Source organism: Megascapheus bottae, chromosome 16 (genome assembly GCF_031878675.1).
Source record: "Megascapheus bottae isolate mThoBot1 chromosome 16, mThoBot2.hap1, whole genome shotgun sequence".
Classification (NCBI taxonomy): Eukaryota; Metazoa; Chordata; class Mammalia; order Rodentia; family Geomyidae; genus Megascapheus; species Megascapheus bottae.
Window position 1 is genome coordinate 28866746 of NC_143524.1, and position 72089 is coordinate 28938834.

The window sequence follows — 72089 nt, forward strand, 5'->3', positions numbered from 1 at the left end:
ATATATTTCTTTCTTTTGCTCTACCCTAGTTTTTCCCCTCCCACCCCAACACCCAAGTTGTATAGTTTATTTTCAACATAGTATCTAGATACCACTGCTGCCTTTGTTCAAATCATTATCCTTCAATTTTTGTTGAATCTCTAGTTCAGAGCCTTTCATCACCAACTTCCTGTTCCTCCTCAATATCTTCAAGATGTTTATTTTTTATTATTTTTATTTTATTAACTCATATGTTTTGGCTCTGGTGGCACCATCAATCTTTGGCCCATTACACTGGCCTTTATTCCTAGAAGAACGGACAACTACCATGGTCTGAGTTGGGAGCAGAAGATCATTTCAAGTCCTTTTCAAATGTATGATACAGTTACCGTCACTTTACCTCTCATGGAGGCATGGTTCCATTTGGAAGTCTATTTGATACCACCTCCCACTCCAATAAATGGAATAAGCTATTTCCCATTTCTCTGCTTGGGCATTACATTACTCACAAACAAGCTATTTCCTATTGCTCTGCTTTTCCAGTGACTCTTATCCTCCGTCATAGTCATTTGCTTTCCTCTTCATTTACCAGTGCCAACACTCAGCATTCAAGACCAAGATCAAATGTATATTATTTAATTCAGCTCCTTCAGTTAGCCTCTCATTGAGAGTTAGAATCCAGTTCTAATTATTGCTATAGGCACTCAACCATGAATAAAAGGAATGGAAAACTCTAGGGACCCAGATGTCATGGCTTATGTCAGTAATCTGAGCTATTCAGGAAGCTGAGGTCTAGTTGGTCCAATTTCAAAGTCAGCTTGGGCAGGAAAGTCTGTGATAGCATCTCTCAAGTCAGCAACAAAAATCCTATATGTGAGCCTCATGGAGAGTGGTTGGGTAGTTTTGGTGGAAGACGCTCTGGCAGTCCATATGGTGGGAGTTATGGTGGTGGATATAGTGGATATAGTAGCAGGTTTTCAAAACAACAGTTCTTAGCAGGAAAGAGAGGGAGGAGTTGTCAGGACAGCTGCATGCTACTTTGAAGGAGTTGTCCCAAATGCATCAGAGGAACTAAAAATCCACCACGGAAGGAGTGATGATCCATGGTCAGAAAAAGTTACTGCAGCTGGAACAGGAAACCCTTCTTGTTTAGGACTGTTACAACCACAGTGTGCACAAAGTGCAGCTATTGATTAATGCAATGTGTTGTCAATTCAATGTACATTACTAAGGTCCTTTATCTGTTGTACCTTTTTCTTTTTCATTTTCTTTTCATTACATTAGGTATATTGCCATTATAGTGGCACCAGGGATACAAATTTGAAGATTTTTGAACTTAAAAAAAAATTCACCTCATGTGTGTGGGGGGGGGGTGGGGTGGGGACAGGGGGTATGGCACACTACCACAGGAGCTTTACTTTTAACTTTCATACTGATTAATTGGAAATAAAAGTTTTTCTTCCCAGGGCTGACTTCTGACTGTAAGCCTCAGAACTCTAGAGTCCTGAGCAGCTAGGATTATACATAGGAAACACTGGTGCCAGGCCTTTTGTTTGTTTGTTTGTTTCAATGGGTTCCAGTGGTGAGATTAATGATAATTATGTAAATAAGTCCATCACTCCTAGTTCTACTCAGGAAATTTACAGATCTGACACAAATTTTATTAAATTTCTTTATAGCTATTCCATGTTTTATGACTCCTTATTTGCTCAAGATCATTCACCATTGTAACTATAAATTCTCCCCACATTTCCAAACTCTTGAAAGCTGAGAATTTTAAACCATGCGTTTACTCTTGAACGACCTAGCTCATCACTGCCATTTTTGTGCTTTCTCTGCATCATTATATTCTTTCCCTTTTCACTTTACTTTTGTGTGTTTTTGTTGAATTATTTTTTGCCAGTCTGGGGACAGAACTCAGGGCCTGAGCACTGTGCTTGGACTTCCTCAAGGCTAGAGCTCTACCACTTGAGCCACAGCACCACTTCTGGCTTTTTGCTATGTATGTGGTGCCAAGGAATCGAACCCCGGTCTTCATGCATGCTAGGCAAGCACTCAACCACTAGGCCAAACTCCCGGCCCCCATATTTTTCTTTACTTATACACACGGCTATTATTCCTTCAGCAGAAGCAAGAGATTGACCATGTTTAGGGAATTAAGGGAAACTCACTTAAAGATATTGTTTTACTTCTCTAGCCTCCCTTCAAGTAGGGAACTTGTTGAAGTTTTGTTTCTACTTTATAACAAGTAGGGGGCAATACAGTTGAGATTATTGTAAATATAGCCAAAATTGCTTTTGTAGCTTCTTTGAGTGAGTTAAACTGAGAACTCAGTTATACAGAAAAGCACTACACTATCCACTAGGTATGATTTTCTTAATTTGTTCCTTAATAAGTACATTATCAGCTACCTATTAACATTGAATGAGTTGTGTTAGACATGATGTTAACAATCATCTTAAATGTACTTATCATGGGCAATTTCCTATGATTTCCTATTAAATACATAGGACATAGATGGAATGCCAGCTTTCTAGTAACTTATTTGTGTCTAAAATTCACAAATTTGCATTTCTGAAGATAAAAGAAATTTGGTTTTATTTCTAGGGTGGAATTAGTAGTTGGAAAATATGCAGTCTTGTGAGTGTATTTGTGCATCTGTGTGTGTGTGGAGGTGTGTGTGTGGTTATCTGTTTATTATGATGACTATTTCTACCAATAAAAAGGGCATACTAATCCACTAGCACAACAATGTTCATTGCAGCACTATTTACCATAGCAAAGATACGAAACCAACCCAGATGTCCCTCAGTTGATGAGTGGATCAACCAGATGTGGTATTTATGCACAATGGAATTCTATGCTGCTGTCAGGAAGAACGACATAACCCCATCTGTAAGGAAATGGAAAGACTTGGAAAAAATCCTGTTAAGTGAAGTAAGCCAGACTCAAAGAAACATAGGCCCAAGAATCTCCCTCATTTGTCATAATCAGTAGAAACCTTGGGCTCTCCTAGCAAAGATTTACAATAGAACAAAATCTAGAGACATTAGGCCAAATAGTACGACACTAAATGTAAGGACCTCCAGGATAAGGAAACAAAAGCCATATAATGAGTGACTGTTGTCCTTAATGTACTATGTTATTGCTCATCTCTTTTGCCATCCCTTGGTTATCTCATATTGTTACAATATTTCACCTTGTTATCTGATATATTTTATATGTGCTTAATTGGTTATTTGAAATTGGATAGGGAAGGGGGAAAATCAAGATAAGCGGGGGGCGGGAGGGGGAAATGGGGACCATGTCATGAGAAAGGGTATCAATGTATGTGAAGTAATGCACCTTCTATCTGGTGAATATAATGTAACCCTTCTATTAATCACAATAAAAATTTATTAAAAAAATAATAGCTCCAGCTAGGAGCATGGCCTAGCAGTAGAAAGCTGGCCTAGCATGCACAAAACCCAGGGTTCAATTCCTCAGTACCACAGACACAGAAAAAGCCTGAAGTGGTGCTGTGGCTCAAGTAGCCCTTGTGGCAGAGCAGTAGTCTTGAGCAAAAAGTGTCCAAGGGCAGTAAAAGTATCCAAGGACAATTCCCAGGCCCTGAGTTCAAGCTCGAGAACTGGCAAATGAAAATGGCTCTCAAAATCCACCTATTCTTACTGAGCTTGAACACAGATGAATAGCCATTGATCATATTTTACTTAGATCTTCTATAATTTATGCTCCTCACTCCTATCTATAATTTTTTGAAGGACATCCATTCTATATACTCTATCATTATATTTGGAAATATTTCTTTTCTCTATGGGAGATGTACCTTTAAAATCATAGTCATGTTTTAGAAAAGTTGTTAAAATAACGTATTATTCATTCTAAGATAAAGAATAGGCAGTCATTTGTTAAAATTACTTTCCCCCACATCTGTTTATGAAAAGCACCCTGTCAGTATTGTTCTCTAAGCTGTCAGATTTCGTTCTTTTTCAAATTATCTTTAAGTAGTTGTACAATGAGTTGTCACTTCACAAAGCAACTTACAAATAAAATGCATATTGATCAATGTCACCCTTTTAATATTCTCACCCATCCTTCTAACTACCCCTTACTTCACTTTTCTCAATTTTGTGGGATATACCTTGAATTCTTGTCTATTCTCCATCCCCCATCACTTGTCTATCGCTCTGTGCCTAACCCTACTCCACCCCTTTCAATTATCTGTTTCCTGGTGTTTATTTTGTGGAACTTAGACTTTACTTTCTAAGAAATTACACTACTTCAGTTTTTCCTTAAATGTAACATATGTCACTGAATAAATTTGTTTTTTTTGCAAGATAAGCAATATGTAGCTATTTTTTAAATACATTTTATTCAGTTAAAAGGATACAGCTTTTTGGTTCAAGGAATTTGTATACACTTGCATACAAAATAAGTCTAGCTTCCCTATATGAGGACAAAGCTTACAACCTTTGTATCTTTGGGCCTGTTGACTCGTTTCACTTGACATAATTTTTCCCCTCTTTCCATTTCTGTAAAAATGCTACCTTATCACTCCTTATGAATAAATTCCTTATGAATATGAATGAAAGTATACTATATTCTTTTGATACATGCATCCAGTAAGGGGCATCTGGGCTGATTCTAAACCTTGTTGCAATGAACATGGTTGTGTTGGGGGCTTTATTGTACCCTGGTTTGTAATCTTGTAGCTGGATTATAGGGTAAATTCTACATTTTGTTATTTTGAGGAACCTCCATACTGCTTCCTAGTGTGGTTGACAAATTTGCATTTCTCCAAGAGTGTGTTAGGGTTTCTTTTTGGACACATCCTTGCCAGCATTTGTTAGCTGCTTCTTTTTGTGATCGTGGCCATTCTAACAAGAGAGAGGGAGCATCTCAGTGCTGTTTAGCATGTTTCCCTTATAGCTAGCAATGTTAAGCATTGCATTTGTCCCAAGCCATTTTTACTTCTCCTTCTGAAGAGCCCATTGCTATTCTCATTTCCTTTCACACAGATTGTTTAAAACAGGATCTATAAGATGATGCACAAATGAGTGATGGTTTCCTCAACTGTTTCTCATTCATAAATTTCCATCTTTCTCCTTTTTGAAGCTAATTGACTCCCCAAAGAATGCTAGCTATTGGTTTTACAGATTTTTTCCAATCAGGATTTTGAATGTCATGTTTAAATGTTTTTGTTAATGCATGTTTTGTAATGATGTTTTATGATGATTTCTCCTTATATTGGTCCTCAGATTAGAGCATAGATATTGAATAGAAGAGATTACTCAGGACTTTTTCTTAGCCAGATTTTCATTTTTGTCATTTTCAATATACAGTGTAATGAAATGACCCAGTATATATCCTACTGAGTTTCAGGATATAATAAATTGAATCAAAGGATCTTATCTAATTATTTATGTATCTGATAGACATCTTGAGGATGTTGAATTAGTTTACCTCTGACTATAGTAATGTGCATAGTTATGTCTTTCAGATTCATTTTCAAGGACAAAGAAACATTACCATTTAGATTAAAGTGTCCAATTCTGACCTTGCTGACTCCAACTCTCTGGTCTGTTAAGAGGTAACTACTGTCCAGTTTTGCTTTGATTGCATTTTTTTCTTGCCAGTCCTAGGCTTCATCTCAGGGCCTGAACACAGTCCTTGGGCTTTCCTCAAGACTAGTGCTCTACCACTTGAGCCACAGAACCACTTCCAGGTTTTCTGGGTCTTCGTGCATGCAAGGCAAGCACTGTACTACCAGGCCAAACTCCTGGCCTCTATTTTTGTTTTTCTTATAGATTTTCATATTTGTTTGTATGCCATAACAAGAGATTGAGCAATTTTGGATGATTGTAAAGTATACTTCAATGGATTAATATCTATGTGTTCCATTGTGCTTTTGTTTTCTGCAGGTAATTTTTTTCTAAAACGAAGTTATTTTGTATGGAGCAATCACCCACTCAATTCCCCATTATTTTACTCTCAGTAATAAATATCCCTAAATTCATTTATTCAGTTACTCATGTGTAATAGGTATTTCCCTCGGTTGTAATTATAAACTACTAGCAGTATGAACATTTATGTTTATTCCCATTTAAATGCACTTCTTTTTCTATTTTATCAACAAAAGTTAGTTGTAGTGTCTTGGATGACAAGATCAAATCTCAAAGCAAACAAAACCAAAACAATAAAAAAGGGATGTGTTCTGCATGATTTCAACCTTGTTTTGTGGGCCAGGACATGATTCCTTAAAAAAAAATTCTAGGAACACTTGATAAGAATGTATGTGTCACCATGATTAGATGTCTGTTAGGTGTCACATTGATTCACTGCATTAGTCAAATTTGCTGTATTCTTACTGAATTTCCTACTCCCCCAATTTTCAATGCCAGTCATTGCAAACATGGTAACATCTCCAAAATAAAATTGTAGACTCATTATTACTTTTAGCACTCTGAACATTACTTTTATATTTTTCCTTCATTACTAGATAAATTCATATTTAGAATAATATGTATATTTTATGTGCTTTTAAAGTCACCATTTAATTATTATTATTATTATTATTATTTTTGCTGGACTGGGGACTTGAACTTAGGGCCTGACCACCGTCCTTGAGCTCTACCACTTGATCCACAGCACTACTTCCAGTTTTTCCTATGTATGTTGTCGTGAGGAATTGAACCCAGGTCTTTGTGCATGCTAGGCAAGCACTCTACCACTAGGCCAAACTCCTGGCCACCATTTAATTATTATAAAACACCTCTATCTATTTTTGTCTGATATATTTCCAATGAAAATTTGCTTTCCAGACTGTTACTTTCAACCATTTTGAGTTCTTGCATGCTTTTCACAAGGCTCTACTGGAAGATTAGCTCAACTTGTCTTTGATCCCATAATGCTTTTTCCCTTGGAATCTCTAGTTTTCTCAAGCAGAAAATCAGAATTCACCACAAGATGGACTGAAGACTTCTCATTTTGTTTCTTTTTTTCTGGTTCTTCTTAATGGCATCTTTTTTTTTTTTTTTTGCCAGTCCTGGGGCTTGAACTCAGGACCTGGGCACTGTCCTCCAGCTTTTTCAAGGCTAGTGCTCTACCACCTGCACCACAGCCCCATTTCTGGCTTTTTCTGTGTGTGGTACTGAGGAATTGAACCTAAGGCTTCATACATGGTAGTCAAGTACTCAACCACTAGGCCACACTCCTGGCCTTACTGGCAGCTTTGTCTTATGATATGCTTAAGATTATCTTTAATTATTTTATCTAAGTTTGTACTATTTTTCAAGAGTACAAATAGTCTGAATAAATCTAGGTATTTTTGCTGTGTGACTTGTTACTGTGAATAAGGGGAAATAGAAGCAAATATCTCATCAAATTAAACCACACTGTACATAGTTTTAAACATTATCATCAATTTTTATATAACGTCAGAGTAACTCATTCTTAAATTATTACACAGAAAAACTAAAGAGTAAAAATTGGGTCTAGAAAAAGAAGCAAACAATAATTAAAAAGATCCTTCATTTTAGACTTCTCAACCTAGTTCTTACAATACTGTTTCCATTTGTAAGTCTTCAATTACATAATAACCTATTGATTTAAAACAAATGTGTGAAAAACAATAAGCTCCTTTTTAAATGAACAGTATACATTCCTCACCCTAAAGAGGAGTCAATCCACTAACGGTGTGGGACGGTAACAAATTACCATGGAATCTGTTTAACTTTTGGCACACAATAACTGTCATCTGAAAGTTTCTCTGGATATTTATTCTTGTGGTTACTAGATGGCACTGGGAGGAGACATGCCTTTCCAGTCATACCTCCACATGAATCTCCTCCTCTCAGTAAAATCTACCCAGGTTTCAAAAGATAGGCTTTTTTCCCCTTCCTCCGCTATCTCCTCTGCTTCCTTTTTCCTCTTCCTCTTCTTCTTTTGACAATTCATTTAATAGCTTTTCTGAAGGATGAACATTAAATTCAGCAGTGATTCGAGGCAGTTACAGTTGAATAGGCCTTTGTTTAATTAGGACATTCCTTCTAAAATACAGCTGTACTGAGCTTCCTGGATGCAAAGAGAAACTGACCAAGGCAAGGCTTACTGAACACATTTGGGAAGAGTTTTGTGTTACAGGTACTTAAATTTTTTATTTCATCTAAGATCTCAAGTATTTCCTTGAACATCATTGGAAACAATCACCACATGCTTGCCTGGGAGATAAAAACCACTGCCATGCTTGCAAAGAAATGCCAACCTATTTCAGTTGGTCAGATGCTCTTAACTCAATTTTTCCTTCATAATCAGTGGGTGTATATAGATGAGAAAAATCTAGTAAACTTTTAGGCATATGATACCAGTGTTTCATTGTAAGCAAGGAGAAACTACTCAGTAGGAGATTGTAAGGTAAATACAAAGTACTTTCAATGATGTTTTAAAAGGAAAATATCCATCAATTATTAAGTATTATTTATCTAGGAACAATTTTCTCTTTAATTTTCTCCATATAGAACAGAAACACAATTATTTCATAATAATTATGGCTTTCTTCAGCAAAAGTGCATCTCTGCGTATAGGAAATACCTTTCAATTGTGAGATCATTTCAAATTAGACAAGTATATTCACATAATCTACATAGTGGATGAAAATTTGATATTGCCTTGCAATATCAGTCTCACAGTACTCTAAAATTTACAATTAATACCATCTGTTTTACATTTAGTATTGCCAGTGCAATAAGAATTTTCTAGCACAGATAATGATATGCTATGAACATTCTTTAAATGTATATAACAAAAATCACTATTCATTTGAAATTGAATGGCAATTTGAAACTAACTGCTCAAATATTATTACAATCAGATTGCATTTTCACTGTATTGACAACATGTAAATGCACACACAAATATATTACTTATATATAAATAATTACATATAATATTTTGCTAAGTGTTCCAAGAATAAAAATATGTGTACATGGACACAGTGGTAATTTTAGATTAATAAATTAGCCAAGCATATTTTCCACTTCATTATCAGGTCTAACCCATTATTATTTCTTTGTTGATTATCCTGGACGTTAATTTCTAGTTGTTATTACACTGGCAGTTTTTCTAAGGCAAGTTTGCATTTAAAATGTTACATCATGTCAAATGAACAGAAAATACCATTTCTCAGGTGTCAAAGGCATAGAAGCAAGGCACTGAATATTGTGTAAAGAGATAGATACATCAATATGAAACAGCAATAAACTTATAAAAAAGTTTGAAGTTTCATTAAAAGCAAGAGATCACATTTCATAAACAACTTGTACCTAACATCCAAAAGGTAATGTTCAATATGCTTCATGATGCAAAATAGGCATTCCAGAAAAGTGACTTTTAAATTTCAATAATTTTATAGATTAAAATGAATAAATTAATTGCTATCACTGTCTTGCCTTCTTTAACAATTAAGAAAATGTAGTTAGTTTTTGAGAACTTTCATTTACTGGAAAACTTGTTACTTAATACCTTCATTAATGCTGCTGTCAGACAAGACAATCCACAGTCTTTACTACCAACAAAATGTTAACTTGTTGTTTATCATTTATTGAATCTCATGTAGTCTCTTGGAAAAAAAAATGAATTCTGGGAGGACTGAGCATCTATGACAGCTTTGCTTTTACCAGACAACTCAGGAACAAACTCCTGCTATTTTACCCAACGTTTTTTAATAAACAAGTTTCCTTTTATCATCTGATTTCTGTTTTCCATTTACACATTTTAAAATGGCAGCATTTACATGACTCCATAGGCCCACTACTCCCTTTCTTTCTTTTATTTTAATCTCAATGGGAACGCAATATATCATTCCAAGGAAGACCATACGAATGCACAGATGCACTGGAAAGGGAAGGGAATGTTCAAGGCCCGGGTTCATTTTAAACTGCATTGTTCCATGATTTCCCAGGCTGTGATTCCACATGCACTTTTGACTATCATTTACAGGACCCCAAGAAAGCAAAACCTGGGGAGGGCCCAGAAGATGATGTACAAGTGGTACTATTCCAGCATCACAAAATTGGCCTCCATAAAGGTATATAAAAACTTTTGAGTAAAAAAAAGAACAGAACAGGATTATTAGGTACATGGCTTTTGGCCTCTAGCCTCAACCCAGAGAAAACAGAGAAAGGACACTGACAGGGTGCTGCTTGCTCACTCCACTAGTTAGATGGTTGATTTAGCCAGTTGGGCTTTGCTCTCCTCCATCAAGACATGCTTGTCATACGTATTATGATTAAGTACCCAGTTCTCTTTCAATTTGTTGAGCTCAAAGTCATGGAGAATCTTGACAGTCATTAACTTTTCCTGTTTGATTTTCTCTACAATGTCTTTCGGTATATCAGGTATCATCCAGGCCAACAAGAATTTAACTATGAATGCAATGTGCTAGAGGGAATGTAAAGGAAAATTAGAGACACAGTTAGAATGTGAAGTCATTTTAACCTGTTTCACTCATTTTGATAAGCTGTGTTTGACCACAGGTATCCAATAGCATTCAGGAAGATATGTAATTCCTGACCTACAGTTTTCATACACAATGGCATTTAATGTGTAATTAAAATGTAGCTAAAGAAGTTTTTGATGAAACATGATTACCAAATACATTCTTTATCTTTTGAAAACTCTAATAAATTTGTTAAGACTGATAATAGAAGCCAAACCATACACCAATACATGCATATTTCTCTATATGTATACACACAATATAAGTATATATAAACACATATATAGTATATATATATGCAAATACACACACACTATCTTTCTGATAAACACAGTCCTTTAGAATCTCTCCCAAAGGTAGAAGAGAGGAACTTGAATGAAAGGAAGAGTATTAAGGCTTGGAATGTGGCCTAATGTGGTAGAGTGCTTGCCTAGCATGCATGAAGTCTTGGGTTTGACTACTCAGTACCACATACACAGTAAGTGGTGCTGTGGTCCAAGTGGTAGAATGCTAGCCTTGGGAAAGCTCAAGGGCAGTGCTTGGGCCCTGACTTCAAGCCCTAGGACTGACAAAAAGGAAGAAAAAGAGAATGAAAGAATTCAAAGAAGGAAGGAGAAAGGTAGGGAAGGGAGAGGAAACGAAGGGAGGAAAGTACTTACTTCCATAACTATGATAAAGGTCATCTTGGCAGCGAGGACATGCCAAAACTGCATACTATGAGCATACTTATGTTCATGATCAGGTGGATTCCTATAATCTCTGTACCTGGAAATTGGAAACAAATGGAATGATCCACTACAACTTCAAGTACAGACATGTCATCGATTCTTTAGTTTTTCATTAACAGACCCTTACCCTAACAACAAGATTAGATCCTTGGAAGGTAAGTGATAACATTAAACGCTGCTTTTATTATTCAAAACCACAGACATATGCCACTTCCCTGCAGTTTATCTCTAACAGGATGCATACTAGTGAAATGAGCTTCTCAAATGAGTTATCCAACTTTGTCACTGCAGCATTCTCTCTTCCTTATCTTTCACACATGTAGTTCCATTGTTCCCTTACCAAAATCTATTTCTTCTGATACTAAATAACTAGCCTATTCCTATATTACTTAAAAGGATTTGATTTTCTTGAAACTATTTCTTGAAACTCTATTTCTTGGGTACTCTGACATTTCATTCTTCCTTTATCTTATTGTCTTCATTCAATTTCTTCATTCTTAACTTTTAAAAATGAGTCTCATTCTCTGCTATTTAAAGCCATAAAACCCTTATGTCTTTCAAAAACTTAGTCCAGATAGAAAGCAGTAATTTCAAGAATACAAATGGTAGTTTTAGACTAAGGGTGGGCAAATGTAGTCATAATATTAAATGTACACAGGTGAAAATGGAATCAGGTAAATTGAGGAAATAGGTGGGACTGGGAGAGATGAAGAAGAATGGAAGGGAGACACTAAATGAGTTGTGTTATACTTGCAAGTACGTGGAATTGAAGTTTTTTGAACAACTAATTGAAGGTGATTAAAAAAAAGGTTATGAAAAGAAATATGATAGAGTGCTTGCCTAGCACACATGAAGCCCTTGGTTTGATTCTTCAGTAACACATAAAGAGAAAAAGCCAGAAATGGCAGTATGGCTCAAGTGGTAGAGTACTAGCCTTGAGCAAAAAGAAGCTCAGGGGCAGTGCCAGGCCCTGAATTCAAGCCCAAGACTGGCAAAGAGAAAGAAAAGAAAGAAAGAAAGAAATATGATAGTATACTCATGCTCTTAAAATATGCTAAGATTCTTCCATATCCCATGATTAATAGAGCAATGGTTTTGTTTTCCTATCACATGTTTCTTTCTTTGTAAGAATCCCAAAGAAAGAAATATGTTAAAGCTTTAAGGTTAAGATTACTCTCTCTCTCTCTCTCTCTCTCTCTCTCTCTCTCTCTCTCTCTCTCTCTCTCTCTCTCTTTCTTTCTCATCTATCTTTCTATATACTTTCCTATGATCAGTCTATCTTTCTGTCATGTTTCAACCTATCTATTTATCAATAATCTACCCATCTACCTGTCATCTTTAAGTTCTACACTTACAAATATGCTCACAGTATTTGATACACTGGATGTGTACACAGAGGTTCACATATCCTGCTTCACATTCCTTACACTAAAAACCCAAACCTTGAAATGGAATGGTATTATTTAAAAAGATTCCACTACTACTTTGCTATTTCCACCTTTCTCATTCAATCTTTTTTTCCTGAGGCTACACAGCTAAATTTATGTAAGTAATGGTTTCATACTTTTGTACATGCTACCTTTAAAAACAAGAAACATATAACACATAAAGTCTAACACTGATGCACATTACTGATTTAGGATTTTTGTTGCCTAAAGTAAATAGTTTATTTTATAAAGCTATGAATTTTGATTAAAATACACATAACATTTATCATTTAAAAAGATGTTTAAAACATAGGCAAACAGAAACCTGCAAGTGGTGAAGTCACGATTATTATCCAAAGGCATACTATGGTTTGGAAAGTCAGCTATCAGAAATACTGACAGGCTGTTGTTGACATATCCACTGAACCGCTGTGTGGTGTTTTGAGAGTAGGCATAGTAGTAAACTAAACGAGGAATGATGTCCGATGTAAATGAGACAATAAAAGCCTGAAAGAAAAGCAAAAGGCAGATAAACACACAATTGCTCTTGCTTTTAAGTTGTCTGATGTATGAAGTGCACTGTATGTACATACAAAAAGGACATAAAATACCCATCACGAGGTTTTCTAAGAAATTTAAAAGAAGGGGAGCCTGGAGGTGGGGATAAGAAAGACTAATAAAAGGAGTGAACAAGACTGAAGTGCATTGTATGTATGTGTGTATGTGTGTATGAAAACCCTACCTTGGAAAATTAACATGTAGTAATAAGAATAAGATCTAAAATATGAAATACTTCTTATCTCTCAATACCATGAGTCATATGAAAGCAAAATGATAAAAAACAATATTATTAATCATAACAATGTTTCTTTTGACCTAAAACACAAATTGGTCGATAAATAATGCGAATATTCCGAATGTTCACAATCACAAAGTAGCTAAATCAAGACTTGATCCTACATGTTAGAGGCTCTTTCTCCCTTATGCCTTGCTTTGCTAACTGTTACTATTCTAAGGTTCTGTAGCACAGCTCCGTTGTTCTTATCCAAATATGCTTCCTTGCTTGCTTTTTTTTTTTTTTTGCCAGTCCTGGGCTTGGGCTCAGGGCCTGAGCTCTGTCCTTGGACTTTCTCAAGGTTAGAGCTCTACCACTTGAGCCTCAGCACCACTTCCGGCTTTTTGCTATGTAAGTGGTACCGAGGAATCGAACCCGGGTCTTCGTGCATGCTAGGCAAGCACTCTATCACTAGGCCAAACTTCCGGCCCCTCTTTTTTTTGTGGGTTATGGGGATGAACTCCCCTGAGTGTTGTCTCTGAGCTCTTTAGCTCAAGGATACTGCCCTACTCCTGGGCCTGGGTGTTGTCCCTGAGCTTTTCAGCTCAAGGCTACTGCCCTACAATTGAGCCAAACCCTACTTCCCATTTTCTAAAGGTTAATCAGAGATAAGAGTCTCAGGTCCTTTTGTGCCTGGACTGGTTTTGAACCTTGATCCTCAGATCTCAGCCTCCTGAGTAGCTAGGATTACAGGTATGAGACACTGGGCCTGGCTTAACCAAATATTGTTGACTAGGCCAACTCTAAAAGCTAAGGTGTGTGTGTGTGTGTGTGTGTGTGTGTGTGTGTGTGTGTGTGTGTGTGTATGTGTGTGTGTGTGTGTGTGTATGTGTGTGTGTAAGAGAGAGAGGGAGAGAGAGCTTGTAGGAGTGTGTGGTAGGAGATAGAGAAGGGAAGGGAAATGTAAAGCACTATGTACTGATAATTTCTTATAGTTTAGTACAATTAATTTCTGAAGTTGATTCATGAGATGCTATTTTATATTCTTTTCAAAGCTCTGGAATCACATAATAATGTATCTTTTAGGATAGCTCAATCAATTTAAGAACATGTTTCTGACATTTACATTTGTATTGTTTGTTCATGGCTCCATGATTACCCCTATAGCTTCTCATTCACCTGGGGTTTTTATTATTCAATGAATACATTTGACTGTTCTATTTTATCAGAAAACTATTTCAAATGCAGACATGGTGGCTCACGTCTGCAATCCTAGCTACTCAGGAGGCTGAGATCTGAGGATCAAAGTTCAAAGCCAGCCAGAACACAAAAGGACCTGAGACTCTTATCTCCAATTAACCTCTAGGGAATGGGAAGTGGTGCTTGGCTCAAGGGTATAGTGGTAGCCTTGAGCTGAAGAGCTCAGGAACATTGTTTAGGCCCAGAGGTAGGCAGTAGCCTTGAGCTGAAGAGCTTAGGGGCAGCGCTTAGGCCAAGTTCAAGTTCTATGAACCACAAAAAAACAAACAAACAAAAAAACTACTTCAAGAATTTAAAAACAAATCAAAAATGGTCTCATACTTTTCCCAAATGGTAAGCCTATTTTATGTGTCTGTTTCAAAAATTAACCACTTATTTATCCAGAAATTATATGATTTATTGTTTATTTTTTAATTTAATTAGTTATGATTGCATTATATTTTATCTCTCTTCCTCCCTTTCTTTTCTTTTTTTTGTTTACCATGTTGTAACATGTCTTGAGATATATACACTACTTGTATTTTCCAGTCTTCTTTTAAATAGTAAAAGAATTTTTCTCTAATAACTGTTTTAGCTCATTCCTACTGGTTTTCAAGTTAATTAAAATTACTATTATTTCAATTACATTTCTTCTTACATGAAGCCTATTAGAAGTGCTAATAGACAATGTTAAATGGGTAAATATTTTTCTTTTCTGATTATCTTAGATCCTTAATTAAAGTATTAAGCAAATATATACATAAAGCTCCTTTTCTAGGGAATTACATGTTTGGATCATTTAAAATTAATGCTCTAAGTGAGGTGCCAGTGGCTTAAACCTGAAATACTATCTACTCAGGATCCTGAGATCTGAGGATTTCAGTTCAAAGCCAGCCTGTGTAGGAAAGTCTATAGGACTCCTATTTCCAATCAATCACCAAAATCCTGAAAATGAAGCTGTAGCTTCAAGTGGTAAAGTGATATCTATGAGCACAAAAGCTAAGGGACAGTGCCCAGATCCAGAGTTCAAGTCCTATGACCACATAATTAAAATACTATAAAAATAAATGTTCTATATACCTAAGTATAGTATGTAGAATACACATTCATATAGAGCTAATCTTCAGTTAGTTCAATCCCTTTTTGATCATTCACTTATTTTCTGTCTCTGTCCTATGTCATACTGTCATAGAACTGTAATATTTCTGTTTGTAAAAGTTGGTAGTCACAGATGATCATTTAATGAATGTAGGTGATTGGATTATTAACTGATGAAATCTATATGCATGCTTAGTTTCTCCTGGAAAACTAAATATGACGAGTGGCCCCTTTTGAGTGGGTTTACGCACATTGGTTGCAACAGAAAGCACAGCCATTGCATGAAGAATGTCTTGCCAGACACCGATACTGTGAGCTTTGGCAGCCACAGGTCTCCTGTACTGAGTCGTAAGCTTCCAGGCATCCACTCGGATCTCTACGATGTTGTTTATGAGGGCCAGGAGAGGAGCCAAGGGAAAAGAAGCCACAAACAGTGTGACAAATCCAAACTGGATAACTGTACAGAGACAAAACCAAGATACCATTGGATGGAGGAGGAGAGAGTCCATTCTGACCACCTTCCACTGATTCTGCCTTAAAAGGGCATCTATCTACACTGGTCAAAATCTACACCTCCTAGGAGTCTTCTGAGTCACTACCTCCTCCCCCAGAAATGATATGTAGTCATACCTCTGTTATTTTCCTTTATTGCTTTTGAGATATGCTTCTCCAAAAAAACCCTAAACTATCCTTTGTCTTTTGTTAGGTGCTAAGTTTAGTTTTTTGAGGGGACTACATTTGTATTGGTATTTACATTTGTGTCAGTCTGACTACATTTCTCTATCTTCAGAATCTATGCTCTTTGAAGACTGCTTCATTTTCATTTTTCCAATGGTGTTCCTCCCCACCTCTTTCTCTTTCTCTCTTTCTCTCCCCCCTCCCTCTCTGTATGCAAAGAATATCAAAGGTTGTGGAATAAGGTATTTTTGAAAGTCAGGAACTTAGATATCCATCATCGTGTTAAGATTTATCAAATGTTTCAGACTAGTGATTGGAAATTACCTGTTTCTAAGTACTCATAAAATAACCCAAGGTTTCCAAAACTTTCAAGGTCATGATCCTGTTCCCACCGACTGTAAAGTTTCTCAGAGTTGGTCCTAGCTTTTCGACGTCTCCACCAATTAAAAGCCAAGCTGTTGGGGGGAAAAAAACCAAAATAAAATATGTGAAACAGTGCTAAAGAGATCAGAAAACTAGTATGTTAAATGTCAAAAATGGCAGAAAAGAGGTAAGAAAACATAAGGCTCTAGGGGCATGGAGATATTTGAATCCAAATCCAAATCTCATATTCCTTTTACTAAATGTGGATATCAAGAGTTCCTTTTCATGAAGATTAGTGAAAGCCTAGTGCTGTGGCTTATTCCTGTTATCCTAGCTACTCAGGAGGAAGAGATTGTGATGACTGTAGTTTGAAGCTAGCCTGGTTAAAAAATTTGTGAGACCACCATCTCAACCATAACTGTGGAGCCAGCTATACTAGAAGTAAAAATAGGAGAAGCAAAGTCTAGGCTGACTCATGCATAAATATGAGACTTTATTCCAAACAAATCAAATAAAAATGAGATGGAGTTGTATATCAAGAAGCAGAGTACCTTCCAAAGCCAGTATGAGGCCTTGAGTTCATATCCCTGTATTACCAAAAGGAAAAATCAATTCTGATTCTGTTCAGGGAAATCTATTAGCTTATTCACTCAGAGATCATTTGAAAGTCGCCATTGTAGAAAGTCAGTATCCTCCTGCCTGTAGTTTTATGAGTAGCTACAGTTACAAACTTTATAAGCTTGTGTGTTTACCCTTGGCTTTAATTTTCTTTTCTTTTTTCTTTTTTAATTATTTTATTTATTTAGTTGGTTGTGGGTCTTGAACTCTGTGCCTGAGTGCTGTTCCTGAGTTCTTCAGCTCAAGGCAATCACTCTACCATTTGAGCCACAGTGCTACTTCTGGTTTTCTGGTGGTTATTTGGAGATGAGTCTCATAGACTCTCCTGCCTGGCCTGACTTGAAACCCCAATATAGCTACGATTACAGGCATGAGCCAGTGGTCCCCAGTGAGTTCATTAAAAATTAAAAAAAATCTCCATAAGATGAGTAGCTGGAAAAGACTTCATTCTGTTCTCTTCACTCTGCTGTTGTATTGTGTGTCATTTGGAAATGAGATTTGAGAAGATTTTTGGTAGCTATGGAATGTAAGTAAATAAAATGAGTGCCTAGATTACTTTAAGACATGCTTCATTATGATATAAAATTAAATCTTTTTTTCTTGTCTTAAACTTTTTCTAACAAAGACACCATAATAATGAATAATTACATTTTGTTATAGAGTCATTTTTCTTACAGTTACTTAAATTTTTAAGTCATACATACGGGTAAATGGCTTCATTAATGTTTCCAAAAACCTGTCTCCCAACCATTATGATGGTTAACTGTGTGGTCAATTCTACTAGACAGCCACCAGGATCACACTAGTTGGAGAGAAAAAAGGAGAGAAAAATAAAAGTAAATGAAATAAAAATTCACAACTAAAACTCTAAATCAGAAGGTTATCATCTTGAGGTGGTATAATACACTAGTTGGAAAATATGTCAGAGCATTGAATAGGCATTTATTTTCATACTTTCTGAGACACCAGGAAAGCTACATTTAATCCCTCTGTGTGAAAAAGCATTAGAACATCTTGGACCTTTACATCTGGGTTAGGGTTGGATGTTGGTTTAGTCTCCCCTTTATTTGGGTGCATAGACAGGTTTGGAAACTGTTGATCTCTCTCACTCTATATCCCACATGAAACCTTTTTACCCAAAACATTATCACTTATCACTGATTCTTTTCAGGAAACTTTCCACAATAAATACCTTACTGAGGCTGGAAGATTGGTCTAGTGGTAGAGTGCTTGCCTAGCATGCATGAAGACCTGGGTTCAATTCCTTGGTACCACATACATAGGAAAAGCTAGAAGTGGTGTTGTGGCTCAGGTGGTAGAGCTCTTAGCTTTGAGAAAGCCCAATGGCAGTGCTCAGGCCCTGAGTTCAAGCCAAGAGTGGTGAAAAGAAAATCTTAGTTTTTTCATAATTCGTATCTCTCGCTTCTTCCTTCCTTCCTTCCTTCCTTCCTTCCTTCCTTCCTTCCTTCCTTCCTTCCTTCCTGCCTGCCTGCCTGCCTGCCTGCCTGCCTGCCTGCCTGCCTGCCTTCCTTCCTTCCTTCCTTCCTTCCTTCCTTCCTTCCTTCCTTCCTTCCTTCCTTCCTTCCTTGCTTCCTCCCTCCCTCCCTTCCCTCCCTCCCTCCCTCCCTCCCTCCCTCCCTCCCTCCCTCTCTCAGTCATGGGGTTTAAACTCTGGGCCTGGGTGTTGTCCCTGAGCTCTTCAGCTCAAGGCTAGTGCTGTGCCATTTCTGGTTTCCTGGTGGTTAATTGGAGATAAAAGCCTTACAGACTTTCCTGTCTGAGATGGCTTTGAACTATGATCCTCAGATCTCAGACTCCTAAGTAGCTAGGATTACAAGTAGGAGCCCCTGGTGCCTGGCTTAAGACTTTCTTTTTTGCAAGTCCTGGGACTTGAACTCAGGGTCTTGGCTCTGTTTCTGAGCTTCTTTTGGTCAAGGCAAAAGCTCTAACATTTGAGCCACAGTTCCATTTCCATTTTTTTCTGTGTATGTGGTACTGAGGAATAGAACCCAGGGCTTTATGCATACTAGGCAGACACTCTTCCACTGATCCACATTCCCAGTCCTCATAGTTCATATCTTACAATCAAAGTTTAGTACCTATAGAGAATCTCTTTATATTAATATTTTTATTAGCATATGTTTTTGCCCAAGGTGAATTTTTATTGTGACATTCACAAGTGCAAATAGGAAGTAACCCCAGTCTCACTCTCCCTCAGGCCCCTCCTTTCTTCTCAGAACAATTTCAACAGGCTTCATTATTTTATTTTCATACATGTCAATAAAGTATTTTGACCACATTCCCTATCTTCCTTGGTCCTCTTTCCTCCCACTGCAACTCATCACCCCTTCCTCCCAATGTAAAACAAAACCTATTTCACCTTCTTGTCACTTTGTAGTGCATATTAATTTTGCAAAAAGATTTCACAATAGGTCACATGGGCATAGATGATATTTTCATCTATGATTCCTCTCAATCTGCTAGTCCTCTCAACCCTTGGATTCTTTAATAACCTATAGATGCTTGTCCCAAAGAAACAGATAAAGAGTCTATTTCTTTTGAGCAAGTCTAACAGATGACATGTCTCAGATATGGACAAGCCAGAAGGTTTGATTGTAGATAGGTTTTATCTAACTTGATAATATCTGAGTTAATGCCATTAACATTCTAGTTAACAGCGAGATAGTAAAGCCATAGTCCTCAAATCTCAAAAGAATTCTTACCTCTTCACTTCTCCACTTGTTAAACATGTATGTGTATTTTCCAGGATAGCCCACAAGCTTCCCTTTAAAGAAAGCTACATAGAAGCAGGACGAGTAATAATTTACAAACTGAAAAAGGAACATTTTTAAGGTAAGACTGCTCTCATACTCCTGGTAAGTTCGAGGAATTTCTGGAAAGTAAAAAAAAAATCACATTTTAATGCATTTTATTATTTTTAAATTAATTTTTCACTTTTTGTAACAAAGTAGAAACCTAATCATATCATTTTGAAAATTCATAGAAACTGTCATACACCAATACCGAATAACTATGGATTTATATATAGGCTCTCTCTTTGACGCTTTGTGTTACATTTAACCTCAATGAAAGCTTAAGAATTGGCAATGATCACATTTAGAAAGAAGATGGAATATTTCTCTGGGACAGACATAAGATATCCCATAGTCAGAATTTGGAGGTCAAATCTCTATAAGACTGTTGATTGGTCATCCCCATATAACAATATCTCATATTGGTTTTCCCATCTGTTTTTTCAATCAGCTTTTTTTCTTTTCCAGTCCTGGGCTTGAGCTCAGGGCCTGAGGACTGTCTTTGGACTTTCTCAAGGCTAGAGCCTACCACTTGAGTCACAGCACCACTTCCAGCTTCTTTCTATGCATGTGTTACCGGGGAATAGAACTCGGGTCTTTGTGCATGCTAGGCTAGCACTCTACCACTAGGCCAAACTCCAGCTTTTTCAATCAGCTTTACACAAGATAAGCTTACATCAAGAACTGAGCTGGTTTCCAATTCAGCCATCTTCCCCCTCATGAATTAAAATGTTAGGGCAACTTTGAAAATAATGTGATGACAAATATTGGCAGAATCAGTAGGCATTTTCCTTTTCCCTTATTTAAATTATTTGCCATTTAATCAGTCACAGGGATAAATAGCATAGCAGATTCAACAAATCCATGTCTCTTTTGGAAATATTGTAATAGTAGCAAATCAAAGACATAGATCAATCCTCAAGTGAACATCAGTCACATTCCCCACAAAACATCTCTAATCTGAACTTCAGTGACTTTTCTCACTTGAAGAAACTGACTTTCCAGTTGTAGTTTCTCTTCTTAATAACATCAAATAAGAGAAGTAAAATTGAACTTCAAAAGGTCAAGACAGGAAAGACACAGCTTTTCTGCTTAAGGGACATGGTATCAGTCCACAGATTGAGGTTAAGGAATAGGTTTTGAGCTCCTTTCAGGAGAGAGGCCTTGGCTGAGGTTGTATCTGCAGTGTGCCCATGACAATTTTTTCTATTCTGTACTCTGCTCTGTACTCCTTGATCCAATGTCTCACCACACGTACGGCCAGGTTAGTTCCCTCAGGGGACGTCTGAATACTGTAGCAAGACAAGCATGCAGATTGTAAATGATCCTTACTGAAGTGCAAGGTTATCAGTTTTATATTTATTAAGGAAGAACTGATTTTCTTGTTTTTCTCATGATAGTTTTTGAAACTAAATGACTTCTGGAAGCTATATGCACACACAGTTTATCTGTGTGTTTGGTAGAGTGAGAAGTGGGCCCAGGAATCAACTAAATCTATCAAGGAAAGTTTAGGATAAAAAACACTCAAAATGGTCTGACAGTTATTCCTGTTTTCTGTGTGGCAGGCCTGAATGTAGTTCTCAGGGGATTTTGAAGAGCCAAGTGTTGGTCTATCTGGAGAAGAAGGAGGCTTTCTAATATGCCCTTAGCAAATGGAATTCCTGGGAAGTGAACCAAAATGGATGTTATGCCATTGGTAGGAACTTATTTTCGGATTGTACTAATGATTTGACCAGCTTACCCATTTTTGTAATCCAAGCAGATATCTTTTCATAAAAGAAATTCAAGATCATGATGACTATGAAGTTCAAGCATGATCCAGTAAGTGACGTGGCTAGCTGGGGAGTAAAGAAACTTTTGACATGCTGTAGAGAATCTTCGCTTTCCATGAAAGTGGCAAACGTAGCAAAGAGTGACAGGCGATACACGATCACAGAAACCATACTGCTGAGGACAAGGGCCATCTAGGGAAAGGATACAAAGAATCAGTCACTTTAGTCTCTGTGTTTCCACGACGTACACACATCCAAAGCAACTCATTTCCATGTCTAACAGCTCTCATATGGAAAGCAAACTGAGTCAGCCACTCCCAGCACACACCTCAGGAAAGAAAACAAAGGAGTTACAAGGAAAAGCATTTAGTTAAGTATCAATAGGAAAATGTATTCATTGCTCATATTCTGTCAGGCTCTTGCAAAAAAAGAGTCACAAGGCCAAATCCTCTCGGCCTTGTCTTTCCTTATGTGGCTCTTAAGTTATGAGTTCAAATTTTGTTTTCCTTTTAAAAGTCTTACAGAAAACTATAGACAATTATGTGTTAGATATTATGTGGCCACGAAGTATAACGTATATATTATATAACATATATATAATATAGTATATATCTCAGGCCCCATAACACACTTTTCCAAGTCATGTTCTAGCTATGCATAAAATATGCATAATTTTTGTATATTTTTTATGGTGTAAAATTGTCTTAAAGTTAAATTTAACTTCAACTAGAAAACTCAAACAGAAGCATCTTGCTGTACCATATGCCAGAATGTTTCTTAAGGTTATCTTGAATTAAGCCCCATTTTTATTCCATCATTTTTTTCAAGGTTGTTAAGGAATCTACAAAAACACATTGCTACTAATTATTTTAAGGTATGAAAATGACAACCTTTTCAAGAAATGCTACAAGACATACTATATGATGTGGTACATGTTAAGTGTAAGATTTAAATCATAGTCAACAGCTTATTTATACTTCTATATTATAACCTCTAAAAATATAGCAGTATACATTTCCCTAAAATTAAAGCTAGTTGTTAAGAGGTTTGGGGATCATAGTGATGGAGAAATCAATTAGCTAAAAGACATGGAGAAACAGTGACAAATTCAACATGATATATATTAACTAAATTCTTCAAGTTAAAAAAGAAATGTATTTATTTAGCAATAAAAGAAAGCATAATAACTGAGTTTCTTATTCATTTTGTGCATATATATTAACTGAAGATATATTTATATTATTTATTTTTTTAAAAGCTAACCACAATCAGACATAGTTGTTGCTGTATTCTTGTTTCATGTTATCTCTTCATGAAATGCTGGGAGATGGACAGGAACAGGCTGTAAGGTAAAGCATCTCTCTTCCCCTGGATCATGGAAGATTTTTGTAAATTAAGTCTACTTAGTATAAAAATTGTTCCAATATAAAAGGAGCAGGCAAGATCCCAGAGCAATTGCAAATAAAATTGTTGAGATGAGCTACATGATTGTTAGCTAAAGAAATAAAAAGGAGTTTTACTGACATACTCACCCACAGTGTCACTGTGGCTCCTGATAACATATACCATGGAATTCGGGCATGCAGTGGCATATGAGGTTCTATTTCCTGTAATAATGAAGAAATAATAAAAAGCCCTCCTACATCACCCCAACAAAAAATACAATAATAGTAAGAATCAAAATCTTTCCTCATATTTGGGATTGTAAATATCAGTGGGGGACAAAAGGGCATAGTTAAAGAAGAAATCTCCTATAAAGAGTTCCCTATACAGAAATGGAAAGACTTGGAAAAAATCATATTGAGTGAATTAAGCCAGACCAAAAGGAACATACGCTCAATGGTTTCCCTAATTTGTAATAATTAGTACACATCTAGGACTCTCCTACCAGAGGAGCTTAAAACGTAGGTACAAAAGGTCATATAGGATGAGACTAAGTGAAAGGATTTCTAGAATATGAGCTTTATCTAGTGAGATTGTTGTTGTTAATGTATTGTATTATTTCTCTTCTCTTTTGTTACCCTTTGGTTAATCTCATATTGTTACTGTATCTGACTTTGTTACCTGGTATATTGTATGTATGTTTATTTGTTTATTTGAAATAGGGAAGGGCAGGGAGGAAAACAGGATGATTGGGAGAGGGTGGGAGGGAGGGAATTGGGGCCAAAACCATGAGAAGTGGTATTAATATGTGAGAAATAATGCACCTACTACTTGGTGTAACCTTTATATAAATTACTCTGACAATAAAAAATAAAAATATAAAAAGTTAGTTTGGTTTTTAACAAATTCTTTCTAATAGCAGCATATAAAACTGAAGTGAAGTCAGGGATTACTGGGGGATGATAGAAAATGAAACAAAAATGCTGTACATTGGAGAGAAAATGTCTTTTGCCTTCACCAGAAAAAAAAAAGTACAATAAATTAAACTACTCTGTCATGAACAACCAATTTGCTATTCAAAGATTCTAAAACTTAGATTCTTTTCTAGCCCTATCCCTATAGATACAGGGGTAAGGTCTTTCTCAGTATGATCAGTTAAGTAACTCTTCTGAAAGAATAGGTTTTATTAGACCTGTTGGCCTAATAAAATGTAAACTAATAAATCTACTCTCTTGACACAACCATTTTCATGTATTGTCACCTAATATTAAAATCTCCTACTTCATGTTATAATGCTTTGGATATGCTTTAAAATGATATAGTGTCAGAAAAGTAAAGCTGTATGAATAAAAAACAATTGTGGATAAGAAAAAGTGTTTACTAGTAGATCTAGCCATGAGTTCCCTATACTTTTTTTATTGGTGTGTGTGTATATCTATCTATCTATAATTGTCACATATATAATGTGTGGTATACACTCACAAATTAGAAACAAGAAATTTTAGAATTTATGTATTGGAGATAACCTATAGCAATGTTGACTGAGCTGAACTGCCTGTCTCGGTCTTCCAGTGTACCTTGGTCACGGGGTTTATTTTCCTGTGCTTGCACATGGCTTCAAATTCAGGTCTCAGCTGCAGTTGCTGTTGTTCCTCTTCAAAGTCCACCAGATCCCATTCATATTCTAGTCTGGCCTGTCGCTGTTTCCAAAACTCCAAAAATAATGTGACTGCAGGGAAATGAGTACACAAATGAAATGATTGTTAAGAGATGGAGAAATAAAGCTACTAAGGAAATAACACTCTCCCGCTTTTTTTGTGTGATTTTTGGTGGAAATGTGGTTCAGGTTATATAGTTAGCTATTTTGAAACTGGTTGATGATGGAATTACCAGTTGTTAATATTAGTATTCATTTCTTTACATCCATACAGAGTTGATACATAACTAGTAGAGATAATGATGTTTCAAAAGTTTATATAATTGACCAACACTTGTTGCTTTGATAGCATGAAATGGAAATACCTAACCTAAATTTTAAAACTAAGAGTTGGTTACCATGGGTATATAATAGACTACATATTTATAAATAATATTTTTAGTGTAACTAAACAGTTATACTCCTGTCTTAATTTTTGCAACTCTGAGACAGAACTAAAAAAATGGCTATCACACATGGCGGGTGAGAGATATTAATGATGATATAAAATAGCAAATAATGGAAACCGGGAGTAGTAGCACACTACTGTAATCTCTGCACTCAGGATGTTAAGGCAGGAGAATTACCAGTTTGAGACCAGACTTGGCTGTATAATGAGTTCAATGCTAGCCTTTAATCACATAGTTATATTTGTCAAAAAATTAGCAAAAAAGGGGGCCGGGAGTTTGGCCTAGTGGTAGGGTGCTTGCCTAGCATGCACGAAGACCCGGGTTCGATTCCTCGGTACACCACATACATAGCAAAAAGCCGGAAGTGGTGCTGAGACTCAAGTGGTAGAGTGTTAGCCTTGAGAAAGTCCAAGGACAGTGCTCAAGCCCTGAGCTCAAGCCCAGGACTGGCAAAAAAAAAAAAAGTTAGCAAAAAAGAGAATGACAAGAGATACTATGCTGGGCACGGTGGCTGACATCTGTAATCCTAGCTTCTCAGGAGGCTGAGCTCTGAGGATCACAGTTCAAAGCCAGCCCAGACCCTAAAGAACCTGAGACTCTTATTTCCAATTAACCACTAGAAAACCAGAAAGTAGTCCTGTGGCTCAAGGATTGGGCAGTAACCTTGAGTTGAAGAGCTCAGGGACAGCGCCCAGGCCCAGAGTTCAAGCCCCATGACAATTTTTTTTTTTAAAGTGAGAGATACTATAATAAAACCAAAGTTATTCCTATGCTTTCATGGGATTTTTCGTGCTTACATGAATCTGCTAGAATCAGAATTCAGATGTGTTCTAAAACAGATTTGGGCCTTATGAATTGAGTCCACATAAGATTTCATCTTTTTAAATACATAAAAAAAGAATTCAGAAAGTATAGGGGTGTCTGAAGTAGTAGAGGGATAACCTTGTGTGAAAAATCCACGCAAGAGCTCAAGGGCCTGAGTTCAATATGTCCCAGTACCAGCATATACACACAATAAGTGCTCGGAGCATGGCCTACTGGTAGAGTGCTTTCCTAGCATGCACAAAACACTGGGTTTAATTCCATGATACCACATACACAGAAAAAGCCTGAAGTGGTACTGTGGCTTACATGATAGAGTGCTAGCCTTGAAAAATCCCAAGGACAATGCTCAGGCCCTGAATTCAAGCCCCAGAACTGGCAAAAAAAAGTCACGAAGACTTAAAAGAGTCTCCTCTGAAGAAGAAATAAAAACAGCCCATAGACACATGAAGAAATGCTCGACATCTCCGGCCATAAAAGAAATGCAAATCAAAACAACTCTAAGATTCTACCTCACTCCAGTTAGAATGGCCATGATCAAGAAATCTAATAACAACAAATGCTGGTGGGGATGTGGCCAGGAGACATTACTACTACACTGTTGGTGGGAGTGCAAACTCGTTCAACCACTATGGAAAGCAGCATGGCAGTTCCTCAAAAGACTAAACATAGAGCTCCTCTATGACCCAGCAATTCCACTACTTAGCATTTACTCAACAGTCCAGAAAAAAGGACATACTAAATGCACTAAAACAACAATATTCATTGTAGCACTATTTACCATAGTAAAGATATGGAACCAACCCAGATGTCCCTCAGTTGATGAGTGGATCAACAAGATGTGGTATTTATACACAATAAAATTTTATGCTGATGTCAGAAAGAATGACATTGCCCCATTTGTATGGAAATGGAAAGACTTAGAAAAATCATATTAAGTGAAGTAAGCCAGACTCAAAGGCACATAGGCTCAATGGTTTCCCTCACTTGTCATAATCAGTAGAAACCTTGGGCTCTCCTAGCATAGACCTACAATAGAGTAAAACCTAGATACATAAGGCCATACAGTATGATGCTAAATGAAAGACCTCTAGGATATAGAAACAAAAGCCATATAATAAGTGATTGTTGTCCTTAATGTACTATGTTATCTCTCATCTCTTTTGCTGTCCCTTGGTTATCTCATATGGTTACAGTATTTTACCTTGTTATCTGATAATTGTATATATGCTTATTTGGTTATTTGAAATAAGACAGGGAAGTGGGAAAACAAAATGAGGGGCAGCAGTGGGGGGAGGTAAATGGGATCTAAGACATGAGAAAAGGTATCAATGTTTGTGAAGTAATGCATCTTCTATCTGGTGAATATAATATAACCCTTCTATTAATTACAATAAAAATATATAAAAAACTAATAAAAAATGTAATGACAAAAAAGGCCATAATAGAACCCTCTTTGCACAATTACTCTATGCACAATACTAATAAAACAAAAGAAAAAGTAAATCCATATAGAAAGTATTCACATATTCAACTTCTAATTGAACACATCCCTTATGCCTACAGCCCCACTGAGCAAAGGGCCTTGACTCTATCTTGTCATCTTGGATATCTAAGAAATGCCATCTTCAAATGTGTGATCAAGCCATACAATGTGTAAAGCAGAGAAAACTGCTCCTACTGGGACTGTGTACTCACCCCAAATGCCCATGAATATTGCGAAAAACACTGTTGACTCATTGTCGAATAAATGGGAGAACTGCAAAAATTAAAAAAAAATCACCAAGATCATTTGGTATAAAAACCAACCGGAAAAGCAATGCATTCCAAGTCACAATACTTATAATATTGCCATGTAATATGCCTACCTTCGAAGCCAAACAGGTGGTGTTTAGTCTCCAAAAGTCACACATTTTATCACACAGTGGACACATGATTATTTGCCCACCAATGTTAGGATCACAGATTTCAGTGCTACCCAGGAAATATGAAATCATATTAAAAGTGATGTTGTAGAGAAACTTACGCTATTTCTAACAGAACAACTACATATGACAAAGGGGCAATAAACTCATACACACAGAATAAACTTCCTAGGGCTCAAGAATATAACAGAGTTCCCTAAAGCATTGGGTAAGGGGCAGTTGCTCTATTTGGGTTGTCCACTACCTACTTTCATAAGGAAACATTTTTAGGAAAATGCCTTGGTGGCATTTATAGCACAAGTTTTAGATACCCTAAGATGAAGACATGTGTCTTTTCAAGCACCTCAACTTGTTACTTACCTGCTTTGGTTACCTTCCATTGAAAATAGGCCATAAATGAAACAAGCTAAGCCAACTACAGCTGCAAAGAACAGCATTTCTGTGTAAAATCCAAGAAAGACAAAATAGATACCAATTTTTTCTCCAAAATAATTCCTGTGAAAAAGAATAAAAAATAGAGGCTGAAGGAATATTGTAGGGCAAGGAGCCTTGTTTTGTATTCAGACAGGCATATTTTCTAATTTGGGTTCCACTGCTTTCTAGCCATGTAATTTTGGTAAAGTTACTCAACTCTCTAAATGCTACTTTCCACATCATAAAACATAGGAACATACTTATTGCATATTTTAAAAATAGTTATAGAGACAGTAAGAACTAGCACATAAAATAAGGAAGTCATTTGAATGGAACATAAAATTTAAGTAATAAATAATTTCTAAATGTTAAGTGTTTTTAAACAGCAAACACTATGTAATGCAATTTCTAGCCATTCGTTTAACAAATTAAAATCACAGTCATAATTATGAACTTCGGCTATATACCTCAATTTGAAAAAAGATTTTCTGACAACTCTATACAATTCCATCTTTCTTCAAGTTTGGATCTCTGAGAGACACTCAAAGAATTGTAGAACTAGGAACTAAAAATGACTACTTAACTATAATTCCATAAAATATACAGCTCAGCTCTTGCTTCAGAGAGAATTAAGAAATGTTAGGAAGCCTTAATACAAACATTCAAGTTTCACAAGCAATTGTTATATACGTATTTTTTTCCTTTCAACTAAATCTTTCTTTGTCTCAGAAATCATGTTTAGTTCTTATTAGATTAACTGATTAACATATGTTGGCTTAACTGATTAAGACTCATTATCATTATTACTCCTCCTCCCAATTTGATAAATTGTTGAACGTTTTCCATATTCCATAGTTAGAGAGATGTAATCCCTTTGGGTTATAATAGAATATTCTGTAATTTTATGAAAGCACTTAACACTGAATCATAATTAACAGTCTAAATCCCTTTCCAAACATCTCAAAGAACCCTGTCTCAGTTTAGCATCTATACTTAGTCACATTAAATTCCATCATAAAATATTTTGTCTAATCTGTACTGTCCTCTTTCTGTCCTCAATTTTAACAGCATCCTTACTTCCCTAACTTCAGTCTTGCTGAATGTCCCGCCACATGTCTGCCATTCCAAAACATAAAACTTCTTGAGCAGGGTATGATTCATGCAAAATCCTTTTCCATAATTTTACAGAAACCTGTCTCAGTTTAAAAAATGTAGAATGTCATATTATGAATAATGAAATAAATCAAAGGAAAATACTATTACTATGTCCAATTAATGGGTAAGTCTCACACTTGTTAAATAATTTGACAAAATTTGTATGCGTTTCTTGAGGCAGAACTTGGCATTGAATTTAATCTACCTAAATCTCCAGACCTTATCCACAGTGCTCTACATAGTGTGCATTGAAAAGTTTGCTAACTACATTCGTGTTGATACAAAGTTACTCTCAGAACATACAGACGTGAAACACAGAAGCCAAATATAAGTGAAATTGTTAATAAAAATAAGATGCTCTCTCATCATAAAATTCATATAATCAAGCTTTACCTGATAGAATCCTGGGAAAAGAAACTTACCTAATCAGCTCTAAAGGTTGCTCCTTGTAAAAAAAGGAAAACCGAGCCCAGTGCTTGTACAGTATATACCTTTCATTGAGACAATGTTCTGATGGCTTCCAGTATTGGCCCTACAGACATTTAAGAAGGTAATAAAGGACAAAGCAAAAGACAAGTGTGAAGTAAATGAAGGCTATTTTCTTAAAGGTTAGTAGACAACATAATGCTTCTTTTCACTTTTAGATTTGTATCTCACTTTCCATTGGTGTTTCATGATTTATTAATACTTATCAGTTATAAATATGACAGAGTGGTTTGTTCACTATGTTAGCTTATCCAAAAGCACAAGATAAACTTGGGAATTTTGCTGTACTTAAGCCATACGTTTCACTGAGGATGTTCTTTTTTTTCTACACTGAGAGCCTCATAAATGTTGATTTACATCACCACATATCTGGCTAGAACTTCAGACATAAGGTGAAACATTCACTTTTTACATGGAAAAATTAAACCCCAAGCTAAGTAAAGTGACTGATCCAAACCACATCATTGTAGGAAGAAAGGCCTGATCTGTCAATCACTGACCCAGAGCTCAAGCCTCAGGACTAGCATTAAACAAAAATCATATAAATAAATGCAGCAGACACTTAGATGGACACATTTATGTATAGGCTTTGTTTATCTATCTATTTATTTATTTATTGACAATCCTAAGGCTTGAACTTAAGACCTGGGAGCTGTCTCTGAGCTTCTTTTTTTGTGGGGGGGGAGGGGAGGTGCTAAAAACCAGCACTCTACGATTTGAGTTACAACTTAATTTCCAGTTTTGGTCGTTGATTAAAGATACAGGTCTGCAGGACTTTCCTGCATTCAAACTGCAATCCTCAGATCTCACTTACCTGAGTAGCTATGACAACAGGTATGAGCCACCAATGTCTGGCTTTTCATAACCTTTTGAAATTAAGTGTGAGAGAGAAGAGAGCGGAGGGAGGGGGGTAAAGAGGGGACCAACACAGCAGAAGTTAATGGCCACTGATTTACCTACCTTTTGTTTCAATGCTTAAGAATGACTTTTCTTATGAAGAAAATATCTTTTTTTTAAACATGGAAGAAAGAAAGGCAAAAGACTCAAAAGACAGATGATCTTAAAAGTTGCTTGTGTATTTCTAGTCATGTGATTTTTTATTCCTGATAGTGAGATACAATGACTGTCCAAATGAGTAAGTTTTCCTCAAAAGCTAAGCAAAACTTTTTGTTGCCAAGCTACTTTTAAGATTGAGTCAAAAGAGTACAAGGCTTTAATATAGCATCACTTCTTTGAGGTACATACAAGAATCAATATTCATGATGTGCCAGTCTCAAAGAAAAAAATTTCTGAGATAGACATGTTACTGCATGTCTGAAACCCCAGTGTTTATAAAGCTGAGGCAGGAGAACTGAGTTTCAGGCCAGCTTGAACCCTTTTCTCAAAAATGACTCAGCTCTGAGTGAAATTATATAGATACTTTATTTTTAGGAAATTCTTTCAAAATCTTTGAGCTGTAACTCATGATTATGCTTCAGTAGTGTCAAGCAGAATGTTTTCCAGATAACTGAGTACATATCTGATGAATGAATACATGTAATGTCAATCCTTTACTTCTTCAAAGCTCAATGAACAAGGTGCAGATGGTCAAAATACTTTATAGTCAGGTGTGAAAATGGAGCAATGAAGTTTGTTGGAACTGGTCTAGGCAGAAGGATGGGGAATAAAGAAGAGAGACAGAAAGGTGAATTTGATCAAAGTACATTGCAAGTCCATTTATCAAAATAAAATACCTTGATAATAATAATAAAAATTTTATTTTATAAAAACTTAATGAGACCTGATGGATCCGATAAGAATCCCAAATACTATGTTATAAATCTTTTTAAATGTGACTGAAAGTTTCAAAATACATTCTAAAGAAATCTCATGTACAAATGGAGTATTTTTGAAAAGGAATTTTCCCTTGCAACCTCAGTGTCAAAACATTACTTCTGTTTTAATATATGCTGCTGCAACTATTTACCATAGCGAAGATATGGAACCAACCCAGATGCCCCTCAGCAGATGATTGGATCAAGAAGATGTGATACTTATACACAATGGAATTCTGTGCTACCATCAGAAAGAACGACATCATAAAGAAATGGAAAGACTTGGAAAAAATCATATTAAGTGAAGTAAGCCAGACCCAAAGGAACATAGGCTCAGTGGTTTCCCTTATTTGTAATAATTAGTACATATCTAGGACTCTCCTAGCTGGAGATTACAATAGCTCAAAACATAGGTACATAAGGTCATATAGGATGAGATTAATGAAAGGATCTCTAGGATATGGAAACAAGAGCTTTATCTTGTGTGATTGTTGTTCTCAATATAATGTGTTATTTCTCTTTTTTAGCCCTATGGTTATTCATATTGATATTGTATCTGACTTTGTTTCCTGATACATTGTATATATGCTTATTTGTTTATTTGAATTAAGAAAAGGAACCTGGGAAAACAAGATGATTGAGAGAGGATGGGGGAGGGAAATGGGGACAAAAACATGAGAAGGGGTATCAATATGTTTAAAGTCATGCACCTACTACCTGGAAAATATAACTGTAACCCCTCTATATATTAACCTGAGAATACAAAATAAAAAAATTTTAAAATATATTCTGCTGCAATTCTCAACATGGAACCTGAAAGTTTAGAAATTTTCTCATCATGAAAACTGAATAATGGGCTGGGAGTTTGGCCTAGTGGTAGAGTGCTTGCCTAGCAAGTACGAAGACCCAGGTTCAATTCCTCAGTACCATATACATTAAAAAAAAAAGCCAGAAGTGGTGCTGTGGCTCAAGTGGTAGAGCTCTGGCCTTGAGAAAGCCCAAGGACAGTGCTCAGGCCCTGAGTTCAAGGCCCAGGACTGGCAAAAAAAATAAATAAAAATGAGTAACTAAAAAAAAATGAGAACAAGTGGAAAATTTTCTTCCCCATCAAGGCAATTTCAACAAGTCAGAGAGGAAATAAGTTCCACATTTCCAAGTCATTGCTATACTTACATCATGGAGTGGATAGGCAGATGAGTATGTGTTAGAAGTTAGCAATCTTTCAATCCCAAACTTTTTCTTTCCATCTTCTATGCCAAAAGGACACCGTGAGAGAATATAATATACCTACCAGATAATACAAAGAGACAGCAGAAAGGTTCAGACTTCTATACTTTTTACAGTTTTCTTTTTCCAATGCAATGTTAACAAAGACCATTATTGCTTAAATATAGACACCAGCTAATTATGGAAGGAAACTTCATAGTCTTGTTTGAGGAAGTATGTGGAATATGGATTTATATGGAATTGGTTATGTTTCTTAGCTTCTGGTTCATTCCTTTGGTGGTGAAAAAAAAAGTGATTTGGCCGTATTTTATTTTGCTTCTCTTCTCCCAAGCTTCCCTGCGAATGTCATGTGCCAGATTCCCACTATGATTAAGGTCTAGAGTTGAAATCTAATATTACTATTAAGAGTTTACTTGTAGGGCCGGGAGTTTAGCCTATTGGTAGAGTGTTTGCCTAGCATGCACAAAGACCTGGGTTCGATTCCTCGGTACCACATACATAGAAAAAAGCCAGAAATGGTGCTAAGGCTCAAGTGGTAGAGCTCTAAACTTGAGAAGAAGAACCCACGGATAGTGCTCAGGCCCTGTAATCCAAGCTCAGGACTGGAAAAAAAAGTTTACTTGGAGAGATATGAAGTACAGTTAATACTTAGCCAAGTTATTTAATTAATGATTCCAATGACAAGCCTTTACTGACAAAGACTGTGGAACTGTTGGTTAGTGGAGAGGTTAAATCAGGCACAGAATTTATCATTTAAGTTAGCTAACTTACATAGTGCTGTTTGTGGTGTACCAAAACAATTAAAACAGACACATGAAAGATTACAGACCACTGACACTCAAAACAGATGTCATCATGAAGCTTCGCATTATGAGAATTTTCAAGATGACACAGATACACCAAGTAGACACATGCAGCTGGAAGAACTGGCACCAACAGCATCCTTAGGATATAAAGGCAGAAAGTGCAGTATCTGAAAAGAGCAATTAAATATGGCACAATAAAGTATGCCTATATTCTTTTGATGGAAGGTGTTCTACTCTAGATGGACAAAATTGGCTCTGGTGTACTGTAATGACTAGATTTTTGTCTTGTGGGTCTTATAATTCATGTGATGAGATGCTCATTAGTTTCTCTATGTGTACAAATACATTGTAGCCATGTATTCCATTTAAATCTCATACTTTTTGCATGATCTTTCTCTTTTATATAGTTGGATAAATGCAGATCTTAGTTTATATGGAAAAAGTCTGGCCTTGATCTATTACAAAAGTTTATATACCCATAGAGGTAATGTGTAAATTAGTACACGTATCACATATATGTATAAATACATACGTATCACATATACGTATATATTCATATTTTGTATACATAAATATAAATACCTGTGAAGTATGAGATTTATACTAACTTGATCTTTCAATGCTGTTTAATTTAATGTACTAATTTATATACACATATCTTTATGTATATGCATTTATTTTATATACATTTATATTATTTATATACATATATTTATCTTTTTATGTTTATTTATATATAATAATACATATATATTAGTTTTTCAGTGTCAAGAATTTAGGGCTTTGTGTTTGCTAGGAAAGAATACTAGTAATTAAGCAATATCTCAATTCTTGTAATTTTTAGTTTGTTTTTCATGTGACTTCTCTTGATTTTTTCCTGATTTGACCTCAGATGATCAGCCTTCCTGCTACTGGCAGAATAGTGGGGGTTACAAGTGTGTACCACCTTGTTGCTTACTATTTCCATGTCACTGAAACATCCCAGTGTTTATTTAGGAACTGGAAAGACAAATGGAATCAGATTTCTTTCCTCAGGAAATAAAGAAAACATTTTGTCATTGTCAGAAACCAGATCATTAACTAAGTAGCCAACACAATATAAGAGGGATAATAATCTGAAATTCTCTAAAGTCAGGTCAGTAATGATAACAGTCATATATCTCATTATTGCTGAAGACTCTGGGTGTGCCAACTACTAACCTTTTGCTTTCTCACTCATTTATTTCTTTGTGTCGTCTACAAGGCAGACCTGATTCTAACCTGAACACAAAGAAGCGAGGCCACTGAAACCATACTCTCCTAGCAGAAACCTCTGCTAGGGCAAAGAATACAATAGAGCAAAATCTAGATACATAAGGCCACACAAGATGAAGCTAAATGAAAGGACCTCCAGGATATGGAGACAAGAGCCATATAATGTGTGATTGTTGTTTTTAATGTACTATGTTATTTCTCATCTCTTTTGTTGTCCCTTGGTTACTCTCATATTGTTACAGTATCTTTACCTTGTTATCTGATATGTTGTATATATGTTTATTTATTTATTTGAAGTGGGATAGAGAAGGGGGGGAAACAAGATGAGGAGAGGGGGTGGGGGAGGGAAATGGGGACAAAAACTTGAGAAAGGGTAGCAATGTTTGTGAAGTTATGCACCTTCTATGGTGAATATAATGTAACCCTTCTATTAATTACAATAAAAAAGGTTTGTAAGGAATAAAAAACTATGAAATATTCTGAGGGCTTCCAAATTCTATCTGCATGTAAAACAATTAAAATATTCAAGTTTATTTACACTGACCTATAGCCCTCTTCATATAAACCCACTGAATTCATAAAGATTAAATTTTAAGATGATAAAAGCATTTTACAAAGATGATCCAAAACCAAAATTCCCTGAATGTGACTGAGTGCTGTTTTGAAATTGTATGATGATACTTCTTTAATCATCTCATCCACACTGCCTATTAGTCACATTTAAATAAGTGTTTGAGAAGCAGAATGGCAAAGTTGAAGTTGACTAAACAGTTTTTCAGACCATAACCCAATACTATCAAAGACTTATATTTTACACAGGAGCATTGCCCAGATGTGGACTGCATAAATATCGGAGCACCTATGGGTACCCATGGCATACTTAGAAAGAAGTGCTGAGGCCTTGTCTACCTACAATTCTGTTTCTTGATGAAGATGGAAAGAAGGTTGCTTCATCTTCAATGAGGAAGAGCTCTTGCCGATGTCTGGTGAATTGGGCCGTAAAATATTCAGGGTGAGGATACTTCACAGTGTCTGGCAGCTTCACTGGCCCAAGCATGTAATTCAAAGGAGTGTGCTGAGTTCGGGGAGTATCATTCTCTTTAATGGGCATTTTGATTCCCAACACTTCAGCGTAAGTAACTAGTACCTCCCAAGGAGCATGGATCTTGACAAAATAGGTTTTCCCATTTTCAGAGTCCTATGTAAGAAAGAGGTAAAAAAAATCAAAGAAAGCTTTGTAATCTGTTGGCTATGGAGTCTCTTAAAAAGTAACAGAATTTTATAAAATCTCAATGATGCCACTGCATGTTAAGTTTATTGAGTTTCTATAACTTTTAGGAAAACAAATTCTTTTTACAGAGAGGTATTACAGATATCAGGAAAAATAGGGAAGAAACAAGAACTACAAAATAAAAACTGTTAGGGAATGTTGGCAGTGTCATACTCAAGGTGTGATCTTAATTAGATCTTTAAAAAGAATTTTCAGGACGAGGAGTGTGGCCTAGTGGTAGAGTTCTTGCCTAGCATGCATAAAGCCCTGGGTTCAATTCCTCGGTAGCACATACACAGAAAAAGCCAAAAGTGGTGCTGTGCTAGGCTTGGGAAAGCCCAAGAACAGTGGCCAGGCACTGAATTCAAGCCCCAGGACTGGCAAAAAAAAATTTTCAAAGCAACTATAGAAAATAGTGAATGAAAGAGATTTTTGAAGAAGTTAAAGAACTTGGAATGAAAAGACTAAACATAGAGCCCTCCTATGACCCAGCAATCCCACTCCTGGGAATTTACCCAAATGTCCCAAAACAAGGACATAACAAGGTTACTAGCACAACCATGTTCATTGCAGCATTATTTACCAGAGTTATTGCAAATGTAGAATCAACTCAGATGGCCCTTAGTGGATAAATGGATCAAGAAGATGTGGTATTTATACACAATGGAATTCTTTGCTGCCATCAGAAAGTGGCATTTCCCCATTCATAAAGAAATGGAAAGACTTGGAAAAAAATCATATTAAGTAAACCAGACCCAAAGAAACATAGGTTCCACGATTTCCCTCATTTGTAATAATTAGTACATATCTAAGATTCTCCTAGCAGAGGGCCACAATAGCTCAAAAGCTATGTGTATAAGGCCATATAAGACGAGGCTAAGTGAAATGAACTCCAGGATATAGAAACAAGAGGTTTATCTGTGTGATTGTTGTTTTTAATGTACTTTGTGAAGTTATTTCTTATCTTTTTAAAATTTCTCCTTATGGTTTATATCATGTTGATACTGTGTCTGACTTTGGTTCTTGGTATATTATGTTTATGTTTATTTGTTTATTTGAAATAGGAAAGGGAACATGAAACAACAAGATGTTTGGGTAGAGGTGGGTGTAAGGAAACGGGGAGAAAAACATGGGAAGAGATACCAATGTTCAAGAAACAATGTACCCACTCCCTGATGAATATAAATGTAGCCCCTCTATATATCACCCCAACAATAATAAATGAAGAACTTGATATGATCAGATTATATTGCTAAAACAGTAGGTTATGCTGCAGGATATTTAGGTAACTAAGATATAAAAATAAAAGTAGCCTTCAAAAGTTGATAAGAAATTACAACCTTTTATGCTTTTGTGTTTGTTTTGGTATTCAGAAGAAATTTCAATGTGTTCTACTGACCAAATGACATTCTATACAGTGATCTACTGAACTGTAAGATCACAGATTGACTATCTCTGGTGAACACATCCACATCCAAGAGTTACAAACTGTCCCAATCACAAAAAGATTGTGTGTAAATAATCAATTATATTTACCCTTTTATCTTCAATTTCCAACTCAAGGCCTGATTTTCTGAGATTTCTTTCAAACTCTCTTCTTCTTTCCTATAGGCAACATAAATACATAGGATGATTCCACAGAATACTTTCTTTTATTTTCTTAATGACTGGTAGACTCAATACATTCTCACTGTGTTTCTAGGTAGTTCTTTGCCCCCAAGGGTAGTCCCCTTTGTCCCTGGGACTATATATGGTATTCTCCAGTACTCACATCTTAAGACCATGCAGGGCACTAATCTAAGGCACTGTAACTGGCAACAACAGTAAAAATATAGGATGTTTACAAAGAATTTCTACAAAAAAGTACTCTATTTAAAGAGATGTTAAATTCAGCAAACAATCAAACATCTCCATAAACATGGAGATAAAACATGTCATTAGTCAAAAAGGCTGAATATTATAAAACATATACCCTTTCAATAAACTATAAATTCAGTGTAATTTTGAGCCACAATATCATCATCATCACCACTGTCACCATCAGTATATCCTCCTCCTCAGCTATGTCAAATGTTAATAGAAAATTAAGATAAGGACGGTGACTTGCCCATTGGCATTATATATATGGAGATGAGCAGAGGAGGGAGTGGAATGGGGTCCTGAAAGGAACAGATTTTAGAAGAAACTGGGTGAAAAAAGTTGAAAAGTACACAATAGCTGGTAGAGAATCTGTTACTGTAAGAAAAATGTTACGATTTTTTGTCTTTCACCTGTTTTGTTAATAGGGGAAGTTAACAGCCTATTTATTTGTGAGAGGAAATGGTCTCATATGAATGACAAAATATAATTTAGGAGAAATAGTGAGGAAAAATGGTAGGAGTGATATCCATATGTAGGTGTATACAACAGAGTGAACACAATAGGTATGAAACTGATATTGTTGTCCTTAATGTACTATGTTATCCCTCATCTCCTTTGCTGTCCCTTGGGTATCTCATATTGTTACAGTATCTCACTTTGTTATCTGATATATTGAATTTATTTGTATTTGGTTATCTGAAACTTGATAGGGAAGGAGGGAAAACCAATACGGGGAGTGGGTGGTGGGTGGGGGGAGGGTAATGGGTACCAAGACATGTGAAAGGGTATCAATGTATGTGAATTAATGCACCTTCTATCTGGCAAATATCATGTAACCCTTTTATTAATTATAATAAAAATATAAAAAAAGAAAAGAAGAGAGAGAAAAAAAAGAAACTGATATTCTGTTGACTGGTCCTATAGTAGAGGACTGTGTTTTTCTGGAGAGTTCTCAATATGTTCAGTACTTAAGAAGTAGCACCCTTTCCCTAAATTGCACAGTATTCTCTTTGCTAATCATTAACCTTCTTTCTGGGAATAAAGGACTTGTATTGCTCTACACAGGAACTGAAAAGGTAGCCAGCCCAGTACAATGAGTGTCTAATGAACTTGCACACACAGAACATGTCACATGTGTCATCATATATTCTTTTAGTAAGGAACTTAAATCTGTCCTTACACATCAGGACACACTGTATAATCTTTCTTTAGATCTGCATCTGGTTTTGCACGGACTTTACCTCACGAGTCTTTTTTCTTTGCTGCATTTTGCTTGGATGAAAGCAAAACTATGAACTATAATAACGCATAGCCATCAGCATGATTATACACTGGATCCTGGGAATCTTTCTAATAAATCACAAAACCTAAGGGCGGCCTTGGAGATTCTTCTTCATTCATCAGAAGAAACAGAATCCAGAACACAAGTCAAAAGTTAGATTTAGATAGGAGGAGAAAGAGTTTTTAAATGATGACAGAAAGGAAGGCAACATACTTATGGATAAACGTGCTGGTGGAAATTTAAGGAAGTCTTCTTGTTTAGGTTTAATTTCCTTTACAGTTAAGGAGAAAAGTGTGGCGAGCTTAAGCTTGAAGACAGCAAATACTTATAAGAAGACAATGAAAAAATAATAAGCTATGGAGGCCAGAGAACAGTTGTAAGAATAAAATAAGAAATCAGTACCAGGTAGCATTAAGGACTCAGCTGAAAAGGACAAACAAATTGCATAACAGTCACAGCTTTAAAGTTATATTTGTGTGGCATTACATATATCAGTGAGCATATTTACATAAATATGCACACTTACACATTCAAATTAATTTAATTCAATCTTTAAAATACTAAATACTTATTAAACATCTATTATGCATTCACCTTCATTCTGGACATCTGAGTAAACAGCAGTGAGCAAATAAAAATCTTGACATTAAATATATAGAGACATTAAATATATTTTAAAAGTGTGAATAAGTAAGTTCAGAAAGTGATGAGTACTCTAATGAAAGTAATATAAGGCCAGTAATATAGCACAGTGTGATGCATATTTGGGGTCAACTGAATTCATTACACGTGTTCAAAATGAAAACTTCAGAACAAATGCATCAGCAATTCTCACTAGACACTGTGTTGAAAATGAACTACACAACTTGGTGGGGGTAGATTGGGATGGAAATAACTGGGAGAAAAATGAAGGAAGAAATGACACTGATTAAAAAGAAATGTACTCATTACTTGACTTAGGTAACTGAATATCAACTTTACAATAACATTAAAAATATCAGTATTACATTCAAAATCAGCCTTTTGAGTCAGTTTCAGCTTCAAAAGAATATGATTTTACCAGCATAATTTGATGCAAAAAATCTCAAACTACAGGAGGTACATCTTTCTGTTATCAAGATAACAGAAACACTCACCGCTTTTATGTCTACATCTTTCTTTGCATCTTCCACATAAGAAAGGACAAAATCAATTTGCCTAATCCCATCTCGGAAGAATATAGAATCTTTGCTTTGTTCATCTCTTTGAAACTGCAGGAGACACAAATTACATTTAGGTTATTGTTTACTTCTCAAATGGAAAAATCATAAAAACTATTTAAAGTGTAGTCATTGTCTAATTTTTGTCTTGAAGTGGAAAATCAAGACAAATAATGGCAGGAAGGTATGCACTTTCTGTAAGTGAAAAACCCATGGATGGGATTAGTCTGCAAAAATTCTGAAAGAAGTTAAGCACATTAACTACATGCAATCCCACACACAAATGCGACAATTGTACTAAAATACAAAATGCATAAAATTGTACTTTGTGCCAAAAAGCATGTTTGAGAGAAACTTGTTATCCTCATTAGCAAGGCAATAATTTCAAATAATTACACACTTCATTCAGGTTATAATTAATTACAAACCAATTAATGGAATCTTATTGCAAGACAATAAACCGATGACTGACACTTACAGACCCTTTGGTTGTCAAAATCACCACTTTCTAATTGAACATTTAAATATTCAAATAAAGGCAACACCTAGTTAATAGTTAGAAAGCACACAACTGGCTAGCTGACCTTGCCATAGCTATGTCTTCATGCAGTACACCTCATCAACAATGTATTGGGTGAGTTAACACACATCTTGATTAAATTTTTAGGAATTGCTTCAACACAACAATGAAATTAGAACTTCCACATTGACTTCTCTTTCAAACTGTCTAGAACTACTGGACATATTAGACAGAAGAGAGTTCATATTTGAGTGATTTGGGCTTTTTCACTATTTATCTGTAAGATGCAGTAACATTGTCACTCACAGGCAGTGCTTAGAATTATGCAGATGTGTGATGTGTGCAGTCAGTGTCAAGTTTTCCAGTTGCTTTAGCTAACTTGTGAATGAGGAACTCCACAATCAAATTTGCACAGTGGCTATTTCAGTTAGCTTGTGTGTTTCTTTTACGGCATTTTAAGCTGTTTTTCACTCACGGGCTAGACCAGTGTCCTCAAATTGGAAATCAATAGAGATCAATCAGGAGCCAGTAAAATTTCATGTTTGATATGGGGCCTAGGAACTTATGACTGAGAGGGTAGCTGATATGCTTCAGAAAGCGTCAAGGGTCAATGCTCATGAGAAAATGAGGAGAAAACAGACAGAAAGATTCACTTCCAAAACATGTTAATTCCAGTGTTATGTCTGAGTTCTCTGCACACTAGTTGAAGGATGCATAATCATTTACCCTTTCCTAAAAGACAGTAAGTGAACCTAATGATATTCAAACCACTAACATGTTATATTTTGGTTGGAAATCATTAAAGAAATAAAAAACAAAACAAAATCTTAAAATAATCAATGGTACTTTATTTTTAATTGTATCATTAGCGTGTGTTATTAAAGTCACTAAACTGTTTTGCAGATAAACATTCTTTTGAAGCAAAACCAAACACCCATGTGAAAACAGACTAGGGAAAATAATGGACATCTCACTTTAACTCTGAAGAGCCATACTTGTATGGTAGATATTTTTTAATTGTTAGCATTATTAGATGTGTTTATATTGTTTGGACAAGCTACTCTTGGACCACAAAGGTAAGTTATAATGACAGAGGTACAAAAGTCAATGAATATTCAGTATTTTGATAGGATATTGACAACGTAACTAAAAAGAACAGTTTCCAATTATTTTTCTTCTACAAGTCAATATGTGTTTCCTTTCTCTTAAAGCCAAGGAAACTCTTACCATTATGTAAAACCCTAACCATGAACAGATCAAAAATGAAATGTACAGAAAAAAAATCACTGATAGTTTTCTGAATTACCAAGAGGTATTTTAGCATTGTTAATAAAAACTTATCAAAGCAGAGGCTGGTGGCTCACACCTGTAATCCCAGCTACTCAGAAGCCTGAGATCTGAAGCTCACGATTCAAAGTCAGCTGGGGTAGGAGAAACTCATCTCTCATTAACCACCAGAAAGCTGGAAGTGGCACTGTGACTCAAAGTGGTAGACTTAGCCTTGAGCAAAAGAGCTCAGGAACAGTGTCCAGACCCCTGAGTTCAAGCCCTATGACCAAAAGAAAAACAAACAAACCTGGAAAAAAACTGTTCAAAGATAACTATAACTATATAATGAAAACATATCATGTTTTTGTTTAGTTCAAAACATGGCATAAAAATCCTGTCTGCCAAGGTGCAGGTGTTTATTTTTACATTCTTTTCTTCTCCAAAGTCTGTATTTGTAATAAATATCTGCGAGGATTTCCTCTAAGTGACATTCTGGGATTCAAAGATTTCTCATTCTAACAGAAGTCCTGAAACCTCAGAAACTATCTAAAGTTTATGTGTGCATGTGGGTATGAAGACAGTTCACTAGATCTCACTAGATCCAAACAACAGTGAAAATAACCATTGTTAAATTAGGAATTAGTGACGAGTCCTCCAATATCAAAAGCATTCATAGGGAGAGATAGGATCCACATTATTGGTGCAGCAATCAAGAGCACTGGTGCCATCACTCAGCACTGTTTTACCATAAGCCGCCGTCTCAGGAACAAATTGAATCGCTTGGCAGGCTGCGAAGCAATCAATAAAGAGTTAGGGGATATCCAATGAGGATTAAAGTGAAGGCTGCATTAAGGAATGGACGATAACAATAAAAATATTAGACATGTAGCAAATGGAGCCTCAGTATAATCATTCCCTTCGTAACAATGCATGGGAGATATTTAAAGCTGTCAAGTAATAGGGGTTAGTAAAAAGTTAAAAAGAAAAAATAGTGAAAAAGTAATAAAAATGAAGTAAAAGGGAAGAGTCTTCATTATCTATTTCCTCAAATGGTTTACAAATGGCATTAAGCAGTTATTTGTTGAATCAAATAAAGGAAGAGAGAAATAGTGAATACAGTGTAGGGATAATAGAAATGTAAATCAAATATTCTGATAAATAGCTTTTACATAATAAATAAAATTCTTACATTTGCTTTTATTACTACTATTCCTTGGTTTACACAACAATTCCCCCTAATTATTGAAATTATATTGAGATAGTTCACAGAACAGAAAGTTTATAAATGTGTCTTTAAAATTACTCACAGCTCTCCAAAACAACAAAAAATTATCATTTTAATGCTTGAATTGTTCATTATATTATTTAAAACACTAAATTAAATGTTATGTGTACAATGTATAATATTTAAAAACACTAAAGGAAAGGCCTAATGATGCGAGGATAGTCAATAACATTAGAAAGGAAATCAAACTTATATAACACCCAGTATTAATCATGTTTGACAGTGTGATGAGTAGGTATACAATCTATCATGGAAGATGGTCAGAGCTAGACAGGAAGTTTTGCTTCAGTCATTCTTTCCTGGACCAGTCCAAAATGTCTAAGGAGAGGAGACTGTGAGGGTAAAAGTTCTTGGTATGCGAGGTGATGAGTATTCTGTGTACAGATAGGAAGAGTTGTGAAGAAAATCAGTTTTTGAATAAAGTATAGAACTCAAAGTTTTTGTACAAATTGTGAACTACGTTCTCCTGTTGGTATCAACTGTTTTATTTTCCTGGCATTTTTCCCATAATATCCTCCAGCTACTGTTTTTTTTTCTGGTGTTTGCCTTTAAATTTATTGCCAAATTGTAAGAAGAAAGGAGAGATTTAAACTAAGGGGCTATACATTATGAGTTTAATTGGTGTCGCCATATAATCTAATAGTACAGAACTGAAGAAAATCTGAGACACCTCCCTTACTTTGAGCCAAACAAGTACACCTTAGAATATAAAAACATGAACCATAAAAGAAAAAAGGAAGAAAAATCCAATTTTGAAAGTTCTTAAAATTTGCTTTCTTTTGAAAACAATTTTAGGTAAATGAAAAGTGAAGTAATCGAATATATGAAGCCAGTAATACTAGAAGCCAGCAATCATGACTAAATCTTCAAGAGTCATAACTTATGTGGATGGGATATAGTATGGATCTGATATAATGACCCTAATGCTTCCATTGTTCTAACATACTGATAAGCTTAATCATGAGAAATACTTAAAAAATGGATGGGATTTCCACATGTTATCTGTCCATATATTATACTCCTCAAAACTGTGGTCATTAAAAATAAAAGCCAGGTGCTGGGGGCTCATGTCTATAGTTCTATTTAGAAGTCTGAGATTTGAGGAGCACAGTTTGAAGCCAGCCTAGGGAAGAACAATCATGAGCCATTTATCTCCAAAAGTCCAAATAATATTTACCAACAAAAATCCAGATATGCAGGTATGGTTCAAGAGTTAAAATACCAGCCTTGAAGAAAAGGCTGAGACAGCACCCAAACTCAAGAGTTCAAGCCCCAGTATAAGGGAATAAAAGAGAGGGGGGGGGGGAGAGGGAGGATGGTGGTAGGGAGGAAGGAAGGAGCAAGGAAGGCAGGGAGCCCTCACCTCTCCACCTTGTCCTTCCTTCCTTCCTTCCCTCCTTCCTTCCTTCCTTCCTTCCTTCCTTCCTTCCCTGTTTGTTCCTTTCTTTCCCTCCCTCCCCCTCCCAATCGCTTTCCCCCCCTTTCACTATTTCTTCCACAATGGGATCTATCCCTGAATCCTTGTATATAATGTCTGTCTGGCCTCAACAAGAGGGGAAAAGAAGCAGCCCAGAAGTCCCGCACTGGAGGCCAGGATGGAGAAGATTTCCACTGCCACCATGACCTTCCCTTTGGTAGTTGTGGTGGACAGGCAGGAAGGTGAGCCACACACTGCAGAACATCAGCATGCTAAAGGTCAGGAACTTGGCCTCACTGAAGTTGTAAGATAGGCAGGCTCTTGGCCAGGAAGGCCACAGGGAAGCTAGCCAGGAAACCCAGATACCCCAGGACAGAGTAGAATTTGGTGAGGGAGCTGTTGTTGCACTGGATGACGAATTGGCCATGTTCAAAGTGAACAACTGTGTTCTCAAAGGAATGAGAGGTTCCCAGCCAGGGGCCACAGAGTCACCTCCAAGAGGCTGCAGATGGGGATGAAGAGGTTAAGTGCCCAGGACACTAGCAACTGCCTTATCCTTCTCCCTGTAGCAGTGACCATGAAGGTCAGAACCAGTCATGGTCTTGGCTGGGAGAATGGAGACAGCCACGGTGAAGACCACTGGGAATGTGGTATGCTGGAGGATGAAGGTGGCTGTGTGGGGATGGCAAAGGAAGAGCAAGGGGCCGAGGAAACAGCAGGTGAAGGAAATGAACAGGATGCATCTGAGAGCCCCGGTTATTGGCCTTGACAGGGGGAGCGTCTTGGTGCTTGACAAAACCCCAAAGAACAGACTGTGAGACCAAAATTGTGTAAGCTTTAGGCTTCTCTGAATCTTATTTGATCTAATTTTCAATTTCAGGATGACATCAATGTTTTTCATATTCAAAATCCATAAACAACACACAACAATAACAAAAAAGGAAACAAACATGAACATTTTCAATCATTTTACTTCTTCCAGCCCTACAACCCTGATTTTAAAGATCAGCACCTAGGGGGCCGGGAGTTTGGCCTAGTGGTAGAGTGCTTGCCTAGCATGCACAAAGACCTGGGTTCAATTCCTCGGTACCCCACATACATAGAAAAAAAAAAGCTGGAAGTGGTGCTGAGGCTCAAGTGGTAGAGCTCGAGCCTTGAGAAAGTCCAAGGACAGTGCTCAAGCCCTGAGTCCAAGCCCAGGACTGGCAAAAAAAATAAATAAATAAAAAATAAAGATCAGCACCTAGGGAAAAATAAATTCTGATCAGTATTTAAGTACTATCTTCTCATCTTCCCACGTACCAAATAATGAAACATTTGGGGGTTTTCCTGACCTTTCAATTGATATTGAAATTTAACTCTTATATAAGTTGTATTTCATGATTAGTTTTAGCATGTGTTTATAGACAAGAAGCATGATAGAGAAAGTATACTGAAGAAAGCTTCAGAAATCTCAGTCTCAAAGATCCAACTTCATAAACTTATGGATAATTTTGACCAGGAGAGTAACACTTGAGACCACTCATTTTTCCCTTTCTATTTATGTGGTATCAAGGAATCGAACCCGGGTCTTCATGCATGCTAGGCAAGCACTCTACCACCAGGCCAAACTCCGGGTTCATTTTTCCCTTTGTAAGAACAGAAAATACTAAGACACCAACCCAATGCTATACTTGGATGTCATTTTTTTTTGCCAGCCCTAGGCCTTGAACTCAGGGCCTGAGCATTCTCCTTGGGCTTTCTCAATACTAGAGCTCTACCACTTCATCCATCATACCATTTCTGGCTTTTTTTTTCTATGTATATGTGGTACCAAGGAATTGAACCTGGGTCATCGTGCATGGTAGGCAAGCACTCTACCACTAGGCCAACCTCCAGGCCCCTTGAATGTTATTTTAATCAGTATGTCTAATGATATTATTTTCCCTTAGATAAATATTGACTAAGCCAGGTGTGGTGGCATAGGCTCTAATCCCAACACTCAGGAGCAGAAACAGAAAGATGAAGAGTCTAAGCTCAACCTCATCTACCCGATGACCTACTGAATGTTTAAAAATGGGAGGAAGATAGGGAGAGCAAACTTAATGGAGTATATACTATTCGATATACTGAACATGCCTCTGAAATGGGACAAAATAAACTCCCTTGAGCCATTCATGTATGCTAACAAATGAAATGCATTAAAATCAAAAGCAGAATACATTTTTAAAGTAATCACTTCTCAAATACCATGTAGGAGGTTCTGAAGAATAACTGATTGGGAAAGATGCTAGAGCTGCAGAGTACAAAGAGATCTATGTCAAGCAGGCAAGGGGAGTGCTGGTAGCTGCTTACCGCTGTTTCTTCACTGATGAGAAAGCTGGTTTCTCTGCTGCTCACTTCCTGTTAACAGCACCAGAGGAAATGCAATGCTGTTAATAATAGTGCAAGAGAAGCACATGGGCCATTAAAGTTGCTTTAACAAGAAAGGGAAAAGAGATTCTTCTATGCAGGAATACTAAAGGTAAGACTCAAGAAAAGTCTGAAACCACTGAAAGTATATGCAATATTGTGTGTATACATGCCTCTATGTGTTCATTCACATTGTGAATAGTTGTATCTGTGAGTGTATATTTGTGCATGTCTTTGGGTATGTGTGGGGAAAGACATAAAGAGTGACTGAGACCAATGTGGAAGACAGTTTTATTAAATAAGAAAATATTGTGGAGTAATAAATGGTCAGGAACAAGTACATTGTAAAAAATAAGAATAAAGTAAAGAGGTCTGTTCTTTTACTCATACTGAATTCTGAATAGGAGAAAATTAATTTGCTGTGTTATACCATTCATCATGGTTTTGAAATTGTACAAATGAATATGGAAATGTGTCAGCAAGATGCTTAAGAATATGAAATTATAACTCAAGGAAAAATTCACACATACATACAAATACACACAAGCCAACTGCAATTCAAGCATTTCCCTCCGTGTGATAGTTTTTCACATCTTCGTGTAACTCAATAGCCCAAACACCATGGAACACAGTCCTGAAACCACATATTCACTTCTCAGCAATCTCTAGGATCAGATATAATTTGTTAAGAGGGACAGCAGCTACAGAGAGAACCACAAAATTCATCTCTAGACTAAGAGATCACTTATGATCCTAGAACACAAAATCTAGTAGGTATTCCTGAATGATGTTTGAAAATAGCCAATAAAAAAGTGTAAATGGAGCTGGATACCATTTATTCCTGCCTATAATCCTAGCTATTCATGAGGTTGAGATCTGAGTATTATGGTTCAAAGTCAGCCTGGGCAGGAAAGTCCATGAAACTCTTAGCTCCAATTAATCACCCAAAAATGCCTGGAGTAAAGCTGTGGCTCAGGTGGTACAGTGCTAGCTTTGAACAAAAAAATTCAGAGACAGTAGCCAAACCCTGAGTTCAATCCTCAGAACCAGAACCAACCAACCAAACAAACAAACAACAAAAATCATATGGTAAATATTCCAAAAGCAAGCAAATTTATAACTGTACATATGACTTTAGAAAAAATTCTAATTTACATTTAACTCGTACATTCCTCCTCTCTTGTTTATTAAATATATCAAAATAAAGAGGAAGAACTTTTAATTTCTTTTCAAAGAACTAGTTCTGTTTCATTGAAACACAAAGACTTAACTATTCATGTGACATAGCATGCTAACCTTGCACTGGTCCTTTCTTACAGGGAAGTTAATACATGTATCATTAACTTACCTCATGCACTTCGAAAGAATATTCCATGTCTTTATTACTTGTTAGCCCTAGATGAAAAAGGGAAAATTAAACACATTACACTAGCCAACTGTTCTGGCTACATTCAACTACCTACACAAGGTAAAAAATTGGAATTCAACAAATATCAAAGAATAATTACAATAAAAATGTAAATAAAAAAACTTCCTGCAGTCAAATTGTTCAAAATATTCTCCAAAAGACACTTCACTAAAATCTGCTTATAATCGAGGAGCATATTAAATACTGAAATTATGATGTAATAACGTAATCTCTCTTACTAAGAAATAAGTTTCACTGAGCAATTTACTTATCAATCCAGTGCCAAAAACTATCTGAGATGCAAACATATATCCATTGGTATCTCTGTTTTCTCAGATGACCTTTAATGTTTTCTATGTTTATTCCCCAGAATGATACCAGTCCTGGGCTTGAGCTCAGGGCCTGAGCACTGTCCTTGGATTTTCTCAAGGCTAGAGCTCTACCACTTGAGCCTCAGCACCATTTCCAGTTTTTTTTTCTATGTATGTTGTACTGAGGAATTGAACCTGGGTCTTTGTGCATGCTGGGCAAGCACTCAACAACTAGGGCAAACTCCTGGCCCCATGCACTACTAATTTATAAACAGGCTAAATTATTTTTCTAATTCACAGATATCTTCAAAATGGTTGTGCCCTTTAGTCATTTGGACAAAAATACAGTGTTCAGATGACTTTCTGACACTAAAAAAATGTCATACAGAGAATTTTGATTCTTACTTGCTATTGGTTCTAATTTGAGAAAACAATGAAAAGTACTTCTCAAGTGAAAACCTTCCTATTTTATGAGAATTCATTTTGGAGAAAATATCACAAGAGTGAAATAAAATGTGGCTACCTCTTAACAATCATCTGAAATACATATGACATTAGCAACAGTTAGTATACATTCCAAAATTATAAAAGATCTACCATTTGTATAGCTTTTAATGCTATCGAGGAAACATGATTTAACTTACAGAACAGTGCTAGATATATGATAACACACTAAATTTTGAAGTGCAAGAACCCAACTCATTTTTCCCACAAAGACGATAAGAAATATAGAGCTCTCTTATGACCCAGCAATCCCACTTCTGGGCATCGACCCATCTGGATTGGTTCCATATTTTAGCTTTATTGTACATACATTTATTTGTGTATTTGAAAAAGCGAACATAAGGGGAAAAAAGGCAAGTGGGAGGGGATGAGGAAAAGTGGGAGAAAACATAGGAAGGGGTAACAATGTTTAAGAAGTAATGTATCTGCTACCTGATGAATGTAACTATAACCCCTCTGTACATAACCCCAACAATAAAATTTAAAAAAAGAAATATAGGTTCGGTGTTTCAAATTGTTGTTCCTGAAACATCAACTTAGGGAGGTTTTTATTTTCTTGAGTACAAAAACAGTCATTATTACCCCAAAGAAGAGTTCATTAAACGAGAGACGGTTCTCAGCATGGAACAATCTGGTGGTTTACAGAACAGTTTATAATTCCATTCTCATAAACTAGTTGAAAAACAGTAAGTGCTAAACCTTTCCCCACCTAACGACTTTGCAGCTGCTTTCCCTTTTTTTTTAAACTAGGTTAATAAACATTTCCAATCTATTGAAATCAATGTAATGTACTTGATAACTTCAAAAAGGGACACTGAGTCTTCCAGGTCTTCCTCACCCTCCTCTACCATCACTGCCAGCTTTCCCCTCACAACCTCACCTTCTCTGCTTCCTCTCCTTAGAATGAACAACTGTTTCCTTTCCTGTTTACTCCCTTACATTTCCATTATTTCAAGTGAGGTATTCTTCTATCAGTCCTTCTCTTCCAGTTACCTCAGGAGCACATTTTGTAAGATGTGTCCTTTCCTGAGTGGTAGAAAGATTCAAGAGCTTTCTTACTCAGGCATCCTGTTCACTAGTATCAGCACTCTCTCTCACACACAGATGTTTACACATCAGTCACACGTTCACATTCACAAAGTACAATAATGCGGTAACATGGTAAATGTGGTAATTGGCAATTCTGTCAAAACAGGCCTACTGGACTCTTCTAATATTTGTATCAAATAACATGTGGTGTTGGTACAATATTGAAATTAAGTCAGCACTTGACTATGTCCCTCAACTTCCTCTAAAATCAAAGTGGCTGTACTCTTTCTATGGACAAGAAGTTGGGGAGAGCAGACACTAACACCAGTCACTTCAGGGAATCGCTAATGTATGCCAGAAACTCAACAGAAAAAAGGCTGAGCTTTGAGTTTTCACTGAAAGCACATTACTAAAAATATAATATCCAGCAAACCCAGCATCCCAAAATAGCCCTGGCATTTACCAAAGGGCCCTCTCAGTTTACAGTCTTACGAGTAGGATAAAGAAAGATACAGCATGTGCTGGCTTAGCAACACCTGTGCCAACAACAGACTGCATGTATGACAGTGTTTCGGGCAGTTTGTAATATAGCCTGTGTTTTCCCTATATCTATGAAATCACAAAATGATATACATGTAGGATGAGTCCTGTCATCAAATGGCTCACAAATGCACATGAAATCCAATATTCACATGTAGTTTGAAAAACACAGAGTGTAAAGGAGCCAAGCAACTTTACATTGAACTTTAAAATTGTTTCTCCTGCTGATTGTTCACAAGTCAACAATCGCGAATTGAAACTTCCAGACCACATCAGGCAGGCAGTGGTTCAGTTCCAGTCATGTTAACATTCCACTGGGAGTGTTTCTTTATAGCACTATTTAAATTGCAACATCATCTGGTTGCTATAATTTCACTTTAAAAATTGGGAGACAGAGAAACAAATGAGAGACTTCTGATAATTTGTGTTGTGTGGAGAAAATGACTCAGAAAATGCAACATATCTTAGAAATATTTCATCAACTGGTATTTTTAAAAAGCTGAAATGTTAACTATCTTTCTGGAAAAAAATAACTATCACTGACTATTATTTAATTCACCTAACACACCTAACACAAATAAGATTTACAAAAGTGGGTAATTTTTACGATGAAAAATTTATTTGCATTTTGTAACAAAGCAATAAAAATGACGGGCCGGGAGTTTGGCCTAGTGGTTGAGTGCTTGCCTCGCATGCATGAAGACCCGGGTTCGATTCCTTGGTACCACATACATAGAAAAAAGCCAGAAGTGGTGCTGAGGCTCAAGTGGTAGAGCTCTAGCCTTGAGAAAGTCCACGGATAGTGCTCAGGCCCTGAGTACAAGCCCAGGACTGGCAAAAAAAAAAAAAAAAAAAAAAAAAGAAAGAAATAAAAATGACAATGACTCCTAGAAATTGATGCTACAAATCCCAGACCATCTACAGCTTTTTTCAATTAGCATTTTTGTTTTTATACCAGTAAACTCTAATAATATAAAAATAAGAGATGACCTGAAAGTGGACTTTCAAAAGTTCATTTAGTTACTGGTATTGTAAAATGCAACACATCTTTATTACAAGATATTTTCATAAAAGCCTATCAGTAACCAAGGTCCAGATAATGGACAGCAAAAACAAAATTAATCACATCTATGTGGTTTTTGGCTTCTCTCCTGCTTAGCCCCTGTTCTCAGCAATGTCAGGAGTGCCCACTGCTCGACTTCTTGATCTATGATCAAGACTGAACACAAAATGTGGGGGGCATTCATGGGACTATCAAATGTGTGGTATGTCTCATTAATGTCCTTTCCTCTCATCTTCATCCAAATCAGAACAGCTTTGATCCCAAGGGAGCATAAATAAATTACAAAGGCCTTTGGCCTGGGCAGGGAAACTGAAATCATTTGGGAAAAAGATCTGAAACCTTTCTGGATGCTATAAACAAGCTATGCTAAAATGCTACTGACTTTATGGATTCTAGTAAGCAAACATCACCTTCAGCCAAAATTACATTGAATTTCAACCAAGTGATTGTAAACCTCTATAATGCTATATTGAATGTTTTGTTCCTTAAAAAAAATGAAGTTTAGCCAGGAACTGATAGCTCATGCCTATAATTCTAGCTACTCAGGAGTCTGGGATCTGAGGATTACAATTCAGATCCATCTGGGGCAGGAAAGACTATGAGACCATTATCTCCACATTTTCTCTGGCATAATATATCTGTGTATGTGTGTGTGCGTCGGGGGCGGGGGGATGAATGAATCCTGGGCCTGAATGAATTCAGGGCCTGGGTGCTATTCCTGAGATTCTTTTGCTCAAAGATTGTGTTCTACCATTTGAGCCATAGTTCATTTCTGGCTTTTTGGTAGCTCATTGGAGACAAGAGTCTCATGGACTTCCTTGCCCTGGCAGGTTTACAACTACACTTCTCACATCTCAGACTCCTGAGTAAGGAGGATTACAGGTGTGAGCTAACAGGATTTACTTCATTTATCACAGCCATTAAACAATTCTTAAGGTTTAGAACAAATTTAGTTACTTTTATCCTCAAATTCACATCTGCAATTCTAGCTTCTTAGGAAGCTGAAGTCTAAGGACTGCAGTTCAAAAACCAGCCCTGGCAGGAAAGTCTGTCTGTGACATTTTTATCTCTATTAACCACCAAAAAGCCAGAAGTAGAGCTATGGCTCAAGAGGTAGAGTCATAGCCTTGATCAAAACAACAAAAAACAACAAAAACTCAGGAACAACTTTTAGGCCCTGAGTTCAAGCCCCAGGACCTGTGACAAAAAAATAAGGCAAGGGTGGTGAGACAGTTTCAAGTGACTACAATTAAAACAGTGAAATGAAAAGTAACTCACAAAATAGAACACATAAAGAGCTCCTACAAATTAATAAAAAAAAACCTCTCAAGTTTATAAGCAGGCAAAAAATTGAATACACACCTGCAAAGTACAGATGTAAAGGGCAAATAAGTCTATAGCATCTACATATTAGTGACTGGAGGAAATGCAAATCAAAATCACAGTCAATTACAACTGCAGAAAAGCTGGCTACCAGCCAGGAGTGAGGTCTAGCAGTAGAGTGCTCGCCTAGCATGCACAAAGCCCTGGGTTTGATTACTCAGGACCACACACACAGAAAAAGCCAAAAGTGGTCTTGTGGCTCAAGTGTGGAGCACTAGCTTTGAGAAAACTCAAGGACAGTGCCCAGGCCCTGAGTTCAAGCTCCAAGACTCGCAAAAAAAAAATGCAGACCACCCAGTGAGGATGAAGATGTGAAGAAACTAGATCCTTACATACTCCTTGTGGCAATGTAAAACAGTGTGGGCACTTAGAGAAGAGTATCGCAGTTTTTTAGAATATCCCACTTAGAGCTTCTACAAGATGATCTAGCAATCATTCTCCTGGTGTAATATCCAGGAAATTAAAAAAAACATGGATCTGTATAAAAACTAAAACAGGAGTATTCATAGTACCACTATTCCTAGTAGCAAAAAGCATCAATAACCAAGCTACCTACAATAGATAGGCATAATGTGCTTATGTCATGGATTATTACTTAGCCGTTAAAAGGTACATGGCGCTGCTATACCAACGAACTTCCAAAACACATGAAGCTTCTCAGACATGAAGTGCCCAAGGTAGGCAAGCTAATCCACATAGATGGTAAATAGATGTGTTCTACTAAGGATAGGGAATGAGAGGCCTAAATGTGCAAAGATAGGTGGTTTTGCATGGACTAAAACAGCACATGAAATAAATATGGAGGGTACTGAGATTCTTAAGCAGAAATATGTGTGTGTGTGTGTGTGTGTGTGTGTGTGTGTGTGTACTTAACAGAAAACAATATATGCTTACTGAAATAGATCTACAGAACAGAGGCCTATAGGTCCGTGGAAAGAAAACATCTTAGCAGAGTGGACGAAATACTTCTTAAGAGAACCAAAGCTTCATTTTAGAAAAACTCTCCACCGCCAAGGATCAGCCTTCCCAAGAGTACAGTAAGCCGACAAGACCTTTTGAGCAGCATTTGGAAATAGGACTAAATTTTTATTTATTTATTTATTTGTTTGTTTGTTTGTTTTTGACCCACTGGCAAAGAGAGGTAGGCAAAAAAAAAAAAAAAAAAAAAAAAAAGAGGCAAGAGGCTGGTGAAGGAGCTGCCAGGCGCTCTGACCCAGGAGGCTGGTGAAGGAGCTGCCTGGCGCTCTGACCCAAGCCTTGTTTTGGTAATCCCTCCTTCCACAGTCTGCAATCCCAGGCTGGAGCATGCCCAGTGCGCACGCAGCTTCGTGGAATAAGGGCTGTGAGGAATCCAGGGGGTGCAGCAGGGTGGAGAGGGGCGTGGGAACGGGGAGACTCGGGGCACAGGTCCCTGAGCCAGCTGGAGTCCACCCTTCCCCTCCCAGACCAGGACCGTCCGCCCCGCAGCCAGTCTCCGGCCCGGGGCGCACCTCGCAGGTCCCCGGGATTCGGGTTCCACCGCCGCCCGGCCCCAACGTCCCCGCTTCGAATCCCCGGGCTCCGGGTTCGGGCAGGAACTCCGCGCGCCGCCGGCCCCGCGCCCGGGGTTCCACGCCAAGGGATCCTACCTTCCTCCTGCACCATTTCCAGGACATTGGGGTCGCCCATCATGGCCAGCTGGTTAATGGCACTGACGCCCGAGAGGCAGTGACCCAAGGTGCGCACGGAGACGCTGCGAGACGAGCCGGGGCCGACGCTGAATCGGATGGTGGGTCTCCGGATGGTCACCTCGGGGTCTAGGACCGGCGAGTAGTCGCTCCAGGCGGCCTCCGAGTCCTCCTCCGCCTCCCCGGGTCTGGAGCTGCCCAGCAGGGTGACTCTGCGCTCCAGGCCCCCGCCCTCCACCAGCGCATCCAAGGCCCGCACCCGGCGCTTATCTCCCCGCTCGCGGCTGGGCTTCCCGCCCCGCTCCAAGTACAGATCCACCAGCTCGTAGTGACGGTCCTGCGTGCTGTCCCGCTGCCCGGACAGCAGGCTCCTGCGCGCCGGCGGCGGCGGCCCCCGCCTCTCCCCGCGCCGCTCCTCCTCCGCGCCCCCCGGCGCCGCCCCACCCGCCGGGCCCGCAGTCCCTGCCGGCTCCTCCCCACACCGCTCCCCTGCCCCCTCCACCCGTGTCCTCTCCTCGGAGCCCGCCGTCCCCCGGCCCTCCGGACCCTCCGGCTCCATCTCAACAACCTACCCCAGCCCGGGGCGCTCCCCTCTCTCCCCCCACCTCCCCCCCACACTTCTGGCTCCTCCCCAGGGCCTACGTCTCTCTGGACCCTCTCTGAATCTGTGATCCTCAAAAGCTGGGTCACCCTCACACCACACCCCCCCAAAAAAGACGACCCTCCTCCTTCCTAGAGAACCCCTCGGCCCTCCCAGCCCTCTTCCGGACAAAACCCCCTCTCTCTACTCGTTCCGGGGGTTACAATTTGTCGGGTGGGGAAAATGCTACCTTCCCTTAAAGGGACCCCCCTCCCCTTTTAGAAAGTCCAGTTGCTTGGTCTCCAAGGTTCCAGAGAGAGTGTGTGTGTGTGTGTGTGTGTGTGTGTGTGTGTGTGTGTGTGTGTGCCCTGTAGGTAGTAATCAGCTGTTCTTTGGACATTGGATGGGCCTTTTTTTTTCCCCTACAGTTAAAGTTAGGGCACACATTATTGTCAAAGCTTACAGGCAGCCTCTCCTCCTAAAAATGTTGGTTAGCTTGGGGCAAGTCTCTGTAAGCAGAGGTTTATGCTTCTGCATGTTTCCCTGAGAATAATAGTAACTCACCTTCCAGGAGTGGGTGCTATGGGTAAGGACTGCCAAGTACTTGGAAGGCAATGTGTTATAAATTTAGCTGTTAATATGAGTAGGATAATAATCCCAGTAATTGATAATTCCTTAATAATTTTATTCATGTTGAATCCTGTCTCCAAGATTTCATTAAATTCCTCTCCAACATTAAAATGAAGCCTTGAGCAGCCTCCCCCATCACGGCCCATCCACCTTGGTTGTGGTTGTAAGACCCTGTGAACGATTGTGAGCTTCTTTCAGTGATGAGGAGTAAGAAATCCACTAACAGGTGGGAGAAGGGTTGAGTGATATGGCTGTCAGAGTTGAGAGTCAGGGCAGTGCTCAGAGAGTGACTGAGTTGGGGAGAAGGCTGGGATGAATAAAGAAGTGGAAGCCAAACAAGTGGAGAATAACAAAGTGGATTGCTAAGTAATATTCCATGGCATAAGTACTTAACACCTATCTATTGTAGACATATTGGTTATTGACACCTTTTGCCACTAGCAATAATGATACTAGGGATATTCTTCTTTGCTTTAAGGCTATGTTTTTCTCCCATTCTGTCTGAAAATATACAACAGAAACAAATCACATTTTACAGATGATAAGGAAACAGGTTCACAGAAGAGCTGTGGTTGTCAGGCTTGTAATCCTAACTAGTAAGGTGGCTGAGAGCTGAAGATCAAGGTTTGAAACCAGACCAGACCTAAGACTCCTTGAAGCTGGTATCTTCACTTAATCATGATGGAAAAGCTGGAAGTAGAGCTGTGGCTCAAGTGATAGAGCATCAACCTTGAGCAGAAAAAGCTATAGGACAGGCCTTAGGTCCTGAGTTTCTCTCTCTCTCTCTCTCTCTCTCTCTCTCTCTCTCTCTCTCTCTCTCTCTCTCTCTCTCTCTCTCTCTCTCTCTCTCCCTCTCCCTCTCCCTCTCCCTCTCCCTCTCCCTCTCCCTCTCCCTCTCCCTCTCCCTCTCCCCCCTCTCTCTCTGTCTCTCTGTCTCTCTCTGTCTCTCTCTCCCTCTCCCTCTCCCTCTCCCCCCTCTCTCTCTGTCTCTCTGTCTCTCTCTGTCTCTCTCTCTCTCTCCCTCTCCCTTTCCCCCCTCTCTCTCTGCTCTCTGTCTCTCTGTCTCTGTCTCTGTCTCTGTCTCTCCCCCCCTCTCTCTCTCTCTCACACACACACACACACACACACACACACCCCACATAAAGTCGTGGTTCAAATGAACTCATGCTTTATAGTGGCTGAATCAAGTAGTAAGAATCTGGACTTTGGGTCATGAATGGACACACCCATGCTCTAAATCATACCTCATTTCCATAAACTTCCGGCAAGATTGGGCACTTTTCTTCTCCTTTTTTAAAAATATTTTTATTGTGATTAATAGAAGGGTTACATTATATTCACCAGGTAGAAGGTGCATAACTTCACAACATTGATACCCTTTCGCATGACATGGTCCCCATTTCCCTCCCCCCCCACTTATCTTGATTCCCCCCTTCCCTATCCAATTTCAAATAACCAATTAAGCACATATAAAATATATCAGATAACAAGATGAAATATTGTAACAATATGAGACAACCAAGGGATGGCAAAAGAGATGAGCGATAACTTAGTACATTAAGGACAACAGTCACTCATTATATGGCTTTTGTTTCCTTATCCTGGAGGTCCTTACATTTAGTGTCATACTATTTGGCCTAATGTCTCTAGATTTTGTTCTATTATAAATCTTTGCTAGGAGAGCCCAAGGTTTCTACTGATTATGACAAATGAGGGAGACTATTGGGTCTATGTTCCTTTGAGTCTGACTTACTTCACTTAATAGGATTTTTTCAAAGTCTTTCCATTTCCTTACAAATGGGGCAATGTCATTCTTTCTGACAGCAGCATTGTGTATATGTACCACATCTTGTGGATCCATTCATCAACTGAGGGACATCTGGGTTGGTTCCATATCTTTGCTATGGTAAATAGTGCTGCAATGAACATCATTGTGCTAGTGGATTTAGTATGTCCTTGTTTCTGGACGATTGGGTAAATGCCAAATAGTGGAATTGCTGGGTCATAGGGCAGCTCTATGTGCTATACTGCTTTCCATAGTGGTTGAACGAGTTTGCACTCTCACCAAGAGTGTAGTAGTGATCCCTTCTGGCCACATCCCCATCAGCATCTGTTGTTATTAGTTTTCTTGATCCTGGCAAAGATGGGTAGTTTTCTTCTTAACCACTAAATGGTTAGTTGCTGCTACTGAAAGCCAACTTCAACAGTCAAATTCTCTAAGTATATGTATATGTATATATGTATGCATATGTGTATGTTGTAACATGAACATAATCGAACAAATCCACAGCTTAATCAGCCTTTCCTAACTGATATGAATTTCTCAAATCTTTCATTTCTGTCAAAGTTGCAGGATTGGATGTTAGTGATTAATCATACTAATAACAGTTATTATTTGAATATTTGCTAGGTATCACTCTATTATTACTATGACAATTAGTTTTGAGCACAGATAATTTGACAGGACCTTACCTTAGTTCAACTTGGCATGTGAAATTTTTTTGTTGGTTCTATTAGGCTTTCTATGCTTTTTTTTTTTTTTAGCTCAATTAGTTATGTTTTCTTCTTAGCTCTATTACTGTTGTTCTGTGCTTTCTCTGCCCATGCTTGCCCATGCATCTACTTTGACACATGCAGCCAAAAAGCAGAAAAATATTACCATGAAATGGGACAACTCTGAACAATAGGGGATGGACAATAAATATTTCCTTTTATCACTCTTTGGTGGAATAATTCTAAAATGCATTTTTCCACAGCTCTTCATGGGTTCTTCAGGCACACTGACTTCTATTTGCCCAGAGTGGTAATAAGCTAAATAGCATATTCTTTGACTGGCCCTTTTCTTTTCTTTTTGCAAGTTTAACTGTTACCATTCTCTGTCTTTTCTTAAAGAATATTTCCCAATGTAACTAAGTCTTGTCTCAGGCTCTACAATTAGAGGAAATCCAGGATAAAGTACCATCATTATTATATTCCTTTGAAAAAGATCATCTAACAAAGGGCGTGGTGGCTCACACCCTTAATCCGAGCTACTCAGGAGGCTGAGATCTGAGGATCAAGGTTCAAAACCAGCCCAGGCACAAAAGAACCTAAGACTCTTATTTCCAATTAACCTCTAGAAAATGGGAAGTGGGGCTTGGCTCAAGGGTAAGGCCGTAGCCTTGAGCTGAAGAGTTCAGGGACAGCACCTAGGACAAGTTCAAGTCCCATTACCCACAAATTAATAATAATAATAATAATAATAATAATAATAAGAGATCATCTAGGAGTCTAAGGTTAAAAGAACTTAAATCACTTCCTAGGATTGAAATTATTAAAATACAGAGCAAGATCCCAACTCCACAGCCCATGATCTTAATTACCATACTGCTGTAAAAACAAGCCAATTTTGTTTGATCCCATATGTTTAAATAAAAAAAAAATCTAAACTACTAGGGTTTTTGCTATTGTGTCTTTTCACATACCTTATTCATTATTTATTGAAAATTGTTTCATGTACTTGGAAGCCAGAGTAAGTAATTTTGGGAAACGTTAACAGTCTATTGCTGCTTCTCTTTACCTACCGCTCTCACTTCACTGCCTCCCCCTTTGCTTTTTACAAGAGTCAGTATTAGTTGGCTTGAAGGAACTTAAGAATTTAATGTCTTTGATGTACTAGTTTTAAAGCCAAACTCACTTTTTTTTTTAACTGTAGACAATATGGTGAATCATTTAATTTCTCTGTGCCTCGGTTTCCTTCTCTACACAATGAAGGAAGTAATTCCTTACATACAGGTTGTTGGTTAGATAAAATGTAAGAATTGATGGCATCATTTCTTCAAACACTAAATATGCCATTTTTATGTTATTACAATTTTTCTTATTGTTGAGTTTATGTTAAGTGTGAGATTGTTAAAAAAGCAGTTACTTTTTCTGTCCTCTCAACATTGGTGTTTTTACTCAATGCCTAAAACTTTCTTAGTTTGCTTGCTATCAGCTGATGTTTGACCACTTGAGCCACATTTCCAGCCTCATTTTTTTTTTTCTGGTTAATTGGAGAAGGAGTCGCCAGGACTTTTCTACCCTAGTTGGCTCCAAACTTCAACCCTCTGAACTTTAACCTCCTGAGTGGCTAGGATTATTAACAACTGTATATTTATTCCTTTAATTTTTGAAAATGATTTATTGTATTGGTCTAGAATACTTGTAGCAATCTAACAAGTTTGAAAATTCCCTAAATATCCATACTTTAAAAATTCAAGTACACTGGATATGAAAACGTCAATATAAATATGCTGAAGTAATGGAAGGAATTCCTTAGTAATTATACAGTAATTAATTTTCTACTAAGCACTATGCAGGTGATCTTTAGCACTGTGAATATAGTACAAATTCTGAATATAGTGGGTTCTCATTAAAAAGTGATTGCATGATTGGGTTCAAATGGGCTGCTAGCTTGTTAGCTCAATTCCCCTAAAATATATCACACCCACCGCTAAAATTCTAAGAGACCTCGAAACTAGGGTTAAATAAAAAACCAGACTTGAAAAACAATGTACCAACTTCAAGTTACTGAAAACCTCAATTTATGTATACTAAAATTGATCCCCCACATTTTATAAGCTATGCTTAAGAATTATAGCCTATTTTCAGTTTCTTATTTTCATGGAATTTCTCCTATGTTGTAACAAAAAGAGTAAAATGAAAGAGTTTCCTTGCCTCTGTGGTGAGATCTGTGATTGAGACTCCTTAAATAAATCCTCTGTGCTCCACCCCATGGCCAGATGTATTTTACCACTAGCCACATAAAGCAGCAAGAATATGAGTGACTGTCCCAAATGGTAAGCAAGTTTGTAACTAAACCTTCTGTGGCCTAAAATGTCATGTTTTAAGAAGACCATTGTTAATCATGTTCTGCATTTAGTTCCTTCAGATCTATGTGTAAACAGGCATGCTTTCACAGGAAGAATGAGTTTCTGCTTAATGAACACCCTGCTTAATTATATATTTGCTTGATATTGAAGAAATAGCTCAAAGCTATAATTGCCTGAAAAAAATAACCTTCAACGATAAAGACATATAGAATGCTGTAAAAACCATTGCATTCTGCTTTTCACTAGTCGCAGCTCTGCAGATCCATCTCAGGTAGAGTCTGGATTGGTAAGTCTTGTTTTTCAGCCAGAAGAGAACAAACTAACTGGTATCATGAAATTGTTACCTTTGTAGCATCTAGGTACCCATTTGCCTTTCATTCTGTCCTTACTGAATGGAACAGGAATTCTGTCTCTCTCATCACTCCCTTCACCATAGGAATGTACCTGGCATGATACATGAGAATTCATTGGTTGATGGATATTGAATCTGCCCACTGTTTTGCTCTTACAATATATATGTTATCTTATTTTCCCAAAGAGACCCTAATCCCCGAAGAGCTAACAGCACAACTCATATTCCCCCAAAATCCTTTTGATAAGTCTTTTTTCCTGAATCAGTGTTGATACTTGTAGAATAGTAAGTTATGAGTTTGGTCAAGAAATATGTAGTTGTCAAATATCATTTTTAGCCACATTAATTTCTTGTGATTTCATCTAACCACTTGATAGTAAGTATTAAAAAAATCTAAATGGGGAAAAGCACGACATTTTTTGTATATGACTAAACTCATGTTTAAATCAAAACTCTACGTATACTGTTCCTAAAGTCTTGCCCAAGCTTTCAGGTCTTATTATGCCTTGACATCCTCAATTTGAAATGAATGTGATGTTCATTTTGAGACATATTGTGGGTATCAAATGAGTTGACAGCTGTAAGTTTTAGTCTATTATAGACATCTAATAAACGTATTATTGGCTTGAAGTTTGACCTAGTAGTAGAGTGTTTGCCTAGCATGCATGAAAACTCTGGTTCAATTGCTAGGTACCACATACATTGAAAAAGCTGGAAGTGGTACTGTGGCTCAAGTGGTAAAGCTCTAGCCTTGACAAAGCCCAATGACAGTGCTCTAGCCCCTAGTTCAAGCCCAAGGACTGGCAAACAAAAAAAAGCATTCTTTTCTCACAGTAATCTCTGTGAGGATATTAAAGAGTTAATATCCTTAATACTACCAATAATGAAGTATATATTTGATCACATTTCCCATTTCATAGATGAGGAAACAAATACCACTCTGAGGTCCTGCTCATAACTACTGCAGTTTACTGCATTGTGACTCCCAGTTAATGAATGAGGAAACTGAGGACAAAGAGGTTGGGAGTTTTCCTATCACATTTCCCCTCATTATTGTACAGATGGAGCTGTAGGTGAAGAGGTGGATTTGGGACTCTTTGGGAAAAAAATAGGAGAAAGAAAAAAAAACTCCTTTTAAATTTTCTGAGGTTTCTCTAGTTTTAACTTTTATATTTATTCCTTTGACCTGAAAACAGGAGGCAAAATATTTTACAAAAAGTTCCTGCCTTTACTTCATCCTGTTTTTAGTCCTTCATCTTTAGCCTTATACTCCTTTTCTCAGCAAAGGGACTCCTTTTGGCATTACCAGAAGTGCTCAATGAGCAGCTGTAGAACACACTCAGAAGTGCAGTCTCTCAGGGCAACTACAGCTAGCAAATACGTCTGCTGCCTCTTGTTCAGCTTGTCCTTGCCTTAACTCAATATCTTCAAAGCTGGCCAGGTAGGAACCTCAGCACATTTGGAAATATGCATGCATGTAGTCAAATGGAAACTACCAGTGAGCATGGAGGCCAAAGCAGGGAAATTTTCAGAAAGGGAGAAGCCACCTTTCTTTCAATCCCTGACACCTGAGCCCCACAGTAGCAGTGACAGTTCCTGAGTTCATTATGTCAGTTGTGCATTCATACTCTGGCCCTATCTTCTTTTCTCTGCCTCCAATTCTCACAGAATCTAAGGACATTACAGGGGAACACACACTATCCCATTGCCTCTGGACTCTGATCTCTTCCACTGCCTTCTTCCTAAACAACAACAACAAACAAAGCCAATATCCCCAAACCTCCAGGAATGAGGATTTCCACGTAGAGACTTGCAGGTAAAGGGAAGAATATTTATCCTCGGAGCTTCAATCCAGGTAACAGTAATGCATAAGGAAATGGTAGAAAGGAATGAAAGCTTTGCAATCACAGAACAAGTGTCCCATTGATCAGAAACAGCTTTTCTAAGGTCAGTTGTACTTATGCTCATGAACCATCTTAGACTTGAGACTTCCATGCCATTTTAGTTTTTCCAGTGAAGTCTTCTTCTTGGGAGGAGGTTGGTTGATGGGAACTTTTAAAGTGGGAGTTTCTGGCTTTTGACATAGTCAACCACAAGATGCAGATTTAATCTAGAAAATATGGGTTCAGAGTTCTCATCAGTCCTCTGAAAAAGGGCTCAGGAGTTGGGAATGTGGTTCAAATGATAGAGTACCAGTGCCGAGTGTAAAAAGGTCTCTGGAAATTTGCCAGCACCCACTTTAGCTCTGATCATTTGTACTTGCAGTGGCTAAAAGCAGACTTACTGCAAGTGAAGGGATGCCAACTGTAGTTTTTTCATGAATTTTTAAAAATTATTTATTTTTTATTGTGATTAATAGAAGGGTTACATTATATTCACCAGATAGAAGGTGCATAACTTCACAAACATTGATACCCTTTCTCAGTTTTTTTAAATAGAGAAAATCTAATAATAGCAGAGAGAAATGACAGAGAGAGAATTGAGTTGCTATGGCTTGAATATTTGTGGGCTTTCCAAAAATCCCATTGACTCTTCAGAGTGCATTAATATCCATTGGGAGACATTCAGGAGGTGATAGAATGACCATGCTCTACCCTTGTGAATGGATTAATATCCTCCTAATTGGGATTAATGGAAGGCCTTTGATCTGTTTTCTGCTTCTACTGTGTGGGGACCCTTAGAATATATTCCAAAACAGAACCCAAACCTGTGTTCGCTTTTGTCTTAGATTATTCAGCACCTAAAATTTTGATAAACAAAAGCTTTCTTTATAAGTTATGCATTTTCAGGCATTTTGATATAGCCATATAACTAGACTAAGGCATATGACAAATGCACAAAGGTATGAAATTGTACTTATGTTGATTTTATTGATTTTCCTGGGCCTTCTCTAATAAGACACCATTCACTGAGTAGCTTAAACAAATAATTGAAAATATTTTCTGAGAACTTCCGAGCTAGAATTAAAAAAGGAGGTGTCAGCAGGTTTGGCTTCATCTAAGGTGTCTCTCCTATTATAATGAATGGATAGCTTCTAGAGAGAAGCTATTGCCCCGTGTTCATCTGTGTGCGCATGTACTTAGTGTCTCTTTATATTTCCAAGGTTCCTCTCTTACAATGACACCAATCAGATTAGCTCTTCACCTTTATGAACTTAATGAAACAATTATGTCCCTATAGTCATTATGTCCAAGTCACATTCTGAGACACTGAGGGTTAGGCCTTCAGTATACGAATTTATGAATTTAAGGATAGTAGCATAGTTTTAGTCATATATATATGACTAAACAAGATCTCTCTTTCTCTCCCTAGTTTAACTTAACCTGAAACTTTCTATGTAGGTTTCCTGGTCATAAACTAATATTCTTTCTGCCTATACCTCCGTAGTGCTTGGATTTATAGACAAGAACCACCCACATCCAGATTAAACATTAATTTAGTGGAGGCAAACATTTCCAAACACATTTGGAAAGAGTCCAAGGATTTTCTAACTTCCAAAGATCAAAAGACCATTTAAGTGAACAAAACACTATTTCACTTCAGTAATTAGGTTGTACCCATTTCCAATATGAGTCAAATGATTCAGAACTTATTGAGAGGATTCCTCTTCTTTTCTTTGTGTTAAGTTCTGCAGATGGCAGCTACTTGCAATCAGAAGAGGGAGTGAGGGACTGGACACTTTCTTTCTTTCCTCCTCCCAGTCCACATTTCTGCCTCCAAGAGACAAAGGGAGAAGAAAGGAAAACCAAGGAAAAGTACAGTGTTTTCCTGTTTAGGCTGGCTTGCTTTGTGTTTAGGCTTCAACAGCAGCAAATGGATCCGTAGAGGTCACCACTGATGAATCCCTCTCTCCAGTAATTCTCTGGACCTAAAGCTGCTGTGTCCTATTCCAAGTGATTGCTTATGGCTCATTTTTTTAGTTTCTGTACTCAGATGGCCATATCCAGCTATTTGCAGTTCACACCTCTGTTCTCTTCTAGGTAAGTTTATTGGTCAAGTAAGACTCAGTATTGCTATGTGCTCTTGCATGGTTAATATCTACCCAGTGTGGAATCATTTGTTTCCTTGCTCCAGTAAAGCCTTAATTTCCTGATGAAACCATATATACGATCCTGCCATAGACAAAACTGCCATTCATAGGCAAAAACCAGATATCGATCATCAACATTTTTCCGTTGCAGGATGCCTTTATTTCCAGTGCCAGGATTGAACCCAGGGCCTTCTGCATGCTAGATAAATAATGAAACACTTTACCTGCAGCCTTAGTATACATTGTGCAACTTATTTGTGTCTCTGTTATTAGATTTGTGTCACTAGATTAGGAATTTAGAAAGTTTTTGGTACCATTGAGAAAAGAACTCAAGGGTAGAAACAGAAGAATGTAAAGCAGTAAGGAGTTCATTAATGAAAAGCAAAGTAAGATGACACATATCCAGTGCTATAAAGACTTTTAAAATAAAAAGCATTATTTAAGAACAATTTTAGATTTGTAGAAAAATGACAAGGATATCATGGAGATATCCTGTAATACCCTGCTTGTTGTTTCTTCTATTATTCAAACAATATGTTGGTATCCTACACTTGACAATTAATGAATGAAAATTGATCCTGTATAGTTAACTAATTCATACTTTATTTCATAGTTAATTAATTCAGACCTAGTAATTTTTTCATATATTTTTATTGTAATTACTAGAAGGGTTATTGTTATGGGGTCAAGAAGAGGGGATTCCACATCCCTCCAGGTGGGGATTCCATGTCCCACCAGAGTCCACCACACAGAGACAGTCTCATATAAAAAGGTGAATTTATTGGGGAAGTAGATGGTGAACTGACCGGCCAGGGACACAGTGCAGACTCAGAAGCTGACACTGTGACCCCGAGCAGCGCTTATGCTGGGTTTTTAAGGGCAAAACCCATGCGGTCGAACCTGGCCACACAGGGATAGTTACATACACAGAGGGAACGTAGTCAGCTCCAGCCACACGCAGGTAGCCAATAGGATTACAGCCCAGTGTTTGAATTTACCTATCACCTTAGTTGGAGTTGATGCGGAAATTGGGAAGGTCTCCACACAAAGCAGGCCCACCCCCACCCAAGCAGAAATCCCTCCTCATGTGGGGTGGGGCGAAGGTCAAGGTTGCTCCTCCCTAGAAGGGCAAAGGTGGCTGGGCTCTATCATTGTCGACCTTCCACAACTCTTAGGCATTAGGGATGGAGCCAGTCCCTGCTCCTCTTAACATTCCCTGCTCCCCTTAACAGTTACATTATATTCACCAGATAGAAGATGCATTACTTCACAAACATTGATACCTTTTCTCATGTCTTGGTCCCCACTTCCCTCTCCCCCCACTCCTGCCCCTCATCTTGTTTCCCCACTTCCTTCCCTATCCTATTTCAAATAACCAAATACAAATATAACCAATACATCAGATAACAAAGTGAGATACTGAAACAATATAAGATAACCAAAGGACAGCAAAAGAGATGAGAGATAACATAGTACATTAAGGACAATAATCACTCATTATATGGCATTTGTTTCCATAGCCTGGAGGTCTTTTCATTTAGCGTCATCCCATATGGCCTTATGTGTCTAGGTTTTGTTCTATTGTAAATCTCTGCTAGGAGAGCCCAAGGTTTCTACTGATTATGACAAATGAGGGAAACCATTGAGCCTATGTTCCTTTGAGTATGGCTTCCTTCACTTAATATGATTTTTCCCAAATCTTTCCATTTCCTTACAAGTGGGGGTATGTCGTTCTTTCTGACAACAGTATAGAATTCCATTGAGATACAGTAATTTTTATCTGGTGTTCTATTTCTGTCTAGAATCCTATCCAGAATTATATACTAAATTTAGCTGATAGTGTCTAGTTAGGGCTCTTGGGGTCAGATCAGTTTCTCAGTTTCTTTTTTTTCTTGTTATAGTGCTGAGGCATATTGGCTTGGTAGCCTACAGAATACATTTAATTCAAATATGCATGATGTTGTCCTCACGATTAGGTTGAGGTGAAATATTTTGGTGATGAAGATCAAAGGTAAAATGGTTACTTTTATCACATCGTATCAAAGTAAATGCAGTTTCACCTATCATTGTTCATGGTTGCTTTGATCATCATAAATACAATCTATTTGGTGAATTTCTTTTATGTTTGCCAGTCCTGGGGCTTGAACTCAGGGCCTATGCACTGTCCTTGGGCTTTTTCAAAGCTAGAGCTCTACCACTTGAGCCATAGCTCCAGTTTTGGCTTTTTTCTATGTATGTGGTACCAAGTGCCAAGGAATTGAACCCAGCTCTTCACACATGCTAGGCAAACACTCTACCACTAGGACAAACTCCTGTCCTGGTGAGTTTCTTTAGTGCTACTCTTTTCACCTTTTGTTCAAAGATTTTTTTTTTACTTACTGTAATATTACTCAGTTATTTCTTCTGTTTTATATTTTCTATATAGTGTAGTGTTACTCCTTCTTCCTTCTTTTCATATTTTCCATATCATTTGGAAGGAAGCCACAACAGAAGCTCATATTTACTGAGTGGATAAAGATCTTGAGATTTTTTTTTTCACCAGTCCTGGGGGCTTGAACTTAGGGCCTGAGCACTGTCCCTGGGCTGGGCTTTCTCAAGGCTAGAATTCTATCATTTGAACCATAGCACCACTTCTGGCTTTTCTATCTTTGTGGTACCAAGGAATCAAACCCAGGTCATTGTGCATGCTGGGCAAGCACTCTACCACTAGGCCAAACTCCTGGCCCCAAGATCTCAAGATTTTAATCTAAGAAAAGAGGGACACAAGAATGCAACAGAGAAGGTCTGTAATGTGACATTGGAATTTTTCAGAGTGCTTCACAAAAGGAAAAGTACAGGCCCTGCATGGAAGATTTTAAGAGGTTGCAAAACAGGAAATGCCTGTATCAAATCCAACTACAATGTACAGTGGAAGTGCCACAGGGCTGGTTCAGAGACTCCCAGTACCCAGATATGAGAGGACAAGAATGTTAAAGTAAGCACTAACATGACTCAACTTTAATCCATTGACTAAAAGAAGAACCTATGTACCTGTATTCATAGTCAATACAAAGGTGAATAGATGGGGGGAAAGAAAACCCCAAATTCCATTCTGAAAGAGAAGCCAAAATATGACTTTATTACAATTCATTTTTGTGCCACTAGTGGGATCTCTCTAACTCAAAGCTGGTGGTCTACACTTGAGCCACAGTTCCTCATCCTGCTTTTTGCTGGTTAACTACAGTTGGGCAGCTTCAACCCAAGATCCTCAGATCTCGGCCTCCTGAGTAGCTAGGATTAGAGATGTGAGATACTGGTGTTGTAAAAGAACTCCATCTCGAAAAATAGCAAAGCCATATTTGGAGAGCTCAAATTGGCAGACTATTTGAAAGCTGGTGACTGCAGACAAACTACTGTCACAAAGACCTGCAGCCCCTTGCATACATTTAACTGAGCCATAACAGTAGTAAAGCAAAGAGAGTAGGAAAACAATACCCACAAGCCAGATCAACCCCAGTGGAGAGCTAACTGACCAGAGGAGATCCAGGAGATAGGAGACACAGGAGCATCCCTTGGTTATCTCATATTGTTACAATATTTCACCTTGTTATCTGATATATTTTATATGTGCTTAATTGGTTATTTGAAATTGGATAGAGAAGGGGAAATCAAGATAAACGGGGGGAGGGTGGGAGGGAAATGGGGACCATGTCATGAGAAAGGGTATCAATGTTTGTGAAGTTATACACCTTCTATCTGGTGAATATAATGTAACCCATTAATCACAATAAAAATATTAAAAAAACATTGTGTTAAAAAAACATTCCATGAAAAGTAACTTTGAGAAATGCAGAGATTCACACAGGATTTTTGGATGCTAAACATAAAAAATTGAAAAGTTAAAAAATATGCAGTCTTCTATGTTGAGTTAGAATATATATATATTTTTAGAAAGAAATTCTTGTGAGGACATATATAAAATCTGATTTTACCTCTTTCCTCAGTGAGATCTGTTTGTTTATGCTTTGCACAATTTACTGCCCTCTGGTGTTCACAAACAGGCAATAAAATATATTTTGCTTCCCGTTCATTTTCAGTTTATTAGAATTCCTTCTGAATTACATCTACACAGGTTAGGTAAATGTTTGAGTAGTTTCAAATTTGCTTCAGTAATACAAATGATTCCTAACATATTAGTTATTTTGGAAGTATTACAACACACACATGCACACACTCACACACACGCGCGCGCACCTGGAATTTCAATTTAGTGGATGAAGAGTGAAAAATGCCAAGGAAACATAGTCGCCAGGGGAGATAATCAACAACACATTTGTCTTGGAAACTGGAAATATAGTGGGAGAAGTTGCCCTTAGAAGGTAGAGGCTGAAATGCAGGTAAAACTAGGAAGAAATATTATTAGATTACTAATGTGTGTAAAGCAAGTTTAAATACTTGTTGTCTAGAGAAAACAAGACAATTTTCTGTGCATGTGCATGCATGTATATGTAATGGCTTATTTTAAATATAAAGCTAATTTTGCTTAATTTTAAATAAGAGAGGAAGAATAAAGGTTTGAGATAGGAGCATATAAGAAAAAGACAAATATTAGTAAGAGGCCTCTCCTGATGTTTTTGAGTCTCCAATTCATCTGAATGAACTTTTCTGCTTTACTCCACACAGTTTAACAGGACCAAATCCAGTAAGGAGGCAGCCACTGAAATATCATTATCAACCTGTGGCAATTATCCAACTTTGTACTTTGCCCATTCACAGGATATAATTCTATTTTGAAATTTCAGTATACACTACTAATGTAATTAAATATGTTGGATGTTAATGTAAAAGAATGACTTAATCAGTAAACATTTGGGAATGCTTGGATCATGGGTAAAGAGGGTGTGAGACATCACTAAACCTAATCTTAATTTCACACAAGTGTTAAACATTGCAAGAATGTCCTATTTGAGGTCAGTACTAACTTTGATTCTACTTCTAAATCCAAATCTTACTTTTAGATTCACTGTAATCTTTATGATTTTTCCAAACTCTCACCCTAACTTCATCAATCCCAGCCCTGACTAACCCTAGTTATGTCCCACAACTCCTAGAAAGAAAACCCACTTTTGTCTTCATTCTTCCTAGCGTTAGCTCCACTTGCTCTTGCTAACAGGTTACAGTTTTAACCCAGATCATATTCCTTCCTTGAACCTAACTCTAACCCTACACAGAATCCTGAAAATTAACTCATGCACTACACATGCTCAATCCTAAGAAATATAGTCATTTGCATTGATTCTAACGTATCTTGGACTGTTGGTTTCTAAAATCAGTTTTATGTTGACCCAAAACCCAACCCATTTGTAACACTAGCCCTAAACCTAGCCTAATCAGAACTCTGATCCTAAAGCTACCACTGAAATCAAAACAGATTTCTTAAACATTGTTCTTAAACAATTCTAAGTTTCACTCTTTGTTACAATTTTGTACACGCCATACAAAATTTGAAATAAAGTTACTTTGATCCTGAGAGGTATTGGCTTGTGACATAAGCAAGGCAGCACTGGAATCTAACTTATTTCTATTTTGTGTGCTTTTGCAGAGGCTTTGTTTCTCATGAAAGAAAGCTTGTCTACTTGTACTTGTTAAATTTGGGTTTATTTGTCCAACAAGAGCAGGACCTTCCTATTCATTTTCTTGTTTATATTACTCTCATGGATACCAATTTCATATTTTCGCCTCTATTAATGACTTTGTATAAACAAAAGCTCTTATCCTTATGGTTGTTTAGAATCTCAGTGAGTGCTCATAAGGTGATCTTATATTTTATTTATTTAAGAAGAACATACCAATCTCATCTTTATTTCCCCACATATTGCCAATGGTATAA

The 72089-nt window shown here is 37.4% G+C and overlaps 1 protein-coding gene across 3 annotated transcripts; it reads right to left on the minus strand.

Annotated features, from left to right (window-relative positions):
* Positions 1-7421: 7421 nt before the first annotated feature.
* Positions 7422-55941, minus strand: Ano5 (anoctamin 5). Of its 3 annotated transcripts, none has more exons than XM_090347995.1 (21): positions 55737-55941; positions 49219-49265; positions 47814-47861; positions 40926-41039; positions 38184-38252; positions 36291-36575; positions 33264-33377; positions 30213-30322; positions 28582-28716; positions 28165-28270; positions 27995-28055; positions 24946-25097; positions 23518-23592; positions 21955-22177; positions 20124-20293; positions 18105-18202; positions 16744-16874; positions 15993-16198; positions 12955-13136; positions 11134-11239; positions 7422-10416 (listed from the first exon to the last, which is right to left on the minus strand). In XM_090347995.1, the coding sequence occupies exons 1-21, from the start codon at positions 55777-55779 to the stop codon at positions 10195-10197; spliced, it is 2697 nt and encodes an 898-aa protein (XP_090204121.1). In that variant the 5' UTR covers positions 55780-55941; the 3' UTR covers positions 7422-10194. The 3 variants fall into 3 exon arrangements, with proteins under 3 accessions (XP_090204121.1, XP_090204119.1, XP_090204118.1); XM_090347993.1 differs by having other exon boundaries at positions 13030-13136; positions 55737-55867; XM_090347992.1 differs by lacking the exon at positions 47814-47861 and having other exon boundaries at positions 55737-55867.
* Between the last annotated feature and the right edge of the window lie 16148 nt (positions 55942-72089).

What these genes read in the sequence shown, in the direction of transcription:
- Ano5 (XM_090347995.1), bottom strand. Translation starts at nt 55,779, where the DNA reads ATGATGGGCGACCCCAATGTCCTGGAAATGGTGCAGGAGGAAG. An exon ending in CTGCCTATCCACTCCATGAT is followed by an intron (nt 30,323 to 33,263) that starts GTAAGTATAGCA and finishes AAATGTCTGTAG; the next exon opens with GGCCAATACTGGAAGCCATC. An exon ending in CGTGACTTCACCACTTGCAG is followed by an intron (nt 11,240 to 12,954) that starts GTTTCTGTTTGC and finishes TCCAATTTCCAG; the next exon opens with GTACAGAGATTATAGGAATC.